Source organism: Hibiscus syriacus, unplaced genomic scaffold (assembly GCF_006381635.1).
Source record: "Hibiscus syriacus cultivar Baekdansim isolate YM2019G1 unplaced genomic scaffold, ASM638163v2 tig00008276_pilon, whole genome shotgun sequence".
In the NCBI taxonomy this organism is placed as follows: domain Eukaryota; kingdom Viridiplantae; phylum Streptophyta; class Magnoliopsida; order Malvales; family Malvaceae; genus Hibiscus; species Hibiscus syriacus.
Window position 1 is genome coordinate 152,112 of NW_024062161.1, and position 64,709 is coordinate 216,820.

At 35.3% G+C, this 64,709-nt stretch overlaps 1 protein-coding gene and 2 pseudogenes across 1 annotated transcript; 1 reads left to right on the forward strand and 2 right to left on the reverse strand.

Moving 5' to 3' along the window:
* Window positions 1-16,612: 16,612 nt before the first annotated feature.
* LOC120202192 (FCS-Like Zinc finger 1-like) lies at window positions 16,613-17,406 on the forward strand. The gene is made up of 2 exons (XM_039202661.1): window positions 16,613-17,028; window positions 17,163-17,406. Exons 1-2 carry the CDS (start codon window positions 16,709-16,711, stop codon window positions 17,347-17,349), a joined length of 507 nt encoding a protein of 168 aa, XP_039058592.1. The 5' UTR covers window positions 16,613-16,708; the 3' UTR covers window positions 17,350-17,406.
* A 19,695-nt stretch (window positions 17,407-37,101) lies between these two features.
* Window positions 37,102-39,092, reverse strand: LOC120202180 (annotated as a pseudogene).
* Window positions 39,093-44,463: 5,371 nt separating this feature from the next.
* Window positions 44,464-59,961, reverse strand: LOC120202193 (annotated as a pseudogene).
* Between the last annotated feature and the right edge of the window lie 4,748 nt (window positions 59,962-64,709).

Genomic DNA, 64,709 nt, shown 5'->3' on the forward strand with positions numbered 1-64,709 from the left:
TTCCTCCAATTCCTTTTGAGCATCTTGAATTAGATTTAAACCTAATGGTTTATTTATTTTTATGAAAGATAATCGCATATTACTGTACAAAGATTCATTGAAAAGTACAGTACCCAGCCGATCAAGGCTCATGCACATGCTTGAGATGGTTGAGGAGCATCTTCAAAAAAAAAAAAATCATCAAACATTCGAAGAATTCAAGATCAGAGATCGGAACTTCAAGCTCAAGAGTCAACAACGACAGGCCACCGGAGAACTCTCCAGAGCTCAGAATAACATATGTTGCATATGCATTTTAGGCATACCTAAGAGCATGACATCCATACCATCGCATATATGCATATCTTTGCAGGTTTTACCCAGAGCCAATTTCAACTTCACAACGAAGGATATTGGACCATAGACAACGCAAGTTCAACTTCACGACGAAGGGACCGCTGGTTGTCACCAAACATTTCTCCAATTCAGAGCCAATTTCAACTTCACAACGAAGGATATTGGACCATAGACAACGCAAGTTCAACTTCACGACGAAGGGACCGCTGGTTGTCACCAAACATTTCTCCAATTCAGAGCCAATTTCAACTTCACAACGAAGGATATTGGACCCCAGACGACGCAAGTTCAACTTCACGATGAAGGGACCGCTGGTTGTCACCAAACGTTTCTCAATTTCAGAGCCAATTTCAACCTCATAACGAAGGATATTGGACTCCAGACAACGCAAGTTCAACTTCACAATGAAGGGACCGCTGGTTGTCAACAAACATTTCTCAATTTCAGAGCCAATTTCGACTTCACAACGAAGGATATTGGACTTCATACAACGCAAGTTCAACTTCACGACGAAGGGACCGCTGATTGTTAACAAACGTTTCTCAATTTCAGAGCCAATTTCAACTTCACAACGAAGGATATTGGACCCCAGACAACGAAAGTTCAACTTCACGACGAAGGGACCGCTGGTTGTCAACAAACATTTCTCAATTTCAGAGCCAATTTCAACTTCACAACGAAGGATATTGGACTCCAGACAACGTAAGTTCAACTTCACGACGAAGGGACCACTGGTTGTCAACGAACATTTCTCAATTTCAGAGCCAATTTCAACTTCACAACGAAGGATATTGGACTCCAGACAACGTAAGTTCAACTTCACGACGAAGGGACCGCTGGTTGTCAACGAACATTTCTCAATTTCAGAGCCAATTTCAACTTCACAACGAAGGATATTGGACTCCAGACAATGCAAGTTCAACTTCACGACGAAGGGACCGCTGCTTGTCAACAACGACTTCCCAATCTCAGAGCCAATTTCAACTTCACAACGAAGGATATTGGACTCCAGACAACGCAAGTTCAACTTCACGACGAAGGGACCGCCGGTTGTCAACAAACATTTCTCAATTTCAGAGCCAATCTCAACTTCACAACGAAGGATATTGGACTCGAAACAACACAATTTGTTCAAGAGTAGATTTCAACTCCACGACGGAGGATATCTAACTCGAAGCCAAACTTCACAACAAAGGACTCATACTCAGAATCTTCCAGTTTTGACTCAACCTCACGACAAGGGAGTCATTTCATGATCGAATTTCAACTCTATGACAAAGGATAGTTGATGTAGACGAAATTTGTGTCTTTTAATCTTTGCTCTATTTTCATTACACGATAATGAGCAAAGAGGGGCAACTGAAGACACTTAAATTCGTCCCTCATAATACATACATATATATATATTATATTATGTTATAAGTTATAATATACATAGTTTATTTTATTTTTTTCTTTCTTTCTCTTCTCTCCTTTTACAGGGCCCAACAGTGGACCAAACCCAAGTGACCCGGACCCAACTGATGCTTCCAGAACCCTAGCAAGCATTTCATCTCGCGCCGTAACTCCCTTGGTCAGAGTTCCCTCGCGCCTCACGCACCTCCACAGCCGGTTTTCTCGGCGTCGTGATCACATGAAACACAAAAAAAACGACCTCATCAGAATCGTGGACTCTCATCTACCAACAAGTCGAGTTTCACTCAGATCAAAACACTAAAAATAGGACAATATTTTGTATTATAAATAGACGCATGTAATCAACAGTAGGGGGGGATTTTTTTTGGATACAAAATACAAGAAAAGGTTACTAGCAATTTTTAGCAAAAACAGAGCTTTTTCTTTTGCAAATTTTCGAGAGAACAATAGGTAAAGTTCTTACCTTTTGGTAGTTATTTTGCATGCTCGCCCGTTTGCTTCTCTTTTCTTTTTCTTATATACTCAAAATACGCTAAAAAACGCCGATGAACAGGGGGGTTTTCGAAGTTCTCGAACCCAGATTCATACCCTGAGGCTTTGTTTTGAGAAAACTGTTTAGGTTTTCAAAACGAGGGCACCGAGAGCTTTAAAAAAATAAAAACTTTTTTCGATTTTGCCACCGATGACGGCGGCCGGCGAGGTGGCGCGGTGCCGGAGTCTGGGTTCACATGAACCCCACGACGGCGTGTTCATCTTTCTGGATGAACATTTGAAAGAAAGCATTGAGAGAAGGAGAGGCTCTCTCGATGGGAAGAAGAGAAATGAAACTAAAAACTTTTGATCCAGGCTTATATCAGATCCGTGTTTTTGGTAATAAAATAGGGTAAACTACTCTTTCGGTCCCTCCTTCCTTAAAGGCTCGTTATTTTGGTCCCAAATCCGATTTTAAATTCCGATTTACTTTCAAATTGGCCACTTGATTTGCTTTTCTTTCATCCCAATCCTTATTATATGTATACATAATAAAATATTTTATCTTTTTTTTTTTTGTGTTTTATTTATTTATGTTATATTATACCATTTTTCATTATTTCTTATATACACACTAGATATATTATCGTTCGTACTTCTTTTATTTTCATTTCATTTTGTATCTTTCTTTTGTTTTTTTATACTAATATCTTGTTTAAACGTTATTATATATATATATGTTTGTATTTTATCTTATTATTTCCTTACTTTTGTATTACTATAATTATTTAATTTTTCTATTATTATTATATATTTTTTTCCCTCTCTCTCATATTTAGCTATTATATATATGGAATTAATATTGTTATATGTTCTTTATTAATTTTACCTTATACGCTACTATTTTACATTTTTTTATATACATATGTACGTTTATTTAATTCCAATCACTTTACATTTGTATACTATTTTATTTCACTTTTATTATTTTTTTTATTTATTTATTCCTTTCTTTCTCCGTTTTATTGGGTTTTATTTTCTTATTTCTTTATTCTTTCTTTTTTATCTTATCACATGTTGTCATACTTGTCTTCATTTTTATTTCCTTCATGTTCTATATCTCCACGACGATTATGTTACTTTTGGTGTCATCTATTGTTATTTTTGTTATTTGTTTCGTTTTCTTTATCTTTCAATTTTAATTCATTTTCATCACCTTTTCTAATATACGTTCGGCTCCTAAAAGGTTCACTTTCAAGTCAGTCAATTGTAAGTAATCGGATCGATATTTTACCTTCCAATTTAAAATTACGATTTTCTTAATTAAAGACAACTGGAAATTACACAGTACCGAAAGGGCAGTTCAAGGGTGCTAACCCTTCCTTGACTGTAACCGACTCCCGAATCCGACACATCTTTGGTAAGACGCAGATCAGGTAAGAAATAAGGTACCCGGTCAACCCATTTATTTTTAAATAAATGATCGGTGGCGACTCCCAACCCAATTATTCCAAGTCGAAACCCAATTCCGGGCCCAACCGAAAGACGGTTGCGACAGTTGTAATATTCAATTAAATAAAGGGTTCAACTAAAAAAAATTAAAGTGAAAAAGGGAAGAAGAAAAAAACAAAGAGTAGGGTTGAAGTTGCAGAACATGCCTGTTGCATGGGAAACACACGTGGCTGCATCTTTGAGGTGGAATCAGATTTTTGCTGTCTAGTAATATCCACATGTTAAATGTAAGCCACTAGCAGTCTAAGCACACTATTCAAATGCAACCACGCTTTGTTAATAATAATAATAATAAGAAGGATAAACTCCTTATTTAATCACTCAATTATTCTTTTGATTTCATTTTGATCATCTAACTATTTTTAAAAAAAATCATTGCCAAACTTATTTTTTGTTAAAAAAAATCATTGCCAAACTTATTTTTTGTTTTGTTTTGATTATCCATAACTTAGATTTTAACGGTGATATTAATGTGTAGTCATAAGATAATGTAACCTCATCCTTTAAAAATAAAAAATTACCACATTAATTGTTCTGTTAATTTTTTAATTGAGTATAATCAAAACATATCAAAAATATAAGTTCAAATATAATTTTAAAAAATTAATTTGATGATTAAAATGAAATTATAAAAGCAATTAGATGACTAAATACATAATTTATCATAGTAATAATTTTAAAGAATAAACTATAGTTACTAATAAATAATATTATGAGTAAAAAGGAAACAGCAATGTCGAATATTAAAAGAATTTACAAAAAAGTGTGTTGTAATTATCTTTTCTAGAAAATTATTCGTTTGAAGGAATATATTATCTATAGTGTTGATTATTTATTATTATTATTATTATCTATTTTATTGTTTAGATCATATTTAACTAATATATATTTTTTATTTGTTTATTTTACAAAATAATTTTTCAAAACATTTTGATTACTATTTAAGAATTGTTGTTAGGATTGTAGAATGAGTGAAAATAAATGATGTTGGATTAAAATCCATAGTTGTTGACACATATGCATAATGTACGATGTTATCTATACGTTATTATACAAAATTAAATGATTAATTATGTTGCATGTGTTATAGGTACTAAATATCATGAAAATAAAAATATTGATACCATAAATTAAATTTATAATTTGATTATGGCAGAATTATAGATACTTATAAACTGATTTAATATTTATTTTATATAAAGATATAATAACCTCTAAAAAAATATGTTAACTTTATGATCCTTATCTCTTCGTATAGAGCAAATTTTTTTTTAAAGATCACAATCACCTTTTTGGTGATTTCGTTAATGGTGTACATTTCCTATATTTTAGTATTTTATAACCCTATTATTTAACCTGACTATAAGTCTATAACTTGGATTTTGATAATCATATAATTTTATTTTTATTCTAACAAACGATTGATATTGACGGTATAAAATAAGTAGATTTTCATCGAATATAATAAGTAAATTATCGAACGAATAAATCATTAAACTTATATAAACTATACAACATTATATTAGTCAAATATGAAAGATTTGAATTTTATTAGAAAAACATGCATCATTGAACAAGACGCTTTATATTTGCATTAAAAACATTATTCGATTATTGACTATAGAAACAATGCTTTGAGATGACTATCTAGCTCAGTTGGTAGAGCACAATGTTCTTAACCTTGAGGTCGTGGGATCGAGTCTCACGGAGGACATTTCATAATTCGGAGGTCTTCTACAGAAGCTGCTCTCAACCTGGTGTTGGCGGCATCCTACTATCTTACCTCCCCTTACCCCATTATGTAGGGAACAAGCGATAGCCATTTTTACTATAGAAACAACGCTTTAATTTGATTGTACGTGACAACTTACGTTGAATAAAAACAACCACTCAAGTCTAGTAATTTTAGCCTGGTCAACTGTACAATCTAACAAACGCAATGTAGAGAGAGTTTTCAAGGAATCAATGGAGGAAGGCAAGGATGCAAACAGTCAAGCAATTAGATTCCAAAAGTGGTACTTAAACCGATTGAATGTGAGAGGGAGAAAAGAAAACCTCAGTATCATTTATAGAAGCTCGAAATACAGGTTTAGGTTCCTCACTAGCAGTCTGTAATGTAACAAGTGCTACCATCAGAACATATACAACTGTAACTAAACATGATGCAAAACTCATTTGATATGAATTTATCAGACTGGTAATCACATGTAATTGAAATAATACTACCTACCCAAAATATGTTTTCAACCTTAAAATCATGAAGCCTATAAAGTTTTCAAACATGCAATAATCAGGTTCACTGTTAAAATACAATATGAATTACTCACAACCTGTGGTAAAAGATTTTCATGACTATTCTTAGCACTCTTTATTTCATCAGAACACAAGGTATCTGAAATTCCATGGTTTACAATTGTCTCCTCGCTTTTAACTTCCATAAACTCCCTTTCATTGCCTCTTTCGTCCTCAGCTACATCTTCAAATGCAGTCCCTGCCATATCCTTGCTTGAATTCCCATCATGATCATCAATTGAAAAATATGTCCTAAAAACATGTAAAAGTTTACAAGACCTTAAAAAAATACCAAGCCTTAATCAACATAGAGGCAAACTACAAAAGCTAAATGCTCATTTCTTTGCAACCTCAAGCCTCCTTCACCGAATCTTCTCTAAAACTGATGATATGGGCTTTTGAACAATCGGTGCTGGTTGAAATGCAACATGTATAGTTTATAACCCAGAGTCATACATAAATCAAGAGTTAGATAATCATCATCAAAATCATTTATGAAGCTACATACCAAAATTGTACATAAACCTTGATTGTTCATAATACCTCGGAGTAGTCTCTGAGATTCATCACGAAGTTGGACAAGATATTCTCTTATTTCCTGTAAAAAAAATAAGAACAAATAATTTAACACAGAATTTTATGTTATTATGTGAAATTGTTATCTAAACATAAGAACAAAATATTGATATGCAAGACTGCACCTTCGCTATTCTTCTTTCAGGTAAGATGAATATCTCCCCATCGCCAACGCCTTTCACTCTCCTTTTCTTTTTCGTTCTTTTACTCTCCGTTTCTTTGAAACTAGGCAGTTTCTTCTCTGACTCCTCCGGTTCGAAATATCTAATTCTTTTCTCTTGACTCTGACCTTCAATGTTTCCATCAACTTCCTCAGTCATTAAATCAAAATCCAAAGCCCATTTAGCAACTGAACCCGACCCGTTTCTCTCAACGCCTAACTCATCAAAGCCAGAACTCAATTCATTTTCCTTGTCAAAAGAACCCTCGTACAAGGATCCCGATTTCGGCTCCTCAACTACATGGGGCTCCGATGTACCAAAATCCAGGGCTTCAAATGGGGATGTATTTTCCGAAATCGTTTTCACATTCTCCAATCGTTTAATTTTTCTTTCTTGACTAGGAGAAGATGTCTCGTCGGAAGTCAAAATAAGCTCTAGATCCTCGTTGTTGTCCATGTCAGCGGAAATATAATTATTCTTTCGCGGCCGGGAGATATGAGAAGATGTCGTGTTGGGGGGGGTTTTCGAGGAAGAATTAGGGAAGAAGAGGGAAGAAAGGTTCAAAAGAGTTAGGGATCGGCCAAGAGATATGAGGGACATAATTATTCTTTTGCGACGTTTACATGAAAAAATGCCACTAATGTACGTGATTCTGCGGCGTTTTTATAACAAACGCCGCTATCGTACAAGTCTATAGCGGCGTTTTTTCAAAAGCGCCAGTAATGCATGAGTTTATAACGGCGTTTTTAATAAAACAACAATACATTACGAGATTTTAGCGGCGTTTACATGAAAAAACACCACTAATGTATGTGATTTTGTGGCGTTTTTATAAAAAACACCACTATTGTACAAGTCTATAGCGATGTTCCTCCAAAAACGCCAGTAATGATGAGTTTTAGCGGCATTTTTAATAAAAACGCCAGTACAGTACGATATTTTAGCGGCGTTTTACACAAACGCCACTAAAGTACGAGTTTTTAGTGACATTTTTCAATAAACGCCACTATATATTTGGATATCGCGACGTTTGTCCAAAAACGCTGTTATATGTAAAATATTACCGGCGTTTTCTATAAAAACGACGCTACAACCACCGCTAAAAATCAATTTTACTGTAGTGATGGGAACAAGCTACATCCATTTTGACTATATAAACAATGCTTTAATTTGATTGTACGTGACAACTTACGCTGAATAAAAACATAAATGTCAACTTCACTATTTATTTTCCTCGTCAAAAGATGCCATCGGAAAATTGATTGAGAAACAGTGTGATTTTCCCTGACAAAAATTTTCACATGAAAAATAATGATTTCGTCAATGTACTTCAATTTTAATTAACTTGATATTAATGTACACCTTATTAAGTAACCTCATATGTAGTGATAAAATATTGTTTTTTCAAAAAATTACATGTTAAAATATTTATATTAATAAGATACGTATACATTCAAATCACTTAAAAATATTTAATCAGATATTATTTTATTATCTTTTCATCTAATAAAAAATATAAATTTCGTAGGAGTTGTTAAGTAGTCCACTCCATTGAAATCAACTAAATCAAGAGGTGGTTTCACAGGACAGAACCAACGCTATATTTCGTGGGGACCTATATCAATCATTCAAAGGGGTAAAAATTAAATGTATGGTTAATTTTGTCAATTCAAATGATGTAATTAATTTAGTAAAAAGTAGCTCAATTATATGGCACTAAGAGTACGAAAGTTCGATAGTCAAAGTGAATGCAATGAATGATATGAGGCGGTTTAATTACGACACAAAAAGTTTTAAGTCCACTTTACTAAAAGGTCTTTTCCTTTTAAAAAAACACGGGGATGAGATCGTCAATTCCGTACTAATCAAACTTAAGTCATTAGGACCAAATCGCACTTTAATCGCCCTATTTTATTATTATTAAAAAAATTAATATTGAAGAACGAGAAAAAAACATAAGATTATTTATTTAACTTTGTCGCGATAATGGGATGACTATAATAAGTTAAAAGAGTTACACTAGAGCTATATGGTATTGATTTCCATGAAAAATATTTTATCAATTAATATGATTGTTACTGTATATGTCGGAAGATACCTAGAAAATACATTAACTTTAGAAAAACAATCAAATAATATCATATTTTTCTCCTAATAGCGTGCATATCTAAAAACTTATAACGTTACATTAGTTGGTTCGTGTGTGTATTTATATATATATATATATATATACAAGTTGTGTGAAATTGAGTGCAAAGTACGGGGCGAGTATTTTTAGCCATATCAGATGGTCCGTGATGTCATTTATTAATAGAAGTCAAGCTGCTTAAATCTACCCCTTGCCCAATCTTCTCCTACAAATTTCTGTCCTTACTTCAATAATACTATTCACATTAAACACTAACCTCCATGTCGGGTTCTTAAAGTTCACTAGGACTTTTGATTCCATATAACGTTGAAAAGGGAGGACCGTCCGATTCCAGAAAGATCATCGTTGTTGCAATTAGAACCGTCATGCGTTTCGTAAACCGACAACATAAGATCTCACCGCTTGGGATCACTGCTCTTGCCACCGTCAAAAATTGAATACCGTCCTACGTCGACTTTCTCCATTAGACTAATTAAGTTGCACATATTTTATTGTCGTGTCGCTAGTGCCGCGTGGGAGGGAGGGAGGAGGAGGTCTTTACTGCCACGGTGGTGAGAAACACAAAGCCACACGCGTACGGTGAAAACTCACGGGTAGAGTGGCGGGATGACCGGGAGATTCGGGCACGACCTATGGTTGGAGAAACAAAACCTCAGAACAAGTGCCGACGTTAAAGTAGATGACCCACGTCATCATTCGTGTTGTTTTTCTCTTTTTTATTTTTATTTTAATTAATATTAATCAAATATATTTTTATTCTTAAGAAAATGTCAAATGTATTTTAAATAAATAAACAAACAACGCTTTGTCAGTGATTGCATCATACTTTAGAGTTTGAACGTCCGTCCAATATTTTGAGAATTATTCTATAACATACAGAATTAAATTATTGTTTTTCTATGTTTTAATATTTTATTTTAAATTTGGTTGATATTATTATTAAAAAATAAATCAAACAAAAAAAAATCCAACAAATAATTAATTCCAAATGAATACGTAAATGGAAAACAACTGGCATTGAAAACAATTTAGATATTGTTTTATTTTATTTCATTATGTATATATATTATTTGTGGTCCCCACTTTCGATTGTGTTTAGGTATGTGGGCCCCTCCCTGTGAAGTTGAAAGGGAAAAGATCATCAAAACGACAAAATCAGGCTTAATGTAATAATAATAATAAAAATTATACTTATAATTAACTTTATATATTTAAATAATTTTTCGTTAAAAATATGTGTTTACCATATTTAACATTGTATTTTTGAGTGATTAGACCATAATTGTTATTAAATTTAACCGTTATTTAAAACGTGTAAAACATATAAAATTTTAAACTTTTTATTTAAAAACACTTAAATTTTTATTTTAAAAACCTACTTTTTTTGAAATTATAAAAAACCCAAAATCTACATAAAAAACCCTAATATCAATCCTCTTACCACCCTCGATCGTCACAACTACCATCAATCGGTCGAAATTTCGACGGTGTTCGAACACCCAACAACTGAACTCTCATGATTAAAGCGATAATTGCAACAAAAAATGGGCAATTGCATCAACTTATTGACTCCGACAAAGGGATGTTTTTAAGAATCGTCCCCCTCATCATCCCAGAAGGTGAGCAATGGATGCCTTCAAATTTCTTTCTAAGTAGTAATAAATTAGTTTTTAAGAGTTTTTGAATATATAGATTTTTTAACAATTTTTATTTGAAGGGGAATGAATGAAAAATTTATTCCCAATAGATATTAAATCAACAGCCTAAGAAAAAAAGTGTCAACAAAAAGTTTTATATATTCATTATAATTTGAGTGTGTTTTAAATATAACTATTGACTTTTATTCAATATATAATTATATTCAATTACAATTTTCATCGAAATTTAAAATTTTAAAAACTAACGACAAATCAAATTATGTGGGCATACGGTAGAACCCTCTATAATGATTTTAATTACTACTAGTACAACTCACCATGCTTCTTTTCACTTTCTCTTTTATGATTGTAAGAATTGTTTGTTCGGCTCAGTTGGTAGAGCATAATATTTTTAATTTTGTGGTCGTGGGATCGAGTCTTACGGTGGATAATTCATAATTTTTATTGCTGGAGGTCTTTTACGAAAGCTGTTCTCAACCTGACGTTGGAGGTAACCTACTATCCTACCTTTCATCACCCCATTACATATGAAAATAGGGTAAGCTAATTTCTCATAAACTTAAAGACCTTTTCAATTTTCCCCATAAAAACTTGACGGAGTTTAGTGAAAGTGGGGCACCTACATTTTTTACTCTCTGAAATATGACTTATTTTATCATATTCAATTGTCTATATTAAAATACAAATTTTGATATTTTCCCCAATTAATTAGGAGAGTCAATAGATATAAGTTGTAATTATAATCAGAATAAACTGATTAAGTAGTTTTAGTAGTTTAAAAAAATATTATTATTTTTTTAAAGCTTTTATTAGAATAATTACATCTATATAATGTATAAACAATATCTTATAATAACTCCATACTATTATAAAAAAAACTACAATCAAAATAGTCCTATATTTAAGGGAATAAACTTGGCATACAATTACAGCGTATGACATGATCATGTAACGGCTTAAAAATAATCAATAAGGTAATACCCTATTAAAAAAGCGTTGCTTGGAATCCAAATATCAACCTACATCCCGTCCCCAATATATTTTGTTTCTTCACCTTAGCTCACATAAATTTTACCATGCTTCTCCACTTGAATGTGAGACTAAAGCTTAAATGTGAGATAAGTTATATCTTTCGTATCGGAATTACTATTCCGGAATGACAATCGTTTCGACGACTATTTTGTCGAGTTAGACAATTGTTTGAATAAGAACTTGAGATCGGAAAACAATGTGTTGAAGGTAACTAGAGTTCAAATATAAATACAAATAAAACATGTATGTCGATAATGTTGTGTAACGATTCAAAATACATATCAATATTTGAATATTAATCCGATAAGTAATTACTCGATTGAAGAAGTGTTAAATTTTGTTGGATTTATAAGTTGGGATTATTAATTACCCCAAAAAATTAATTAATAAAATAATTTCAGAAAAGAGAAATTTACAAGTTGTACCTTTAAACGGGTATTTGGGGCCGGAGGAGCCCCACCAGGCAGCATGTTGAGGAAAAGAGGAGCCGTGATCATGGCGGTGTAGTCGTTAGTTAACGCGCGCTGGACTAGCGTGGTGGTGCCTTCCTCTGATGTTGACGTTACGTTAGAATTTGGAGTGGGTGTGGGGCTTTGTGTCCATTTCCCTCATCTACCCCTCCATTCACTCATCTACAATTACAATTTATTATTATTATTATTATAAGTTTTCGTAATTACGTATAAATTTACAAACTTTAACTAATTATATTTTAAGAGATTTAAACTCATTCTCCAAGTTACTGTAATAACGACAGCACCAATTCTACATCAAGTTAAAAAATTACTTGATGTAGAACTCAAATAAAAAATAAAATATAATAAAAAAATAATAAGACGAATTCACATAATTTTAATAATGTGAAAATCTAAATAAATATTGTTAATATTAAAACTATCAACAAGTTTTGTATATCCATTTTAGTCATTATATGTATATAAAATTACTTTATTAAATGTGAATATGCATGTTATTAAATAACTTAGAGCTTATTTATGTACAAACATTTATAATTATTAAATTAAAGTTTTATATATTCATTTTAGTAGTTAGCAGTTACATGTAAGTAAAATTACTTTATTACTTTAATATATATTATTAAATAATTTTAATTCGTGTGAATTTTTACACATGATTAAAACAATAAACTATTAAATGATTATTCTTAATTTCTTACTAATTATCTTAATTTTATCTAAAGAGTTTAATTTTTAAAATTTGTTTTTAGGAAGGTTAAACATTCAAATTTATTTATATAAGGATAATTTATATATATATATATATATATATATATATATATATATCTTTTTATCTAAACAGGTTTTCATTTCAAATTAATTTTCAAAAGAGTTTAATTATTCAAGTTAAATCACATAAAATTTTAAATAACAACTAATATTATAAGTTATTTTCCACTAGAAAATTTAGAAATTTTGATTAAACTGTTTTCAAATTCTATTTTTTTTATCTTCAATCCAATGGCATCTTGGTAATTTGAGTCTAAACGAAGGGCAATAACCGGAAATTAGATCAGAAACTCGGAGATGCAGTTCTTTTGGGCTAAATTACATAACTGACACTTTTTGTTTTTAATTTTACTTTTCTAACACCGTTCGACCAATATTTTCAAAACTAGCACCCTTTCTGCTGAGTTGGCAAAGGCGCGTCCCCGGGGACGCGCTTTACCCGTGTTTTCGCTGAGTTGGATGCCACGTGTGAAAGGCGCGTCCCCGGGGACGCGCCTTTGCCATATCAGCAGACACGTGTGGAAGGCGCATCCCCGGGGACGCGCCTTCCATTAAATGTCATAAATGCCCCCATCCGTTTTTCCTAACTACCCCTCCTCCTCCCCTATATAAACCCCCTCAACCCTCACTCATTCTTCACACCAAAATCATCTTCTCCTCTCTTATATAACTCAAATTCTCCAACTATTTGAGTTTTAAATTTGTTATTAGTGGTAAGAAATTTATTTTTATGTTAGTATTTTTTTAAATAGTTATTATTTTTATATTAATATATTTATGTAAATATTATTTTTTTTATTAAAATAATATTTATATAATTATTATTTATTTAGAATTATTAATTTTTTTGCTAATTATATTGTTTTGTCTACAGTTATAATGGAAAACGAAATGCTGTTGCGATTGGATATTGATCATATCTCCAGACATTTTAGCGATATGGTAATATTTTTTATAATTAATGTTAATATTTAAATTTATTTTTATTTTAAAGTTATTATGAATTTATATTAATTTTTACTTTTTATAATATATTATTTAGGATGCTGATCGTATTTTAGAAACTTTTATTAAAAATCCACGTATACCGACACCGGAACGTATTTTGCCATATTTGGCTTCTGCTGGGTTCGGGTATATTGCAACAATTATAGGCGGTTGCAAACTCGAACCTGTCCTAATTTCTGTACTGATTGAGATGTGGAGGCCCGAGACACACACTTTTCACCTTCCATGTGGAGAGGCAACAATTACATTGGAGGATGTCTCTATGCATCTGGGGCTTCCCGTCGACGGAAATATGATGTGGTATGGCGGATGGTGATTGGCAATCAATGTGCATTGATTATCTTGGAGCTGCTCCGCCAGAGTTTAATGGAGGTAGAATAGCTTTATCTTGGTTGAAAGCTAATTTTGAGGTTTTAAATGAAAATGCTTCAGAGGATCAAGCAAAGGCATGTGCTCGGGCATATATTCTACGAATAATTGGAGGAATATTGATGCCCGACAAATCTCGCAACCAGGTGCATTGTATGTGGTTGCGGCATTTGATCGATTTTGATGAAGCTGGAAGATATAGTTGGGGTGCTGCAGTTTTGGCATTTCTCTTTAGAGAAATGTGTCGGGCGACGAATTATAAGAAAACTGCTATCGGTGGATGTCTTCTGCTTCTACAATCATGGGCGTGGTTCCGCATGCCTTTCTTATGCCCGATCGTGAATGAACCATACGTATTCCCCTTATTGTTGAGGTAATTTTCGAACTAAATTTTGATTTAAATATTTTCAATTAAATAGGGTGATATTTAGTTTATATTATATTTCATAGGTGGTCGATGAAAAGAAAGGACCATAAAAGTATACCTACTGTTTTAGAGGAAATTCGTTTACTTATTGATACGAAAGCTGGGTCTGAGGTATGTTTTTAAATTTGTTTAATTATTAATATTTTAATTTAAAATGTTAGATATAATTAGAATATTTTATTTATTTGAATTGTATATTTATATTTCAGTTTCAGTGGATACCTTATGCGAGCGATGAAGTGAAAGCTTGCATCCCACCCCACCTTAGTGGGTCATTAGAGGTATGGATATCGGTTATACCTCTTATATGTTATGCTATTATTGAGTGGCATCCAGTTGATCGCGTGCTCCGTCAGTATGGTTGTACGCAATATATTCCTGGAGCTCCTAGAAATTTAGACGACGTGCATAACATAGATAGACGGGGAAAGAAAGATGTTAACTGGGTGGTGAGACACAGAGATTGGATTGCGCTTTGGGAGAACCGATATACACTGTTGGCCCCTCGACAATATTACGCTGAAACTGGTCATATGGTTACGGATAACTATATGGACTGGTTTAATGAAAATGACAAGCTCTTACTTGGATGCAAAACGGACATATTTACCACCCAAGACTAGTAGCCGATTTACAGAAAAAAGTGGCTACATCAAATGTGATGTTAGTTACAAATTTTTCTCGCACCCGTGAATTGTTTCGTGTAACCGAAATGCCACGTCCGCTGCAAGGGATTGAAGCTAACTCTTTCAGAGTTAATCTGCAAGAGAGGTGGTGCGATTGTGGTTTCTTTCAAGCACTCAAATATCCATGCTCTCATGTCATTGCTGCTTGCTCACATTCGCATTTGGACTACAAAAATTATGTTGATCCCGTATACCAACTTTCACAAGTTTTCAAGGTATATGAATTTGAGTTTCCGCCCATAGGAAACGAAAGAGACCCAAATGAGATTCAAACTTGGCTTACAATTGTACCAGATCCATTGCTATTGAGGGACTCAGGTCATCCAAAATCTACTAGAATACATTGTGATATGGATATTCGGGAGAAGTCAACAGAACAAAAACGATGTGGGCATTGTAGAAACATCGGGCACAATAGAAAAAAATGTCCAGCTCTGTTATCATCATATAACCGTTAACTCTTATGTAATTAAAGTTTTTAAATGAATGCTTTTATTTCTAATAATTTAATGTTATTGCATTTATATAATTTGTCAATGTATGTACACCTAAATAAATTTTTTTAACTTTTAAATACATAAATATATTTAATATAATTATTTAATATAATATTTAATATTATTAGTTATAATTTTTTCGTTATAACTTTTAAATTTATTAAATTAAATTTTCAATAAGACTAATTTTATAAAATATGTAAGTCTTGATGATTAAATATGTAATCATACTAATTTATTAACTTATGCATCAATATTTTCGTTAAATATTGACTAAATTGATAACATTTAAATAATTAACTGATAAAATTAATAGATCGATAATCAAAATAAAAAATACTCGAAACTTGATAATTCTTACATTATAATAAAAACATTTTACATAATATATTATTAATTTATAATAATAATAAAAATAAACTATTTATTATAAAACAAAATACGTGTCTGCTGAGTTGGCAAAGGCGCGTCCTCGGGGACGCGCCTTTCACACGTGGCATCCAACTCAGCGAAAAATACGGGTAAAGCGCGCTTTTGCCAACTCAGCAGAAAGGGTGCTAGTTCTGGAAATATTGATCAAACGGTGTCAGAAAAGTAAAATTAAAATCAAACGGTTAAAAACCCCGTTCTTTTGGGCCAATGGATTCACTTGCACGGACTCCTAAAACCGGCTGCTGTTTATAATCTATTTTAAGATTTTTTTTCATAAACAAAGAATAAAGCTTTCTCCCCCACTATAAAAATCTCCCCTTAAGTACCTTCCCCCGCTCATCTTCTTCCTTCTCTCCACTCCTCTCTCTCACTTTCCACCTCCCTCTAAACAAATCCCGTGGGCTAAACCTTTAATTATTCCATAGGAGTTTATAACAAAATGGACTCTTCTGGACCTTCAAGGCGGCCTTGTTTCATTGAAGAAGACGATGGTTTGGCTTCCCTCGCAGATATGGAGGCCGGATATTCAGGAAGCAATTACCAGAGGGGTAACCATTATGGGTTTTTTTCTGGACGTCTTTGTTACCTAAGGAGGACTAGTTTGAGGAATCTGCCTTCTTCTTCCGGTTCAGTTCCTTCTCCGAGGTCTGCCCGGTTTTATGATTCCAGATTTGAAGATGTTCAACAACCCCATTTCTTGGATGCTTGTTTCCTCTGCAAGAAGCCACTCGGGGGAAACCGTGATATCTTCATGTACAGGTTCGTCCTAATTTCACCAATGATTTATAGAGAATGATCTGAATTTTGTATTAGCCGAATGAATCTTTTAGTTATAGGCTTAAAAACAGAGGAAATTGCATGTATTTGGTTCCTTATTTTGTTGTGATTTGCAGAGGGGATACACCTTTCTGTAGTGAAGATTGCAGACAAGAACAAATTGACATGGATGAAGCTAAAGAGAAGAACAAGAACCTGTCTTCCTCGATGAAATCTATGAGGAAGAAAGACCAAAGGAGATCTACATCTCCAAATGAAGATCAAGGTTACCCTTTGAGAACTGGCACTGTTGCAGCTGCCTAAGATCACATCACAAAAGAAATAAAGACTATATTTACCATATTATATATGGTTAAACGAGAAGAGAAGAGAAAGGTCATGGAGTTCATCAATGAAGAAGAGGGCCAAGGAGAGAGAAGAAAGGATGAAGAAATATAATCTTGAGTGGTTTGTTATCTCTTTGAAAGCATACTATATAGTTTTAGCTTATGAATGTTCATATATGAGGACTGGATCTACTCTATGATATGGCTCCTTTTTTTTTGTGTGGGGTTGTGGGGGTTACTAATTAGTTTTTTTCCTTAAGAAATATGTTAACGCATCATGAAGAATGATGTGAAGGAAACTTTTTTCATTTTTACTTTGGTCTATTTCTGTTTATGGTACCACTAATGTTTATGAGAATGACATAAATGGAAGCTTACTCTGAACCCTGTTTTGCTTGCTTTATTTTTTTAGTTCATTGTTAAGCTTGTTTGATGTTGCACTTTTTTTTTTTTTTACCTTTAAAAACTTCTTTAGCAAGTTCAGGGATTGTGGGGAAGTTAGAGAAAAAGGAAAACGCAGTTTATTTTTCTGGTAAAAAGCTTTGCTTTCCCACTTCAGAATTGGTGACTTGTTTTTTTGCCTGTCATTGTTTCCTCCGGGGGAACCTGGAAACAGTGGTTAATTTTGGTTAGGTGGTTCAAATTTTTAGGGACCATAGGACGCCACCCAAGATTTATGTGGGAATCGATGAAGATCAATGTTAAGAACTAAAGGCCAGAACTCGAGATTTTTAAAGAGCGAACTACAAAGTTATCTAACGAGTGAGGAGTTGAACTAAATACCACTTTAAATCAGAAAGTGATTTGGGTCTAATAAAGTTAATGTTGTATTTGATAAATTAATAAAATTGAGAGAAAATAAAGGATCGAAGGTGGGTTACGATTTCAGACCGAAATAAATCTTGTTAATATTTCGTTATCAGTTTGATTTGAACTATAAATTTATAGAATAAGAGTTAGTGTTGTTTAAGTTTTTTTTCTTACTAATTAATTGATTTTATAAATAAATAATAATTATCAAACTTAATTAACTAAGTATAGATTAAACTGTAAATCTCCGAATTATACCCGCTGCTATTCTCGACAAGGGTATTATTTCGGCCGAAGAACAAGGTATTAATAATTTGATTAATTTAATATGATTATCAGAGACTAAAATAGTGAAGCACAAGGCACCTTTGATAACAGTTTAATTAATTATTTATAATATTATGAGATGATTTGATTTAAATTTAAACGAATTTCTTTATTCACTTTAATTAATATATATATTTTTCATATTCTTTTTCACATGTATAAATTATATTTAATTATTATTTAATAAATCAAATACCATATAAAATCATAAAATATATTTACAATGTTAACATTTTTATAAAATAATTTTAAAGACAAAATATTAGTAAGAGTATAAAGGTGCCATGAAATTGAATGTAAACGAAAGATCAAATTGAATATAATAAAAAATAAAGGGATTAAATTGTAAAAAGAATATTTTTATTAAAAATATAAATTACAGTTACATAAGTACTGTATAGTTTATGTTCAATTCACGTTCGTTTAAAATTTTAATATTGTGTTCATGTTTATTTTTTTTAAGGTGTTCATGTTTATTTATTTATTTTTTGCGAACATTTTGTAAACATATTCATTTAATGTTCGCGAACATGCTCGTTTATATATTCAAAAATGAGGAGATTACATCACTAACCCTTTAGCTCTTTAGTTTCACAATCTGAATTCCAAAGTTCACAATGTGTTCAATTTAGTCCATATCTTCACCAATATTTAAAATATTAAAAAATAAAAGGAAAAAGAGAACCAAGTAAACAAGCTTATAAACGAGATAAACGAACCAAATACATCTTTATTCGTGTTCTTTCGTTTATTAAATGAACATAAATTTTTTATTCATACTAGTTTATTAAATTTAATAAATGAACGTAAACGAACATTATACAAACCGTTCACAAAAAGTTTATCAAAAATTATGTTCATTAACGCCCTTATCAAAAATTATATTTCAAGATAAAAGGGATCACCGAGAGTTAAAATGCTCCTTTGGTTGCTCTGCCGAGGACGTCTTATGACTAATGAAGAGAGAGTTCGTCGGCGCATATCAGTTACATCCACGTGTGAGTTTTGCGGGGCAGCGGTAGAATCCTTGTCGCATATCTTTGGGGAATGTGTTATTGTGCGCTCGACTTGGGCGGAGGTAATTAAGCCACATTTGTTAAATGTGTTCCTTAGCATGGATCTTGTTAGCTGGGTGAAAATTAATCTGCAAAATGGGAGCTATTTTCCTGTAAATGGGATGGAATGGGATGTTGTCTTTGGATCGATTCTATGGAGCCTTTGGCCTAGACGTCATAAGTATATTTTTGATGCTGAGTTTGTAGAAGTCGAGAGTATTCTGCAACAGAGTCGAAGGCTAAAACTACGTACAAGGGGGAGCGATGCGTGCGATTGCCATGTACGGTGTACGCCGAGCTAGCTTGACAGCGGAAGTGCAGAATAATGGAGTCTGGCAGCTTCCTTCAGCTGGCTGGTGTAAGCTAAATGTGGATGGAGCTCGAAATCCGACAACGATGGTAATGGAGGTTGGCTGGTGGGTCTCACCATAGCGCTCGGGTGCTGCTCGGTTGTGGATGCGGAACTTTGGGGTGTCTACACGGGTTTATGTGTTGCTTGTGACACGCAACAGCGGCACATTATGGTTGAAACTGATTGTAAAATGGTGTTTAATCTGCTACAGCAAGGCGTGGTTATGGATAGGGCCTCCCCGATGGTCCCTCACATTTTCTCTGTGCTCGCTCGTGATGGAAACCTCCTGTTTAGTTTTGTGTTGCCTTCTGGTAATCGTGTTGTTGATATGATGGCGAAGTTAGCATGGTCTCGTCCCTTTGGTGCAACGCTCTTTTCTCATTCACCGAGTGAAGTCCTAGAGCTGCTACACGATGATATGCGGGCGACTGGTAGTACTAGAGGGGCTAGTACTGTATTGCATATTGGTAGCTAGTTAGCTACACGATGATAATGCTTACTAGAGGGGCTAGTACTGTATTTACCAGTGGTGAGATAATATTATTTGTGATATTATGGGTTTATTGTCTTTGATGTTTGATCCTTTCGTTATTATTTTATTATTCGTTTTCCATTTTTGATTTAAGAAATTTTACTTTAAAAAAAGGGGGAAGTTGGTGAGGGTGGAGGGAAGGGCGCACAAAATAACAGTTAAAACAGTTAAGATCATCCACGTGGCAAGATGTGTACGGTGAAAGCGCGTTTCCTTTACCCGCCTAAAAACGGAAAGTCTAAAAAAAACCATCGTCTCGTGTTTTCTCATATATATTCCGATCATATACCACCTCTCATTTACTTCACTTGTTTGTTGAGATATGGACGGACTAACCAAGGGTTTCAACGACATTGTTGGTAGAAAGCCTCGAAGACGACCACAGAAGGTGCATTTTTTCCTCTATTTTTTTATATGTCAAGCTATAAACTGAAAATAGTAATGTAGTACACATTTGATGGTTTTTACATCAACATTCGAACCCATCGAGTGAGTTCAATCGCAAAAGAGAATGTTGTTCTCTCTAAAGGACCCGGGCGATGCCCTGCCGATCTAGCACCTTGCTGCTGTGATAGTTTTCAAAGCCGTTCTCTTTGGCTTCATTAACTTCTTCCAATTCCAACTGACATTCTGATGATCTGGCAGTTGTTCTAAATTTCTTCCCTTCCAATATTTTCAACTTTTATCAACTATGTGTGATCCTTGGTTGCAACGTCAGCTTGATCCTTTGTAACTGGAAGTTCATGGGGTTCAAGTAGTGGAAAAAGCAATGTGAGGAGCCTTGTGCACTGGGGAGTGCGCTTTTATCAACTAAGGCATTCGTAGATGGATCCTATTTGTTTTAGCTGGAGGGTTCTGTGTTCATTCGCTGTTTTTTTTTAAATCATTGTGTCTAATACCTATGAGTGAAACATTTGCAGGTTCATAGGTGTTAGGTATGGCTCATAAATATACCAGTAAAGAGGACAGGAGATGGAGCGGAGTGAGCGAAGCGAATATCAACTGTCCTTACAAAGAAAGTCTCGTTGTGGGGTTACAAATTATGTGGGTTGGGGGTGCGGGGGCGTAGCCCCGCGGTACGGTACAGGGTTGATTTTGTAATTATGTACCAGGGTTTTCTATTATAAATAGAGATGTAACCTAGACCTAAAATATCATTGAATAAAATTCTAGCGCCGCCTAGGCACCGAGGACGTAAGCACATTGCCGAACCTCGTAAAATTCTCGTGTTCTTTCGTTTTCTTTACCCATTTTCGTCAACAATTGGTATCAGATGTCAGGAGCAAAATTCGAAGTCGCGAAATTCGATGGTCAGGGTAACTTCGGATTATGGCAAATGAGGGTGAAGGATCTATTGGCGCAGCAAGGGATCTTGAAGGCTTTGCGACCTACAAAGCCGGCGTCGATGGATGAGGAAGATTGGGAAGAATTGCAGCAGCGAGCGGCAGGAACCATACGATTATGCTTGGCGGACGAGGTCATGTATCACGTCATGCATCTATCGTCTCCAGACAAAATTTGGAGGAAGTTGGAAAGTCAGTTTATGTCCAAAATCCTTAACGACAAAACTGTATCTGAAGTAGCGGCTATATGGGCTGAAGATGCAGGACGATCATGATTTGGCGCAACACGTGAATGTCTTCAATCAAATCGTTTCTGATCTGGCTCAGCTTGATGTGAAAATTGAGGATGAAGACAGAGCGATGATTCTGTTGTGTTCGTTGCCTTCCTCTTACGAACACATGGTGACTACTCTTACATATGGGAAAGAGACTATCAACGTTGAGGAGATTACTGCAGCCTTGTTGGCTCACAACCAGCGGAAGCAGAATGCAGGGGAAAGCTCTCAAGCCGATAGCTTATATGTCAAGGGTAATCGAGATCGTGGACGGAAGCCAGAGAAGGCAGGGTCCGGGAAGCGGAATTCCAGATCCAAATCCAGGGATAAGAAGACGATTCACTGTTACAAGTGCAAGGAGGCGGGACATATGAAGCGAGACTGTCCGAAGTTGAAAAAGCAGACTGATGAGAAGCGTGATGGCTCATCCAAGTCTGTGAACGTGGTCGAGGATGATTCTTCTGATTGCAGTGAGGGTGATATGCTTTCTATTTCAACGACACAATTGACGGATGCTTGGATTCTTGATTCTGGATGTTCTTATCACATCACGCCAAATAGGGAATGGTTTTCGACATACAGGCCGGTTAATTCTGGTTCGGTTTATTTGGGTGATGATCGATGTTGCAATATTGTTGGTATTGGTGATGTCAGAATTAAGATGCACGATGGCTCCGTTCGGACGTTGAGTGGTGTTCGACATATCCCAGACTTGAAGAAGAATTTGATTTCCTTGGGCACTTTGCACAAGAATGGTTTTATCCCTAAGGCTGACGAGGATAGGGAAACCATTCGGATTGTTAAAGGAGCATTGACTGTGATGAAAGACAAGATGACTGTAGGGAATATCTACAGATTGTTAGGGAGTACCGTTGCAGGTGGAGTTCACCCTGTTGAGTCATGTGATGATACGACAAAATTGTGGCATATGCGCCTTGCTCATCTTAGTGAACGTGGTATGGCAGAATTACACAAGAGAAACTTGTTGCATGGTGTCAAAAGCTGTAAGCTCGATTTTTGCAAGTATTGTGTTCTTGGTAAACAGACTAAAGTCCGTTTCAAGACTGCGAAGCACACAACTCAAGGGATTCTTGATTATGTGCATTCTGATGTATGGGGGCCTTCCACGACATCGTCTTTGGGTGGATCTAGGTACTATGTTACTTTTATTGATGATTTTTCACGGAAAGTTTGGGTATATTTTTTGAAACAGAAATCTGAAGTTTTTGAGAAGTTCAAGCTGTGGAAAGCTGAGGTAGAAAACCAAACAGGATGAAAAATCAAGTGTTTACGGTCTGACAATGGTACGGAGTACACAGATTCACAGTTCCTACAATTCTGTAAGGAGCATGGGATTCAGAGGCATTTTACAGTGCGCAAGACACCACAACAGAATGGTGTTGCGGAACGAATGAACAGGTCGTTGAATGAAAGAGCCAGATGTTTGCGGTTGAATGCGGGGCTTCCCAAACACTTCTGGGCTGAGGCTGTTGATGCAGGGGGATCCGAGACAGATGATGCTGAGCTGTCAGATTGCACGTTGATGGCGCTGAGATACCATGAGTTGGCAGATCAGCGCAAAGGCGGGAATTGATTGTGACATGTTCCTTATTGGGGTCGTTTTGAGTATGTTTCAGTCTTTTGGCCATAACTTTGGCTACAGGTGTCAGAATCGCGCATAAAACCCCAATCCGGAAAGCTCTTTTCGACGCGCACGCTCTCCACATTGAGCTACGCTCCATGTGGCCTTTTTTTCAACCTCAAATTCTGCCGTTTTCCCCTCCGAATCACTAGATTTAGTTATTTTTTACTATTTATGGTAATATTTCGATTGTTAATTAGGAAGTCAATTTAAATCCGATTTAGACCGGATTTTTGGGAGATTGCTTATTTTATTTCGAATTTCAATTTAGAGTGATTTTCGGGATTTTGCTATTTTTGGCAAAATTCGAATAAATACGATTTTTGCTATTTTTGGCAAAATTCGAATAAAGACGATTTTTTTTTGCTATAACAGTCCGGCTTGTGGACTGCTTTGGAGATAGTTATTGATTTTATAATATTTTATTAAACCCTAGAGACTTTTTTCTCTGGTTTTTGGGCGAATTTTCTCTTGTGAATCGTCTATCGGAGCTAGCCTACAGGATAATCATTATTCTGTCTGGCGTCAGTTGGTGTCAGAGCTTCAACATCTTCTTGGGAAATTTCACCAGTTTCAATGGCTGGAGGTCGTGGTCGTGGTCGTCGTGAGCAGGTTCCGAATGAGGAAGCCCAACGCCGTGATCGCAGCGTTCAGGATGTGATGATTGCGGATTTGCAGAGGCAAGTCGCAGAATTAACCCAGCGCCTGGCGGCGCAGGATTTAGAGGATCGTGAGGCCTCTGATCACGATACCAATTCCACTTTCGAAAACCCATATCACAATCGCGCAGGATTCCGGGGCGCAGGATTCCGGGAGCACCGTGGTCGGGAGGAGCGTCATGGAGACCTCGGTTTTCGGGTCGATCTCCCTGAGTTTTCTGGTACATTACAGGCGAGGGATTCGTGGATTGGATTAATGAAGTGGAGCGTATTTTTGAATATAAGGAAGTCCCCGATCGTGTGAAAGTGAAACTGATCGCCATCAAACTCAAGGGCAGAGCATCTGCGTGGTGGGAACAGTTACGACGTTCACGAGAAAGACAGGGCAAAGCCAAGATCACTGATTGGGAGAAGATGAAAAAGAAGATGAAGGGCCACTTCCTTCCCTTCGGCTACACGCAAACCTTATTTCAGCGACTTCATGCGTTGAGGCAGGGCGCGCGATCAGTCGATGATTACACGGAGGAGTTTTACCAATTGGTCGCCCGGAACGATTTATCTGAGACGGAGGAGCAGATGATGGCGCGATATTTGGGGGGTTTACGCCAGCCCTTGCAAGATGTCCTCAGCCTTCATTCATTGTGGAGTGTTTCGGAAGCATACCAGCGTGCACTTGCTGTTGAAAAACAGCAAAACAGGAGACCAGTGATCAGGAGCGATCACAACAGTCGACCAGTTCGCCCTCAAGAGTCCCGTCCTGCTCAGCAGCCACCGCAGGGTATTCTAACCCTACTATTAGATGTTTTCGTTGTGGTGAACAAGGGCATAGGGCGACTGATTGCAGGAAGCCTGCTAGTCAAAAGGGCAAAAATTTGTTGATTGAGGAAAACGTGGAAGACGAGACTGAGGAGATTGGCGAACCCGTGTATGACGATGATGAGACTGATGATGTGCTGTATGGAGATGGTCATGGACTCTGGTCGTTCGCAAGAGTCTACTTACCCCCAAGGGCGATTCAGGGGACGATTGGTTGAGAACCAATATTTTCCACCACGACTTGCACAGTTGCAGATAAAGTCTGCAAATGATCATTGACAGCGGCAGTTGTGAGAATGTAGTGTCCGAGGAGGTTGTCCAGAAATTGCAGTTGAAGACGGACCGTCATCCTAAGCCATACAAGTTGTCATGGCTAAATAAAGACAGTGAGGTAACAGTGATAGGCGATGCCTGGTTTTTTTCAATTGGTAGAAAATATTTTGATAATGCCTGGTGTGATGTGTGTCTATGGATGCGTGTCATATATTGTTGGGTCGACCTTGGCAGTTATGATCGCAGTGTCATTCATGATGGACGGAAGAATACATATTCCCTTAGCATCAAGGGAAAAAAGATTGTGTTGGCACCCCGGCGGGAAGGACTTACTCCTACCCCAGTAACCCATATACTAATCTGCTTTCTATGTCAGGTTTTTAGATGAGATTGAGCATGGCGACGTGGTCTATGCCTTGCTACCTTGCGAGAACATGCAGTAGACGTGGATACAGATTTACCAGTAGAGGTGCAGCGGTTGCTAGCAGAATTCTCTAACTTGATGCCAGAGGATCTTCTCCTGGACTACCACCTATGAGGGATATTCAGCATCAAATTGACCTTGTTCTGGGTCAAGTTTGCCAAATCGACCAGCATATCGCCTCAGTCCCAAGGAGGCCGAAGAGTTGCAGCGACAGGTGGAAGAGTTGTTGGAGAGGGGCTATATCCGAGAGAGTATGAGCCCATGTGCAGTCCCTGCTCTGTTAGTGACAAAGAAGATGGTTCTTGGCGTATGTGTGTTGACAGCCGAGCGATCAACAGAATTACAGTGAAGTACCGGTTTCCAATTCCCCGTCTAGATGATATGTGGATCAGCTATGGTTCTAAGATCTTCTCAAAATTGACCTTAAGAGCGGTTACCACCAAATCAGAATAAGGCCTGGAGATGAGTGGAAGACGGCGTTTAAAACGCCACAAGGGTTGTATGAGTGGATGGTCATGCCTTTTGGGTTATCCAATGCGCAGTACATTCATGAGATTTATGCATCAGGTCTTGCGGCCTTTTATGGGGAAATTGTTGTAGTTTACTTCGATGATATCCTCGTTTATAGTCCGACATGGACTTCACACTTCGATCACCTCCGTGCTGTTTTTGAGATGCTGAAAACGGAGTGCTTGTTTGTCAATCAAAAGAAGTGTTCTTTCTTCACTACTTCTGTGACTTTTCTTGGTTTTGTTGTATTACTGATGGTGTTCATGCAGATCAGTCAAAATAGATGCAGTCTTGGAGTGGCCCAGACCAAGAACCTTACATGACATCGAAGTTTCCATGGCTTGGCGTCTTTTTACGTCGATTCATTGGTGGTGTTCTGAGTCAGGCAGGTCGTCCGGTTGCTTTTTTCAGTGAGAAGCTATCGGGATCAAAGAAAAATTATTCCACTTATGATCTGGAGTTCTATGCCATAGTTCAGTCCCTGAAGCATTGGCGTCACTACCTAGTACAGAAGGAGTTTATTCTGTTTACCGATCATGAGGCCTTGAAGTACATCAATGGCCAACACAAGCTGAGTAGACGTCATGCCAAGTGGGTAGCATACTTGCAAGAATTCACTTTTACGCTGAGGCACCAAGCAGGGAGTTTGAACCGCGTCGCAGATGCCCTGAGCCGTCGTACCTTACTCTCACCACCATGAGTACTAAAGTTGCAGGATTTGAGACGTTTACAGATATGTATGCAGCTGATCCTTCCTTTGGAAGGATATTTCAGGAGGTAACTGAGGGTCACGTCATGATTTTGTTTTGCATAATGGGTATCTGTTTCGTGGATTACAATGTGCATTCCAGATTGTTCATTGAGGCAGCAAATTATAAGTGAACTCCATAATGAGGGACACTTTGGCCGAGATAAGACATTGGCCCTTATCTCTTCTGAATTTTATTGGCCCAAGTTGACTAGTGATGTGACCCATTATGTGGACCGTTGTTATGTGTGCCAGCGGTCTAAGGGAGTTCTCACCAATGCGGGATTGTACACTCCCTTACCTGTTCCTGAAGCTCCTTGGTTCGATGTCAGCATGGATTTTGTACTAGGCTTACCCGCACCCAAGGGCCTCTGATTCTATCTTTGTGGTTGACAGGTTTTCCAAGATGGCTCATTTTGTAGCTTGCAGAAAGACTATGGATGTGACCGGATTGCCATCTCTATTTCAAGGAGATTTTGCGTTTACATGGTGTTCCTCGATCCATCACTTCAGATCGTGATACTAAGTTCATCAGTCATTTCTGGAAGAGCCTGTGGGGGAAACTGGGAACACAGTTGAATTTCAGTAGCGCCTACCACCCCCAGACGGATGGCCAGACTGAGGTGGTGAACCGAAGTTTGGGAAACCTTTTAAGGTGTTTGGCAGGAACGAAGCCGAAGCAGTGGGATTTGGCATTGCCTCAGGCAGAATTTGCCTACAACAGATCAAAAAACAGAACCACAGGTTTAAGCCCATTTGAGATTGTCTATGGTCAGAACCCATCCGGGGTGTTGGACTTAGCCCCTATTCCACGTATAGGACGTTTCAGTCCTAAAGCAGATGAGATGGCAAAGTATCTTCGGGGTATCCATGAGCAGGTGAAACAGACCATTCATGAGAGCAATACCAAGTACAAGACTCGGGTCGACAATCATCGTCGTCAGGTACTTTTTGATGTTGGTGATTTTGCAGACTTTATCTGCAACTGTGCAAGTCGTGTGGAAAATATTGGTTCTCAACCAATCGTCCCCTGAATCGCCCTTGGGGGTAAGTAGACTCTTGCGAACGACCAGAGTCTCATGACCATCTCCATACAGCACATCATCAGTCTCATCATCGTCATACACGGGTTCGCCAATCTCCTCAGTCTCGTCTTCCACGTTTTCCTCAATCAACAAATTTTTGCCCTTTTGACTAGCAGGCTTCCTGCAATCAGTCGCCCTATGCCCTTGTTCACCACAACGAAAACATCTAATAGTAGGGTTAGAATTACCCTGCGGTGGCTGCTGAGCAGGACGGGACTCTTGAGGGCGAACTGGTCGACTGTTGTGATCGCTCCTGATCACTGGTCTCCTGTTTTGCTGTTTTTCAACAGCAAGTGCACGCTGGTATGCTTCCGAAACACTCCACAATGAATGAAGGCTGAGGACATTGCAAGGGCTGGCGTAAACCCCCAAATATCGCGCCATCATCTGCTCCTCCGTCTCAGATAAATCGTTCCGGGCGACCAATTGGTAAAAACTCCTCCGTGTAATCATCGACTGATCGCGCGCCCTGCCTCAACGCATGAAGTCGCTGAAATAAGGTTTGCGTGTAGCCGAAGGGAAGGAAGTGGCCCTTCATCTTCTTTTCATCTTCTCCCAATCAGTGATCTTGGCTTTGCCCTGTCTTTCTCGTGAACGTCGTAACTGTTCCCACCACGCAGATGCTCTGCCCTTGAGTTTGATGGCGATCAGTTTCACTTTCACACGATCGGGGACTTCCTTATATTCAAAAATACGCTCCACTTCATTAATCCAATCCACGAATCCCTCGGCCTGTAATGTACCAGAAAACTCAGGGAGATCGACCCGAAAACCGAGGTCTCCATGACGCTCCTCCCGACCACGGTGCTCCGGAATCCTGCGCCCGGAATCCTGCGCGATTGTGATATGGGTTTTCGAAAGTGGAATTGGTATCGTGATCAGAGGCCTCACGATCCTCTAAATCCTGCGCCGCCAGGCGCTGGGTTAATTCTGCGACTTGCCTCTGCAAATCCGCAATCATCACATCCTGAACGCTGCGATCACGGCGTTGGGCTTCCTCATCGGAACCTGCTCACGACGACCACGACCACGACCTCCAGCCATTGAAACTGGTGAAATTTCCCAAGAAGATGTTGAAGCTCTGACACCAACTGACGCCAGACAGAATAATGATTATCCTGTAGGCTAGCTCCGACAGACGATTCACAAGAGAAAATTCGCCCAAAAACCAGAGAAAAAAGTCTCTAGGGTTTAATAAAATATTATAAAATCAATAACTATCTCCAAAGCAGTCCACAAGCCGGACTGTTATAGCAAAAAAAAATCGTCTTTATTCGAATTTTGCCAAAAATAGCAAAAATCGTATTTATTCGAATTTTGCCAAAAATAGCAAAATCCCGAAAATCACTCTAAATTGAAATTCGAAATAAAATAAGCAATCTCCCAAAAATCCGGTCTAAATCGGATTTAAATTGACTTCCTAATTAACAATCGAAATATTACCATAAATAGTAAAAAATAACTAAATCTAGTGATTCGGAGGGGAAAACGGCAGAATTTGAGGTTGAAAAAAAGGCCACATGGAGCGTAGCTCAATGTGGAGAGCGTGCGCGTCGAAAAGAGCTTTCCGGATTGGGGTTTTATGCGCGATTCTGACACCTGTAGCCAAAGTTATGGCCAAAAGACTGAAACATACTCAAAACGACCCCAATAAGGAACATGTCACAATCAATTCCCGCCTTTGCGCTGATCTGCCAACTCATGGTATCTCAGCGCCATCAACGTGCAATCTGACAGCTCAGCATCATCTGTCTCGGATCCCCCTGCATCAACAGCCTCAGCCATATCATATAACTTATATTTTGTTCTCTTATGTTCACATATATCTTGTAGCATATATAATCACATATCAACACATACAACTTATGCATTTACTCATGTACTCGTAATAATCATATCAATCACATGAATGAATTTATGCAATCATAAAATAAACATGGGAAATAGACTTATCACAAGTCTTATTTCCTTAAAACACTATATGTCTAATAATATGCACTCACCTTGGCCTTACTAGTCAACACCAATTTCTTATCTCTCTCTTGGTAAATCTCTCTTTGTCAACTTGTCTGAACTTTGATTTCGCTCGATATCTACACGAATATACAATCTATATATGTCGAAACGATTTTTCCTTAAAAGGTGAGATTTTGAAAACCACATCAATTTTTAATTTATCTCTTTCAATTGATTTTTAATTTAAAAACAAATGCAATTTAAAAAACCTCTCGTTTCAAAAAATTTGGGATTTTGTTTACAATATAAAAATATGGTTCGAAGAGTCGCCACCAATCTTTGATTAGGGTGTGATTGGGCACCCAAAAACATTTTTGTTATTTTAAATAAAAATTAATTTTAATTAAAACAACAAGTTAAAGTCTGCGTTACCAAAATCGAGTTTGGGAGTAGGTTACGAGTGAGGAAGGATTAGCACCCCACAACGCCCTAAATTGGTACCTAGTCGATTAATTAACGTCTTTGCAATGAACTTTACAAATTCGAACTTAATTTGATTTGTGATCCCAAAAAACAAAGATGTGAATTTAATAATATTCAAAAGCACCCAAATAAATTAAATTAAAATTACCAAGTCATTTTAGAAAGATAAATAATGTTCGATTATTTACAAATATCGAGACCATATCTTAAAAGCTATAACAACCTTTTCTCGATAAATTTAAATAGTCAAACATTTCTTTTTCTTCCATTCCCAAATTTTAAAGTGATGGATCAATTTTTAAGCGACACTAATGAGATACACTTTTATTTTAAAATAATTAAAGGCGGACCTCAAATGCGTTATGACAACCCACTTAAAACAATTTTAAATTAAAAGTGTATTACCCTTAATCCAATTATGTAATATGTCGAGTTATGCACATGAGGATATCATACAAATTGTGCAAAAAAGGATGTCATGCCAAAATTAACTAACCAAAATTAAAAATATCATACAACGTGACATACAAAAAATTATGTACATGCATTTAAAACTAAAAACTATAAACCATGCATATTAACATATAATGTACAAATGTGACTTAAATATAAAAATAAAAACATGACATGCTAAACTACAAATTTTAAAAAGTTTATATATACATGTTTAAATAATGACTAAATTTAAATACAAGTAAAATTAAACATACTAATTAAAAATTAAAACACAGACTTAAAGAAACGCAAGCATAAATATCATGGACTTAAACCTAATTTAATCAAAAACTTTACTAAAACTTAACAAAACAAAACAAAAACTAAGTAATTTGCTAAAACAAAAGTGCACAGATGCCTCACTTTCTCTCTCTATTCTCCCCTCTTTTCTCTCGCTAAACTCGCACAACCTGAACCTTAATGGCTGCCTCCCAACGCCACTGCCCCAATCATCTGATGATGGCCATCGATCGGACTAAAAAAAACAAATCCCCTTATAAATTCTATTCTTCCTCAACTCTCATCTCTCGCCTTGCTAGCCTTCAATCTTGGGTCTTAATCACGTTAACAATTTTAAAAAATATATTCAAAAAGGGTCTTAACCTTTCGGCCTCACTCTCTCTTCGGCGTCTTCCCTCTCCGGCAATGCAACCCTCCGACGATTCGACCCCAACGATAAGGTAACACTACCACTTTCCCTTTACACTATTTCACTTATTTCTCTTAAGACTTCACCCCTAACTTACGAATGGTGGCTACTCAAGGAAACCTAACTCTCACTAACACCCCAACTAAACGCTATATGATAGCTACAATGTGAATAGAGAGCCAAATCGAGCAAGGTAATGCTACTAACTAGTCTTTCCTGTATTTTCACTTGTTTAGAAATAAAAACACTCATAAAAATTACTAGAAATTGAAATAAAGATGGAAGATACCAAAAGAATTGTTCCTTGCTTGTTATTGCTTTCCTGAAAAACGAGGATCAAGCCTCTATTACACTACTTGATCTTTCAATATGGAAATATTGTTTACACGGTTTCTTTCCCCTTGTTCTGTTGTGTAAAAAAAAAATGGTCTCCCCTTTTTCACGTAATGGTGATCAATTATTGATATCTCTCCAGTTCTTTTTTTCTGTGCCCCCAATTCTCCCTCGTCAATCCCCTTTTCACTCCAGTAGTAGATATCCCTTAAAAAACTGACCCTTTACCGTTTTTGATTACCCCAATATCGTGCTTATTTCCACTACTGATAACCGCTCCTAATTTTTGTTAACTTCTTCATCACGCTTGTTAACTTCTTCTAAACATTTTTGTTTCCCAGGGCTTCACGTGGACTAGAATCTATTTTTGCTGAGGATCATTGGATTGGGCCTCCAAATGATTTGGGTTCTTCTTTAAGCCCATCATTGCTTCGGATCTGCTCTGACTTAGCCCCAGACAAATCGAGTGTCTACAATATAAATATCGTAATTTGAATTAATACTAATCAACCATCAAAATTGAATCTTATAAATACACTTAATTCATTATTTCCATTTGACTAGTATCGATACTTAAGGTACAATACTGATACTTCTCTATTGTCTATTCTTGATTCTGGAATTTTACTCTAAAAATGGTACCGATACTTATATGTTGGTATCGATACTCATGGTACCGATACTACCACTTCAGTATCGATACCCTATGAAAGATTTATCCTCATTTGCCGATGATATTGATAATGTTCATCCAATATTGATACCTACACGTAAATATTGCTTCTTATTGTTTGGTAGTATCGGTATTGTTCATCCAGTATCGATACCACAAGCCCATAATATACTCCTAAATCTCGAAATTTTCTAATACCTTACTAAATTATTCCTTTTACTCTTCTTTTTCATCCTTAACCTCATCTATACTCCCACAAACCATCCCATCTCACTATTAACCCATCATCATCTTTAATATCTCACCCTAACTCTTGAAATTAAGAATCTTACTAAATTTTCAACATGTTCTAATTTCATTTCTAACACTTTATATTTCTTATTCTAACTAATGACAAGTCAAATTTAGCTTCAAAATCCATTTACTAAATCTTTTTCACAATTTCACTTAAAACCCTTTCTTATTTGATCTTTCATAAATCATTCATCTTTGAGTTTTAAGTGACCTTAAGCTTTCTTAACACCTCAAGAATCAAAACCATGACTAAAGTACAAGGAATAATCCGTTAGAATAATCCTTACCTTGCTATGGAGCTCACGGGAGGAAGAAATAAATGATGAAGAAAGTCTAGAGTTCTCTGATATTTCATTCTCCCCAAATCCACATGGATATATAACACACCATAATGAATTTTTAATTCATTTACTTATTAAATGACCATAATGCCCTTCCAACTTCCATACTTTGCTATTCAATCCTACACAAACAATTTCCAACTAAATCCCTAAACTTTTCAATTATTTTAATTTGATCACGAAATTTTAAAATTTTACAAATTGATCACTAACCCGGTGGTTGGGATGTTACATTATACTACACTATCCAACGACTATAAACAACTAGATTTTTCAAATCCAAAAATAGTTGTTGTAACTCGTCAAACCGACGTGATGATTTCCCTTGATTTTAAAAAAAAATTGACCGTTGACCAACGGTCCACCAAATGGGCAAAAAATTCAAATTTCTCCACTTGGAACTCGTCACGATGGTGTGAGGAGTTCCTCAACCTATTAAAACTATTTATTTTTAAAAAAAAATATTTTTTTGGTAAAAAATCTTTTTTTATTACCAAAATATATTTTTTTAATTAGGACTTGTCATGCCCAAGTGACGAGTCCTCTAAAATATATTAAATTTATTTGGCCCGTGGAATCCATGTACCAGGGCCCATTAAATAATAATATCCTATGGAACTCATCATGCCGGTGTGACGAGTTCCAGCTCCACTGTAGCCTTTGTCGTATATCCCAAAATAAAAATTGGATTGCCCTATTGGGCTAAATAATGGGCTCGCTTGCATTATTTTACTAAATCTATTTAATAATTCTCTCATTCTTAGAAAAATTTCACCATTAAAATTTATCTAGATTCAATAAAATGGTCAAAGAGTTTTCTTAAGCTTTCACTTAAGCCTTTTTATAGAAATTTGGTACTCATCGGGGATCTTATGACGATATACCAGTTTAAAATCATCTTATTTCATTTTTTATTTTCTCCAAAATTACTTTTTGAAATTACACATAATGACCATATAAGAAAAATATTAAAAAACTAACCAAATAAACTCGAATAAAAGGTAGATATGAACAAACCTAATCGCATGGATAAATGAACCAAAAAATGAGATTAAGCTATTGAAAGAACATCGACAAACCATAAATCAGAATTGAGCGACGTGATAAAACTATCCACAAGCGCAAATCGAGTATCCAAATCCAATCCAAGGTTACAAAGCAGAGAAGATCGGCATGATAACAAATGAGTGTCATCTTGATCAGTCTTGACAATATCAAATCAAGCCTAGATAAAAAATAAACGAAAATAACGGTCAAATGACCAAAAAAACGTGTCAAAAGGCAAAGAAAACTTGCCATAAAAGTATAGGAAAACGTATCATAAAGAAATAGTTATTAAAAATTAAAAAAAAGGAAATAAAGATACAACATAATAAAATAAAGAAAAATAATAATGAATACCTACGGTCGGGGACCAATACTAAAACTGGTGTCGTCACCAGTTATAAAGATAAAGAATAAAACTAATTAATGACAAAAAAATAAATGTCTAACTAGACCATAAAAGTATATAAGTACTAAATTAAATCAAGAAATTATTTTCATGTTACTAATTTAATAATAACATGAAAGTCAAATTTAAATTAGAAAATGTATATTTACCCTTTTCCTAAATTTCCAAAACCAACATCTCCAAAGTTCCATCCTCAAAATCCAACATTCCACGCCTACTGAAACCTAAACCCTAAATCTAATTCAAAACTATAAACAGATTTGTAAAATTTTAAGAAACAAAAATAGATTATTAATAATATAAGAAAATATTTAAAGTATATTGTCATGGGTCGTGATCTTTGGGTCCGAGACATTGGTGCAAGTGTCCGACAAGGAGGTTCAAGATAGAGTATCGGGCTTGCCAATGCCACCATAATTGGCCCATCACTTGGAGAATGATGTGGAGCCCGTTCACATTGGCCATGCAAAAAAGGAAAGTGACATCAAATCCAATGATGATCACAGGAGCTCGGTAAATATGGCAAGGGACAACAAAATCAGGAAGATATTGTGGGGGAATCTTACCATATCCGATGTGAACACCCATCCAAGGAAAGAATCCTGATAATTGATGTAATTGGGTTGGGTTTCCTTGTTTTAGGGGATTTGTAATTAATTAGGCGGGTCTTAGCCGTTGATGTAAAATGATCTAGGCCATTGATTGAGAGAGAGCTCAACTATAAATAGAGAGCCTCTCCTCCTCATTTGTATTCATCCATCTATTCTTTCATTCACTCCTCCATTCTCTTGGGAGAGAGTAATAAAATCTCTGAGGCATTTACTTTTCTTTAAGTGTTCTTTGTTCCCAAGTTTCTTTGTGTTGTTGCCTATCTTGGTGGCCAGGAATAACCACACTTGTGTTTGCACTTCCACATAATAGTCCAACCTTGGTGGCTTGGAGTAGCCACATTGGTGTTAAAGCTTCTGCAATCCTAGAAGCCTTGAAGACTTGGTTCCAACCTTGGTGAGTTTGCATGCTTATTAGGCTTGGGTAAGGCTTACTTAGTCGCAAAGAAGACCAAGAAGCGTCTAAGGTCGCACTACCCGTCAGATCTTAACTCTGATATTGTGACATTTTGGGCTTGAAGGTTCTGAGGGCGTGACAATATGATAATTTGAAATCTTCAACAAGTGCAACTATCAAGGAAGAATTTGTATAGAGAGTGGTTAGGGCTTTTGCCCCTCCCAAAATTTTTGGTTTAATAACATTTTAGATCCTTATCAGTTTAAATTTATATAAAATTAGACTTTTATGCCTTTCAATTTTTTAGATTAAATACATAATAAGTCATTATTTTGAATTCAAGTAATTTGTCCCTCCCAATATTTAATCCTAACTCCCTATCTTCCTACTATGAAGTGAGAAAATTAAAAGAACAAAGGGTGTGTTTGGTTCATGGAATGTAAGATTACCAGTGGGAATAAAAGATTACCAGGGAATAGGATTACTGGGAATGTTGTATTTTGTGTTTGATTGATTTAGCATAAATGTAAGATTACCGTGTTTGGTTAAAAGAATACAAGATTATTGGAATTTATATTTGACCAAATTATCTTTATTATATATTTGTTTTTTTAACAAGTTAGAAAATATTTATATATTTTTTTAAAAAAATTTAAATTCATAAAATTTATATATTTTTTTTTACAAAATTGAAAATATAAAAAGGTTTAATGAAAGGATAAAATTTTATTTTAACCCCTGAACTTCATATAAAATTTTAATTATAGACTTTTTTTTTGTAAACATAAAATAGTTTAAGGATAAATTTGTAATTTAACTTTAGTAGAACTTTTATTATTCAATGACAGAATAAAGATATTTTTGAAAGAAATTTTTTTAAGGGCATTTTAGTCCAAAACACCGGTAATCCAACAATACCTAAGGAAAGGGGGTAATGACATTCCCGGTAATATACTCCAAAAAATCCACTATTAGTAATGTAAGATTACCAGGAATGACATTCCCGGCCAACCAAACAGAAGAATGTAGATTTCATTCCCATGAGAATCTTACATTCTCCCAACCAAACACACCCTAAAATTAACAACAACAGCAGCTACCCCTTTATTAGATAGCCCGGGAGTTGCAGTTTATTAAATTATTTCATTCTTCATAACAACTTTTCAACAAATCATCAGTCCCATACTCTCTTAGCATTAAGATTCATGAGACGATCTGGTTGAGTAAGCATGCTTCGAGAACTCCGGCCTTGGGTGCACCATCAATGGCTCCATACGATGTAAACTCAACCCAGGACCTTCCTCCATGTTTAGCTTCTCAGGCAATAATCCGTCGGCAAAATTCCCAGTCAAAGGCATGCACTAACGTTGCCGTCATCAGTTGAATCATGCGCAATCCCAAGCTAATTCCGGCACATTTTCTACGTCCGGCACCAAACGGTATAATTTCGAAATCATTGCCCTTAACGTCAACATTCGGCTTTTCGCCGCCAGGTAAGAATCTCTCGGGTTGAAACTCGAGCGGGTCGTTTCACTCGTCAGGGTCACGACCAATGGCCCATACGTTGACCAAGAGGGTGGCACCCTTTGGGATGTGGTTTTAAGGACTAAAAATTCAAGTTCAATGATTAAGTTGGAAAAAGTTTCTGCATTATAAAGCTAAATTGGATTAAAATGTAGTTTAAGTACCAAAATAAATCAAATTATTAAGTTCAGAGACCAAAAATATATTAAAACTATTTTCAGTTCAAAAAGATAGAGTAGGGTAATTAGTTTTCTTTTGGAATTGTTTAACTTATTATCTTTCATTTAGATCATAAACCTTTGATTTAATCAAATTATATCATTTAACTTTTATTATTGGTAAATAAAATTATTATTACTAATACCATTAAATAATTATAACGAACAAACTTAAATTAACACCTTTATTTAACATATTTTGTCATATCATCGTGAAATAATATTTAAAGATGTACAATAAAAATTATTAATTTCATGTTTAATCCTTTATATATAATATATTAATCAGTGAGTAAACATGAAACGAATAACTGAAAAAAATAGAGGGAAAGATTTTAGAATGAGTACCAAAAGCAATGCTTTCATTTCAATATCGGTGAGCTTTCCACCTTCAACATTAGCATCTTCAAATGAGATCAACGTACTTAATAAATCCGTGTTGTTTCACTTTCCCATCATCTGCTCCGTTCTTGATTTTATGTTCTTCGAGAATGCCACTCAAGAACTTGTCGAATTTCTTCATTTTACCTTGCACCCCTTGCAAGTCCAACCATTCCAGTGCCGGAATAAAGTCGCCGATGTTGAAAACGCCGGACAACTCCAACAGCTCCGCCACCATCAACTTGAACTCGTCCGCTTGCGGATCAGCAGCGCCGCTGCAGTCTCCAAATACCCTTTTCCCCATCATCACTCGCCCCAGGGCATTCACATTGCACAAGTGCAAAAGTTGGCCTAAATTCACCTTAGTTTTTGCACTTGCCAAAGCTCGTACAAGCACCCTTATCTCCTCCTGTTTCCAAATCAAAATGAAATGTAGTCAGTCAAATGTATGGAACTGAATTATGAGATATCAACTTGCATTGTCATGTACCCAAAAAAATTAAAATATAGAAGAATTCGAAATTTATAGAGATACATCACATTCCTAATATCCCCTCCGTCCATATTAAGAAAGTGTATATATATATATATATAACTAAATTATAGGCAGAGTTTTCAACCTATAATTTATAGTCACAAAGAATTTTCATATATATATATATATACGTAAATTATAAGTGATCCACAAACCGGGCGAACTGGTATTAAATCGTCCAAAGCCTTGCCGGAGAATAGATGAACTCGGCCCATACGGTGCAAAAACAAGGTCGTGATAGTTATATGCCACATACTTGCCGCCGGCATTTGGTGGCCGGCTCTAGAAGTTAGAGTCATGCACTTACAAGAACTGAGCCGCCATGGAAGCAGACGCCTCCACAACAACATCCACGAACCCCAACCTTAGGTGCATGAGAGGGCCGTAGACTTTGGCATAGGACCCATAAGATCGGCCATGGTTTTGGACCAGGAGGGAGCGGCACACGGTTGCGCTTCCTCAAGGTAATGAAAACAAAATAGAGACAAACGGCGGAGAGTAGGAAGTATAGAACAAAGGTACCCATGGGCGTTTGTTGAAACTGAGGAAGGAGGGATGAGTATTTATATTGTTTATAAAGTTAGTTATTTAGGGTGAGTTCCCAAAAAAGGAAAACAAATATACAATTATTTATCCCCTTATGATTTATTAATTTTCATTTTAAGAAATACAAGTCTATACTTTTATATTTTATTATTTAAATTTATTTTAGTAATATTTTTATTGATTAAAAAAGATTTATTTTTAATATTAAATTCTTAAAAAATATTATAGTGAAAGATATAATTATTTTATCATATAAGTATATTTAGATTGGCCTTACCAACCAAAGCAAATACATCAATAATTATATTAAAAATTATATAAAATAAATTTACCAACCACGGGCAAATACTCTAGTAGAAATATAGAGCATAGTCATGATCATATATATTATTTTATTTAAGTTAAAAATATTTGTAAAAAAATATTTTATATTTTAATCTGTATTTTCCTAATTAAGTTAGAAGCATCCATTTGAGTGCCATTAAACACAAATTAGAGATATAATATTAAATAAATTATAGCACATTCCAAAGTGTATAAAAATTTTCATGGAAGTGTATATATATTAAAGTTTATTTAATATTTTTTTATTTTTAAAAATTAATTAAATTAATTAAAAAAATTTAAGTATTTCCAAATTAAAAAAATTAATAGTATTAGTGATAGTAATTTATTAGTTAAAAACAATTATCATTATAACATTATTATATATTTTAATTTAAGTATACTTTTCGAATTAAAATGGAGTCTTTAAATTAAGAGAACCAAACTTAAAAATACATATATATTTAAAAATTTGTAATTATTAACCAAATTAATTTTGAATTGACTCATGACATCAAATTTAATATTTTAATTGTTAGTATAAATTTAAAGAAAGTGAAGAATATAAATATTAAAATTTAAAATATAATATGCGATAACTTTAATTTAATTTTATTCCTGAAATTAGAAATTCTATTATCACTGTTGGATTTAATCATATTCACGATACGAATGGAATAAAAATATTTTATATAAAAATATATTTATCAAAATTTATTCAAAATGTTCTATTAGGTAAGTGGAAAACAATTTATAGCCAAATATATAATCTTTATCGAATACGTGTACAACTGTACATTATACCTAACTAGAATCTTCACATGATAATGCTACAAATTTATTACCACATAAACGCATTTAATTTAAACTACCAAACTAATTAAAGTTGATTAGTCAAATTCTATATTCAATTTTTGTGGTGTGCTTAGTTATTCATTTAGTTGTACGAACCAAGTGACTTCAGTGGTTAAGAATTTTGTTATTATTTTTTGAGGTTTTGAGTTCGAGCATCGCGTATGTAGGGGTATGAGCGTTCATTATTAAAGGATTGAAAATCTTTAAACATATACTACCTTATATTCACTCCACATTTATAAGGAAAAAGTTATGCATTTAGTTTCTTGTACTTTGATTTAATTAATTTTAGACTTATTTTTTTATTTAGAAATTTCATTCATGGTCTAAACAGTACAAGTATAATATGATTAAATTATAGTGACTTAAAATAATTAAATTGAAGAATATGAAATTAATCTACAACTTATGAATAACACATAGACTAATAGTAGAATTTGACTTAACAAATTTACTGACTACATTTGGGTCAAAATTAAAATTTTGAAAATATAGAGACAAAGCATCACCAAATTAGATTATAAAGACTATATTCATAACTTAGGCATGATACAAAACTCAGAATAATTTGACCATTTAAATATCATGCAATCTTACACAAATGTTTTCTTTTTTATAAATTGTATGCAATAGTGAAAATAATGGCCTATAACAGAACATGCTAAGATGTCGTGATCTTTCTTATAATAAACCTTTATAATGATTAGTTCAAATTAATTAATCAATTGATCAAATATTGATAATTGCACTAAAAGAAATCTATCTCGACACCAAATTTCACCCGGATTGAAAAAGTAAGCCCAAGTCGTCGTGCACTGTGAGCTTACTTTATAACATTCTAAAAATTGTCTACAATTTTTCTAACGTATGATGATTGGAAAATAAATGTTTGGGGATTTATTTGATTGTTTTAAGCTTTTGAATATTTTTCTAATGAAAAGAATTCAATTCAGTTGAAATATGATTTGAATAGATTTTTAATTAAGGATTAAATTATAAAGATTGAAAGTTCATGGACTAAAGTATGAACATTGAAAGTTTTGGTGCCTACGTTAAAAAGGAAGAAATGAAAGGATCACTTATGTGATTAGTCCATTTACCTTGGTTGCTGGATTTCGATAAATAAGCCTATTCGGTGTCAATTCCTTACAATTTAGTCCTAAATACTTTAATTTTTAATATTGGGAAATTAGGTAGTTTGTAAAGAAATTTGAAGAAAGCCATTGGTGAAAGGTCCTCCCTAAATCCCACAGTTGGTTAAAAGAGGAATAGGTGAAGCATTTCATCATCTTCTTCATTAAACCCTAAATGCCATTATTGAGAGCTTTATAAATAATACGAGAAAGAAGCCCTAAATAAACCTTAAATTAGCGTTCTAAACCCTAAATTAAACATATACTTGTGAAGCACAATCAATTTATATAATCTAGAAACCATATGTTTCACCATCCAACAAGTGTAAGTTAAATCTTTAGATTCAACATGTTGATAGAAATAAAAGCTCAATTTTAGAAGTTGTTAGACCGACTATTTGTGCGACCTATTGTATCACCTTGGAGCGCTTCAGTTTTGTTTGTTAAAATGAAAGATGGATTTATAAGACTTTGTATTCGTCAGTTGCATAAATTAACAATAAAAAAAATAAGTATATGTTATTCTGAATCAATGATTTGTTTGACCAATTGAAAGGTTCATTTATATTCTCTAAGATGGATCTTCATTCCAGTTCCAATTATTATCAAATGAAAGTCAAGGAGTCTGATGTTCCAAAAACCACATTCAAGACTCTTATAGACATTACTAGTTCCTAGTCACGCCATTCAAACTTATTAATTCCCCGACTACTTTCATGGACTTAATAACAAATGTGATAAGTTAGGCTCCTCGACAGCTTAAACCAATGAAAATCCAAAGCATAATAACAAATTATATCAGGATTCTTCCCCTTTTGAGAAGGAAGCAATCAAGGTAATTATAAAGCAAACTAAGAAACACCAAACTCAAAGCTATATTTGTTATAAATCAAAGAAGAGTAAAAGTTGTCATGAGAAAGAAACTAGGATAAAACACAAACAAGCACAGATAATCACATGAGAAGCCCTAAAAAATTAAACTTTTGGGTACATACAAGTAGAGCTTCCCGGATCTAAGGCAAACCTATCCCAGCCAAGGGTCTCTTCCACTCTCTTCCTTCCAACAAACACACCAACCCCAGACAACAAGAAGCTACCAGAATTATGTATCTCTAGAAAGAAACTACGTACTAAAAAACATCCAGGATATATACTAAAAAGTTGACCTGTCGCCCTTAAACCAACAGAAAAATATCAAATTTATTTGAAGATATGATTAAAAGGATGCTTATCAGTTGGAAATGAAGAGGCCCAAACCTTTAAAAAGATTATGAAATAATGAAGCCTCATGTTTCCCCCCTAGATTGTTTGCTATGCTCTGGGCTTGGGGAGGCTGAGGCTTTGGCTCAGGGACAGAAAGAGAGAAGAAATACATGTGAAGGGGGAGCGTGCTTTCGATGCACGTGGCCGGACAATGACGGCAAAGGCTTGCGGTGTATTAGCAATGTATGAGGTTAAGTGAATGTGGATATTTTTAGTGCAGGGCTGAAGTATTTTGAGTAAAATATATAAATAGTCTCTTGACTGTTAAAAATTATAAAATAATTTTTTAACTATGAGATATTATTTGGTTGAGTCATTCGACTATTAAAAGTTATAAAATGGTCACCTGACTATTCATATATTCCAAACTCATCATTTTTAATTAAAAAATTGACAATCGTCAAGGCTGAATATTAACATATTGACTGAGATATAATAAAATCTGATCTCATAACCGTTTGAGCTATATTTTATGGTAAATTATAACGTTCTATAGTCGAGGGACCATTTTGTAACGTTTAGTAGTCGTGGAACTCAACAAAGTATCACTGTATAGTCAGGGGATCATTTGTGTACTTTACCATATAATTTTAGTCTATCGGTTCAAGTCCCCTCCCTTTAAGGTAACCTGTTTAAATATGAATTTGGGTAAACTATAAGTTTAATAGTTAAACTATTACTTTGATTTCCGTTTTAGTACTTAAGTTTTTTTTTTTAAAAACACAACATTTAGTTTAGGTTTTAATTTGATATTCTACAGTTAAAAATTACCATAATTGTCGATGTGATATTTTTTTTTAATTTTTTTCAATGATGACATGACATTGCCTTATGTTGACACGTCAAAACTACCGTTAAGTTTTTAACGACGAGTATCAAAATGAAACATAAACTAAATGCTAGGTATAGTTTTGAAAAAATAAAATAAAATTTGAGTACCAAAATGAAATAGAAGTAATAATTTAGGTACTAAACGTGTACTTCACCCTATAAATTTTTATAATATATATATATATATATATATATATATATATATATATATTAGTTCAATGGTTGAATGCAAGCCAATTTAACAAGGGATTTGGGTTTGAGTCTTAAATTTTATCAATTCTACAATTCATTTTGTTATCGTTTAAATACAAATTTTAATTAAGTATTAATATAATTTTAAATAAATTCAGTAACCAAATACAAGCTAATTTATTAATGGACTCGAGTTCGTGTCTCAAATTTTCTCAAATCTTCAACTTATTTTCTTTTATAAGACTGTTACACATGTAAGAGTGGATTTTTTTTAAAAAAATTATACCATCGTCGTCATTACTTTTTCAAATAAAAAAATATTAATGATAATTTTGTTAAAAAAAATAATGTAATGAACAAAATGGAAAAATATACTAGATAAACTATTACTCCATGGTTTTTAAATCATGAGACTCTAAAGTGAGACCATCATTTTCTCAGTAAATTATTTTTTCTCCATTTGATTGATTGGCAAAAGATTCCACGAAGTTATATTACACCGTTTCTCGTATATCACAGATTGATGGTTCACGTATTCATACTATATTTAGATTATTATATATATAATAATTGTTTTACGTCATAATTTTAAGTATTTTTCATGTGTTGTTAAACCTAAACGATGATGCTACTTGTTGAGGCCTTAAATTATATCAACCGTCAAATTTAGTTCAAACCTGTTAGCAGTATGAGTTTTATAACATATAAATATCAGGAACTTATATATAAATTTTTCACAAACTGAAAAAATAAGCAAATGACAATAACACTTAAACCTTAAGTTGTGTTTAGTGTTCCCAGCAGGGCTGCAAACTCAAGAAGCAAGCTGCAGGCTCAGCTCCATCCTCCTTTCTTGCCTGCAAATGTGTACGTCTCAGATTCATTGTCAGAGGATTCGATTTTTTTCCATTTTTTTCCCCCACCTGGAAACAATTAACTAACATCAAGACAGGAAAAGGTGTGTGTAGCGTGCTAAAACCTTGTGAGTGGCAAGTTTCATTCATCGTCACTATCATAAACAACTGCCATGCGACGATGAGTTGGAGCTTTTCTAGGAGGCGAGTCCTCGTCTGACTCGATTCCCTTGCGCTTACTGCTGCCAACGGACTCCTTCACTTTTTGCCTAGGTTCCTGCAAAATTAAACAACAAAACCAAATTTGTTATAATTGATGGAGAAAATTATTTCCAGGTTTACATGTCATTTCATGCCGTGCTTTTGCATAAAAAGAAGGAATTATTATTTCCTCAAAAGAGACAAAAATAAGGAGGGGGTGTGGACCAATTAATGCAAACACATATAAACAATCATCTATTACTGATAAAAGGCAAGAATGCTTAAGAACGGTTGATTATATTTTGCTGGCACATATGCTTCATGTTAAGGATATTGATCAAATTTAAAAAGTATACATTTAAACCATCACTACTTTTCAATACAATCAAACATTCGAACATCATCCAACAAACTTAGATACCTGTACATAGCAGTTTAAGATGCCCCAGCAAAGTCCAAACTTGCAGCCATGTTAAATGAACATGTATACAGAAACTTCACCCTTCCACTCAAGACTGTAATTGGAATACTTATTGTGGTAGTAAAGGGAAATAGAGACATTGAATTTTCAAAGGAATATATACCATTCAGGAAGAAACATAATGTGACCGTTTAAATTGATAGCATGCAAAAGCATAAATATTCTTTCAATGTTCTAAGTATGATATTACAATCCATGTCCGTTTCTAGGCCATATAGAATCCAATGAATGACACGTGGGTAGAAGAATGATGGATTATAGATATCAGAAGTCAGAAAAATTAGGCACATCAAAATATTACTAAATCAGCAGATTGAATTATGGAACCAACAGTTCACTCTAGTATATGCTATTTGAACTTATCAGCCATTCATTTAGAGAAGCTGTCTGATCAATAACATTTATTAAGGAATGATGAAATACAGGTACCGAAGGCATACAGAGATCACTAGTGTTGCATGCGCAGACATGAAGAGCAGCATCTGAACTTCTTTTCAGATATGGTACATGAATTTTATGCTCAAATATAAAGCATGGAAAACTTGTTGAAGAGAAAAAAAAAAATTAATAACCAAGTACCTCAGCTTCCTCTTCCTCCTCCGAGGCTCTGTTAGTGTTAGCATCAGCCTCTTCATAGCGCTCTTCCTCTTCTTCCGATCCTTCATATTCTGGCTCTTCGTCCTCAATCCTATTGTGAGCAGACCTCTCATCTTCCTCCCCTTCAGTTTCATACTCAGACTCCTCCCTTTCACTTTCAGAGAAATTAACAGGCCGTCGAGATGATTTAACATCTGACATGGATGACTTGCGAGGAACATCCCTGTAACCCTGTGACTGGTAATCACAAATATAAATACATATTATTAACAAATTGCAACAAGAAGTTTTTTCCTACAAATAAGAGTTAAAGTACCTTCTTGGCATTCATAATGCGTTTTTCTGCCCGAGCTTCTACTTCCAAGTCTTCATCAAAGCGGCGACGAGAACGACGAGAATCATTATAATCCATTTCATCATCCTGAAAAATATAGTTGAAAATCAACACATATTATTCAGTACAAGTATGGTTTGAGGATATGTAAAAGGAACAGTTACACATGCTCACGTATTGAAGATTAGTGCAAGTCAAAAGAAAAGAGAAGAGCAGCCAATCATACTAATAAGTAGGCCTGCCAATTGTCAGGTGGGTTTCAGATCGGTCAATCTGGGTAGGGTGATTTCAGGTTTTAAATTTTTTTGGTCATTTCAGGTTGAGCCCTTTCGGGTACATGTCATTCAGGTTTGCCAGTTGGTTTTTTCATGCTGGGCCATTTCGATATACTTGTTTGGTCATTTCGGGTTCAGGTTGTTGTCTTTTCATGGTTGAATCAGGTTTGACTTGGTGTCTAGGTAGCAGTCGAAATTGACAAGTTTACTAATAAGCCATAAAGGAACAAAATTATCAAATATATAATGCATTCCAATATGTTTAACAGGAAAGGAAAATTCTAGACCTCATCAAGAGCACCCTCCAGATACCCAGTTGAAAGTTGTCGCTTTCTTTCTACAGTTTGTGTATACTTTCGGTTCACCTTTTCTCTCTTACGATTCAGAAGTACATTAGCTCGGATTGTTTGATTCTCAGCCTGCAAAATCACCCCAAAAAAGTTGAAAATAAAATAAAATTCATGTCACCAAGAAACCGTCAAAGCATGGATAAGCAATTAGTCACCTTCTCTTTTTCCTCCTTTTCCCTTTCAGGATCAACATCAGTAATGCAGTTCTTAACCTTATAGACCTTTTTATGATGTGAATCAACAAGAGCAGTCAACAGCCGATGAGAATTTGACGACAATGATGAGGGCATAAATCTCATCTTACTTAAAATCCTTCCTTGGGATTGAAGAATTCCCTGCAAGTACCACAATTAAAGCAGTTTCCAAGTCCAGATCATATTAATGCAGTGTTGCAAAAATACTAATAATAGAAACAGCAACAGCCTCTAAAAATGAGAATATTAAATTGATTTCATGGTAGACCCAGCCTAAGAAGTAAAACTCAACCAAATAAGTCCATGGATTGCATGGAAGAGCAGATAATAGCCCAAAATCAAGGTTCTAAGGCCAAAATCTATTCCTACCCTACCAAATCAATTCCAAATTCAAACTTCCATACCCCCTTTCCCCTGTGATGTATCGACACAAAAAACAGATACATATAACATGCTCAAAGGATGTGACTAAAAAAATATGCATTTCAACCTCAAGACAGAAGCTCCTATTGAGCTATTAGCAATATATATAATAGAACTCTAATACCAATTAAAATAACGGGACAATGTTAAAAACAAAGATACAAGGAAATCAAAGATACAAGCAATATATAATAGAACTCTTTTTTTTTATAGGAATAGGAGGCCTCATTAAAAACCTCCCTCTTAGTTGGCTCTTGTGAAAGAGGCAACTAGTGGAAGGAGGAAAAGAGTACCTCATTTTATTAATAACCCATAATTACATAAGATACAACTTACATAATAAACTTCCCTAGATAAAATACATAACACTACAACAACAGAACACAACACCTCAACCAATCCCCTCTTTTGCTAACTTGTCTGCTTCCCAATTACAACTCCTTGGAATCCAATTAATAATAAAACCCCTAGCAGATACATAGGCCCCAATTTCCTCAACCAAAGAGCTACAGAACGTTGGGGCAGAAATAGGTATCAAGATCCAATCCACTGCTTTCTTGCAATCACTCTCGAGGATAAGTCTTCCCTTCGTTGCCCACTCCGATGAAAGAAATACATCAATTCCCTGCTTAATAGCTTTTAACTCAGCTAACATAGGAAGGCCTGGTCCCACAGCCATAGAGAAAGAGGCTAAAATAGAGCAATTGAAATCTTTCAAAACTCCTCCAATTCCTCCCTGCAGCCCATCCCCTCTCACCGCCCCATCAACATTGAATTTAAAGAAATCATGAGGGGGCGGAGACCAACAAATAACCTTCTTCTTCTTAGATATCTTAGTATGGATTCTGTCCGCAAGCGATGGATCCCCTATTAATAAGTCAGCCTGAATGTTAACAGGAGGAAATTTAGCTAAGAACCATTTAGCCAGCCTAAATCTGGTTATAAAGAACAGAGATGAGCTATCAAAATTCCAGTTTTCAAATACCACCGAATTCCTCGCTTTCCATAGTGACCATAAAACTACTCCAAGAATAAACTTCCAGATGGTAGAGTACTCCCAAATATAGGACCAAGAACAAAGAAGTGAAACCGGATCTTGGGGCAAAACTGTAGAAATATCCCAAAAATTAATGAATCTATTCCACAGCTCCATTGCAACCGAACAAGATACAAAAAGATGTTGAATTGACTCCTCAAAGTTATGACATAATGGACACTGGACATTTTCCAGATTAACTCCTCTCTTCTTAAGTTCCACTCTAACAACCACTTTCCTATGAGAAATCTGCCATAGGAAAGTTTCCACTCTAGGAGGTACCAAACCAGACCAAACCCACTTCTTCCACTGAAAAGTATCTCCATTTCTGCTTGAAAGAGCAATTCTGCATGACTTAACAGAGAACAAACCATCACCATTCCCCGACCACCCAAGGAAATCATCTACTGATTCAGTCAGGCGAATATTATCAATCAAAAGCATTAATGACATCCACTGATCCAATTCCCAGTCACATAAGTTTCTCCTTAACTGAATATTCCAAATCCAACCATTATTTTCAAAGCACCCAAAATCTGCCACTTTTCCTTTTTTATTGTTCGATAGAGCGAATATCCTAGGGAACTGACTCTTTAAGGAAGAGCCATTGACCCAATCATCATTCCAAAATTCAATTGATCTACCATTCCCCACGTGAATCTTCGAATTGGACCTCAAGCACTCCCCTATCCAATTCCCAGTCACATAAGTTTCTCCTTAACTGAATATTCCAAATCCAACCATTATTTTCAAAGCACCCAAAATCTGCCACTTTTCCTTTTTTATTGTTCGATAGAGCGAATATCCTAGGGAACTGACTCTTTAAGGAAGAGCCATTGACCCAATCATCATTCCAAAATTCAATTGATCTACCATTCCCCACGTGAATCTTCGAATTGGACCTCAAGCACTCCCCTATCCGATCCTCTCTCATAATTATTCAAAATACCTCTCTAAATCCAAGAGTCTACAGGAGAAACGACATTGCATATTGGTAAGGATAAATTACTGACATTAAGCTTACAACACAGTAATTTTTTCCACTGAGCTTCCTTCTCGTTTGCATACTTCCAAACCCATTTCCCTAGCAATACTCTATTCACCAATCTCATGTCCAAGATTCCCAAGCCACCCTCGTCATAAGGTTGACACACCTTATTCCAATTTATCCAATAGATCTGTTTCTTGGCTTGTCCTTCACCCCAAAGAAAACTAGCCATTATAGAGTTTAGTTTCTGATTAACCTTCAACGGTAATTTAAAGATAGAAAGGTAGAAAATAAGTAAAGAAGACAGCACCGATTTCACCAACACCACCCTCCCAGCCATCGATAAAGAGGAAACTTTCCAACCTGCTAGCCTGTTGTACACTTTCTGCAGAACTGACTCCCACAATACTTCTGAATTTCTAATTGCAACTATTGGTAAACCAAGATAAGTCATAGGAAAATAACCCATCCCACAACCTGCTTCAGATGCCCAATCTTTGACAATGTCCTCTTCCAAATTAACTCCAAACAGTTTACTCTTAGACAAATTGAGGTGAAGCCCTGAAATTAGACTAAACACCCTCAAAACTCTCCTTAAATTGAGAATTTGAGTTGAAGAATCTCTGCAGAATAAAATAAGATCGTCTGCAAACTGTAAATGAGTCAAATTAAATGTATTATCCTCCTTACCGATACTAAACCCTTCAAAAAGGCCTAGATTCGCAGCCTTACACAACATTAAATTCAAGAGTTCTCCAACTATGTTAAACAACAAAGGGGACAAACTACAACCTTGCCTCAACCCCCTTGCCCATCTGAAATTCTGCTGTTGGAGAACCATTAACGAGAACTGAAATTGAAGCAGGAGAAATACAGTACCGAATCCAAGAAATCCATTTCTCCCCAAACCCCATGATCTTCAATAATCTCAAAATAATTGGCCATTCGACTGAGTCATAGGCTCTACGAAAATCAATCTTGAAGACGACTCCTTTCCTTCCTTTTTTCCTCCAAAAGTCTATGGATTCATTGGCCATAAAAGCACAATCAAGCAGTTGCGTTCCAGGAATAAATGCAAACTGAGAGGGGCTAATAAGATCTTTAATAACTGAAACCAGTCTTTTCGATAAGATTCTGGAAATAATTTTGTATAAGGTACCAACTAGGCTAATTGGTCTATAATCTTCAATACCTTCTGGATTAAGTCTCTTAGGAATCAATGTAATAAAAACATGATTGACCCCATGCTCCCAACTCCTCCCTCTATGAAAATCATTCACAAACTTCATAAGATGATCCTTCAAGAAAGGCCAAAATTTCTTAAAGAAGCCCATCGTGAAACCATCTGGACCCGGGGCTTTGGCACTGTCCGAATGAAAAACTGCTTCCCACACTTCTTGTTATGAAAATATGACCTCCAGACTATTCTTCTGCTCCTCTGTTAATTTCATGAAATTGAAATTGATTTCTTCCACCTCTAATGTATCTTTAGAATTGTAATTCTTCTTAAAATAATCATAAACAAAGGCCTTCAACTTATTCGGGTCTGAACACTCTTCATCAGCAACTTTCAATGACGAAATAGAATTTATTCTGTTTCTATTCAATGTTGTTAAGTGAAAAAACCTCGTGTTCCTATCTCCATCCTTGCTCCATTTCAATCTTTGATCTCTGTAGCCAAATACTCTCTTCTCTTCTGTGCAGCTTCCACAATTCGTGTCTAGCCATTCTTAGCATGTCCCTTTCTTGCATTGAAATTCCACCGTTTTGTAGCTTCAGTTCCCAACCATTAATCTTACCTTCTAATTCTGAAATCCCTTCAGATATCCCACTTAAATTCCTATTAGGCCACTTCTTGATCTGCTGTTTTGTTCCTCGAAGTAAAGAAAACAACCCCATTCTACCATTACCCATCATAGGGTTAGACAAAGACTTTTCAACCAATCCAGCAAACCCGTCTTCCTCTAACATGTAATTATAAAATCTAAAATGCTTCAGTCCCCAATTGTTGCATTCTTCTGCTAACACTACCGGATTATGATCTGAGAGGGACTTAGGTAGCATTTTCTGTATCACTTTTGGAAATTTGTTAAGGAAATAGCTGCTAATTATAAATCTGTCAAGCCTTACCCAAGTGGGATAATCTCTATTGTTGCACCAAGTAAATCTTCCACCAACTAACTGAAGATCCATAAGATTAGTGTGTTGTACAAAGGATCTAAACAAATCCATGCAATGCCAATTTTGAGATACTCCACATTTCTCCTCGGTATCTAAATATGCATTAAAATCTCCCCCTATACAAACTGGCTGATTTAGACCTTGAACAAAGCACAACAATTCCCTGAAAAACTCCTCTTTATCCATCTCTACTGATGGACCATATACATTTATGATAACACACTCAAAGTTAAGCAACTTGAACTTCCCTGACAACGCCATGAATCTGTTCTGGATATGTTCTGCTGTGACCTCAAAAATGTTTTCATCCCACATAAATAACTGTCCACCAGCCAAGCCCTCGACAGGATTGAAGCTACCACCTTTCAAAATATTAACCCCTAACTTCCTCCATAGACCTGAATGGCAAACATTCAGCTTTGTCTCCTGTAGTAAAAGAATAACCGACTTCTCTCTATTAACAAGTCTGGCCACTGCTATGGTTTTTTCTCTTCTTCCTAGACCCCTAACGTTCCATGTTATTATTTTGAACTTTGACATTAGAAATAACTGTCATACAAACCAAAAACATTCATACTCCTCGAGAAGACCCCGTCATCTCCATCTTAAATATCTCTTCCTCTAATAGATGTTGACCCCCTTTAAAAGTAATTCCCAACAAATCATAGATCTCTCTAGTTGCAGCAGCCTCGTTCCTAGCTTTAACTGAAAGTTGAGAAGACTGAGATGACTCCCTATCTTGATCCACCGAATCCCTGACCATCCTCCTAACAACCCTTCTATAGACTCTGTTATAAAAACTGATAGCCACTTCACTGTCTGAGCACACACTCCCTGAGCGATGTGGAGCTATTCTCAATGTCCTCTGATTCATCTTCTTTTTGACAGGGAGTATCCTCTGATTTTTAAGACTTTTAGATCGAGAACTACACTTCACATGATTGATAACTGGAACTGGGTGATCCTCCTTTGCAAAAAAATTGACCCACCCTCATCAGTTTTGAAGAACTTCCCACGTGGTTCTCATTATTCCTGGTCCTTATACTTGGAATTGATACACTTCCCTCATTTTGACTGCATTGCTTATCCTCCATAACCTTCTTCATCTTCCTTGGTCCATCCACTTGATCATCTGACCTTATATCCCTTTCTGCATACTTATGGGTCTGAAAGCTACATACATGATCTCCATCCAGACTCCTCTGGCCAACAGACTGAACTATCTCCACGTTAACACCCTGTTCACTTGGAACCACCATCTCCCCCTGCATATTCTCCTTAATCACCCCAGCCTCACCCTCATCAGCAGCATTCAAGGAATTTTCATAACAGGGGTTGGGCTGTAGAATAAACCTTTTCCCAACCCATTTAATATTGTAAGCAGGCCCATTAGGAATCAATTTTTTAATTGGAGAACCAACTACCTCATTTTCCTCTGACTGACCAAAGTCAACCTGATCTTTTGAACCCCTCAATCCTAGGCCCGCATGACTTCCCATCTGGTTAGTCCTATTTTCCAAGAAATCTGACAGCCCACAATTTGAATTTTCTGCTGTTGACTTTCCCGATGGGACTTGTCCCCCACAAACTCCATTCACACCACTGTTCTGTCCATTATTCAACCAAGATATGACTTTGAATGTACCATCGTCTGAGAACTCATCCCCATCTGCTTCCAAAGAAGGACATCTCCCAACCCCCTCCCTAGACAAGACATAACCACTGTTACATTTTATTGAAATTTTCTCAACCATCTTCCTCCCCGCTTCTTCTGGTTTTTTCAGAACAGAACCCATCAAAATCTTAACTTTGAAGGATCTGCCATAAGAACCAATCGTAACCATCTCAGGTACATCATAAGGACTTTCCACCCTTAGCAAAACTTTCGCCACCGACAGGTCTGATCTGGTCACTGATTCCTCCTTAAAACAAATAAAATCACCCCACTTCCCAGAAAGTTTCTTCACGAATGACTCATTCCAACATAACAAAGGCAATCCATACAACTCTATTTGACAAGGAGCCATCAGAACTCCATCCTTGTTCAATACTGGTGCCAACCAGTCTAAGCACAAGAGCAACTCTTTCTTCTTATTCATCCATACGTGAGAGAACTCCTCAACTGAATTGAATGTAATGATGCACGCATTCCATACGTACCCCCATCTCGCAATCTGAACTTCCACCCCCTCCATCTCCAAAGCTTCCTTTAACGAAACGAGATCAAAAGAAGGTTTCATTATCCCTGTTAATGATCTCTTCACCCATTCTGAGTTGTCTGATGGAATATGCATCTCCCAAATATTCCTCACAGCAGGAGCATTCTTCTTAACACCCTCCAAGTTACTTTCAGAAATTACTACATCCTTATATGATCTGCCGTCTCTCATACCTCTACCCGACTCAAATTTCCTTCCAGTATTTGAAATATCCCTTCCCCCTGACTTGATCTCCACCATTCTCTTCCCCTTATCCTCTTCCCTCCTCTTATCCTTTTGATACATAGCAACCCCAACAGAAATTCTCCTCCCATCAAACCACTTCCCATTCACAAACTGGATTGCTTTCTTCCTACTTTCCTCCTCAGCAAATTGGACAAAAGCAAACGTCGAGGACTTATAATTAAATTTATCTAAAAATCTTGGAATGAAAATTCTTAGAATCTGACCACAAGGACTAAAATAATCCCTTAACACACGTCTAGAGACCCTTTTGCTAAGATTATCAATGAACACAGTCCATTCCTCCACATAAGAAATGGATTTTTTCGAATTTTCTCTAATTCTCTCTCTTCCTATCGCGCTCATTCTCTCTCTCCTTTTTCTTAACCGCTTTGTCCTTATATATAATAGAACTCTAATACCATTATGTCTAAGTTTTAATGGGGAGGGGGAATTGGAAAAAACAAGATTCATTGGGTTAATTGGACTATTGTGTGTAAATCTAAGAATGAGGGAGGCTTGGGTGTGTTGAATCTAAACAATATGAACATAGCTCTTTTAGGAAAATGGTCTTGGAGGTTTGCTAATGATAGAAAATATGTTTGGAGGAAGATGATATGCAGCAAATACAATCTTGACTGTCTTTATTATTGTTTGACAGCAAGGTTCCAGCTCAAGCTTCTTGGATTTGGAAATCGATGGTGAATAACCATTTTAAAGAAGACACATTTGGTTCTAAGTTTCGAAGCATGTGTAGTTTTCAAGTTGGTAATGGAGAGCTCATTTGGTTTTGGCAAGACCTTTGGGCGATGGACTATCCGCTAATGGTTATCTTTACTATATTGTTTTCCATTTCTTCAAACAAGAATGGCAAATTAATAGACTTTGGTGAGTTTCGATCAATGGGCTGGTTTTGGAATATACAACTGAGGAGAAATTTGAATGATTTGGGAATTTGAACAATGGTCTAATTTGATGTCAATCATCTCTATTTATAGCCTGTCTAAAGAGTCCAATGATGGTCTGATTTGGAAAGGTAATGGGGATGGTGTATATTCTGTTAGTTCATGTGTTAAGGTGTGTTCATCGGGTTCGGAGGAGGTTCATTTTTGGAATAACATCATTTGGAAGGGACTGCTACCTCCAAGAGTGGAGTCTTTTATGTGGTATGTTGTTTTTCAGAAGCTGGCAGTAAAGGTAGAATTGGTTAAAAGAGGGGTTTTGGGAAATGAGGATGTTTTATGCACACTGTGTAAGTTGGCGGAGGAATCTTCCTCACATTTATTTTTTACATGTTCTGTTGCGTGGACATTATGGAACAAATTCATGAAGTTTTGGAGACACAATTCGGTTTTTCAGGAAAATGCTCAGAGATTTCTTCTAGCTTGGGAAGAATTGAAGACTTTCCAGGCGTTGTTCTTTGGACCATTTGGAATTCAGGAATGCCATTGTGTTCGAAAGGGGAACTTAGACCAGACCGAATTATTTTTCTTAGCAAGATTTAGGCTTGCTTCTTGGTTCCTATTCAAGTTCAATGAGTTTTCTATTCCTAAGGACCCTCTAATCAGTAATCCTTCCCAAGGGGATTTATGTTCATCCTTCAATAAATCGATTGTCACTAAGATTCCTTGGTCCCCTCCTCCTAAGGGCTTCATTAAAATGAATGTGGATGCTACATCCAGCGGTGACTGAAAGAGAAGTGGATTAGGTGGTGTTTTAAGAGATGATGCAGGTTTGATCTTAGGTTCTTTCCAGGAGGCTTCTGGTCTGGGCCCACCGACTTTGATGGAGCTAAAGGTTATTTTTTTTTATAGGAATAGTAGGCCTCAATAAAAACCCCTTCGTGATTAACGGAACTTAAAAATAGCTCCTTAATCCGCACAAGGAGGAAAAGAGTGCCCTAGGATTTCATTAACCTCAAATATAACAAAGTAATACAAACTAATCTCCCTCAAGAGATACAAAACCAGAAAGAAACAGCCCTTAACAGAACATAATTCAACCAATACCAGCCTTAGCTAGGACATCCGCCTCTATATTGGTTGTCCTAGTAACCCAACTAATAAAACCTTCATAAACACTAAGCTTTTGAATAATGTCTTTAACAATTTGAACATAAACAACAGGACAAGAGACCACATCCTTAACCCAGCCAACTGCCACCTTTCTATCACTCTCAATAATCAATCTATCTTTAAACCTATGACGAATAGATTCATAAAAATCTATTCAAAAGGGATTATCTTTATTTGTTTCTTTTCGAGGATGTGTTAAGGGTCGGTTGATAATTGAAAGTGATAGTAAGTTCGCAATGGATTGGGTTAAGAATGTTGAAAAATGTCCAGATGTGTATGCATTTATTGTAAAAGACATTGCTGATAGGCTTAAAGATTCAGAGGGTGTTATTAGATGGGTTGCTAGGACAGCTAACTTAGAGGCTGATGCCTTAACTAAGGCTGGAATAGGCTGAGTAGAGTGTTGATGTTAAGGGTATTAATTTTTGGTGTTCAAGTTATTTTGTAAGGGGTCATTCTAGGTGTTGTAATGTCAAAGACAATGTACAAATAGCTGTGGCATTTTAATATGCCACATTCTTTTACTTATTCATTTTTAAATCATTCTTACGGTCAGTGAACCTTTGATTCTAAAGTTTAGGAGGCTTTTCAAATAATTTAGTATAATAGATCAACAACTTTAATGAGAAGCCAGCTCAATTTAAAAATAATGATATTACGGATCACTAGATGCAAAGAAATGACATTCAGATAACTCTCGATCAGCCATGAGGAACTTTCATTTTTTTCTTTAGTTTCATCCAAGTTTATGACAGAAAAACAGGAGATATAAACAACAGCAAATGAAGCGAATAAAAAGTATTTATGACTTTGAAGCTTTAGTTGATCCAATTCACATCTAGAATGAATATGACAGGAAAAAAAGGAGCTAAAAGAATTGAAGATATTCTACTTTAGTAAACCATGTCAAACAGGAGGTAGTAGTCACCTTTCCATGTCTGAGAAAAAGGTGTGATTGATCATGTTGTGCCTCTTGTACAGATATGTCAAGAACTTCATTGCCAATTAACAACTGTAAACTGCCATCTGACCACCTCACAAAGCGTGCATTGCTTTCATACTATATACAATAAGAGGAAATATAAGAAGCCCTGTTTGGTTAAGAAAATAACAGCTTGATAAACACGCCATAAAATGAATTTTGAAAATGAAATATAAACAGAAAACTTTGTTAAGAATAAGAGTATAACTATAGTGGTGGCTAACGATCACCCTAATGACAAGGTCTTCAATTAATTTTGTAACTATCCCAAACTTACAGCACATACGTGCAACAAATAGATCTGCATTCTTTTCTAGCATGCTAAAATCAAATCAATGAAAAGAAGCTGCAGGTGGAGGGAGTTTACTCACTGATGTTGAACCATCTTTCTTTCTGACTGTCCTCCAACGTACAATATTGTTCTCCAATCGTATACGTTTTTTTGAGCCAGACTCATCTGTCACAAATGTATCCTCTTCAACATATGTCTTGGGATCAAATGGTTTTCGATCAATGCCCATTATATTAGAAACTTTGATCATGTTCATCTGCAAAAGAATGAGTGAATGACTAAAGTAAAAGTCTGGCCTCAAGCACTTAAGATCGCAAATGACTCTCAGAACCTCCAACACACTTCAACTCCTGCTTCCATTTTAAATAAAATAGCATAACTAAAAGCCTAATGAATTGTGAAACAGTTTCTAAAATATCACCAACCATATGAAGGCATCCTTTATGCGAGGCTAAGTTAGATTCTTTTCAAGAGACTGGAAAATGCATTAGAAGAAGATAAACCTTGGTTGGATGAGCAGGAGCTGGACGAAATGGAACCTCTAGTTCCAACGGGGGACCAACTGGCTTCTCTTTTTGTTTCAACTCGACGTACTCATCATCTCTCATAACGAGCATCTTCATCACGCACCATATCTTCAAGTCTTGGATTTTCCCATAGCTCCCTTCCTCCTCCATTGGCGATCTCTAATGGACAAAAGAATTTACATCATCCTTCTAACATGATTACAGGCAGCCTGAAAGTTATGTAAAGGTAACAAAAAAGAAACATATTGCTTTTGACATTTGATACTCACAACTTCCTCTTGCTCCATTTCATGTCGAACTGCATATTCTGCTTCTTTCTTCTTCATCATCATCAGAAGCACCAAATACATCACGAATTTCTGCAACTGAATGTGAAAGGTGAGTCGGATCCTTCTCCTCCCCTAATGATTTGCTGCCATTAAGCCAAGTTTGGCACAACAGTAAGAACAAGAATGCATCCAAGGAATCACTATTATATAAGGCTGTGCATCAAAAATTTCTCTTTCAGTTTGGGCAAAAAGAAACATACTGTTTACATTTTAGAAAAGTTGTAATACAATGCGAAAGTAGCAAGCATTGAACACAAGAAAAACAAAAATATAGGAGAGCAACAATAAAGGGGGAATAAGAGAAAAGGATACTGATAAGGGATAGAGCAAGTTACCTCAGACTTCTAACTTGATCAACCTCTTCATCTTCATTATCAGGATAATGGTTTTCCTCGGACCTTTCTGATCCACTCTCAATCATTTCCCTTCTCCGGCTAGTCACTACCCTCTGCTCATAATCTTCTTTTTCATCACTATCTGTATCTTTTGCCTCACTCTCTTCCCTTTGGTCACCAATATCTACTTCTTGGGAACTTTGTAGTCTTTCACCTTCACTTTCTCCAGGATCAGGTTCTAAATCATGTAGGTCACCATCACTCTCCACTTCGACCTCACCATGTCCCTCCACATCAACTTCAGCTTCTCGTTCGCCCTCAGGCTCATTGCACCCTCAGCTTCATCCTATATACAAAATCATATCAAACAGATAGCTTCAAACAACTCTTCTTCTAATCACAACCAAAAACATTGAGAATTTCAAACTAGCAGAAAATATCAACCCAAACTACGACCAAATACCATAAGGTTATTTTAGGTCTTTCTAGACCAATAGAATTGAGAAACTTACAACCAGTAGCAGTAAGAACAAAAATTTATCCCTTTCTAACCTTCATATATATATATATAATTCAGAGAGTAACTCGCAATAACAGCAAACATCTAGGCAAACTAGGATCAACTATACCGAAACTTGCATTTCTTTGTCATAAAAAAATATGGGAGGCATAAAACAGGTACAAAAGTATCGGTTAAAACAAAATCCATCTCAAACTTAATTGTATTGACCGTACTTGGCTCTTATTAAGATGATTTCAAAATCACATTCATAATCAACCATTAAATAATCAGGTAAAACTTCGGAGCTGAGAATCAGAAGAAGAAAGTCATAAAAACAGCTGCTATACACAATTTTCTAAACATTAATCGGCAATTTAAATGAACATGAATCGACCATACATCAATCATCAACTTGTTCAAGCCTGAGCTTGGGAATATCCAAACAAATCAATCTAAAAAATGTTGCTTTAAAAATTACGCTAAAATCCATCCTCTAAATCAAAAACTCATCGAACGAAATTAACATTTGAAAAGGAAAACAAATAACTATAAAAGATACGATAGTACGAATAAAAAAAGTAAAAAGACCAAAAAATAAAGAAATTACAGAAGCGTAATTGGGATGAGGATTTGATTCATGCTCGGAATCGATCTCTTCGTCCTCCTCCGACTGATCGCCGAAGAGATTTTGCATCATCTCGTGCCGCTTCTCCTCCCCCATCGCTCTTCGTTTCTCCTCTCTCTGTCTCCCCCGTTGATTGGATGAATTCCTTAGCTCTTCCACGCTCGACAGCAAGAACTAAAGAGTACTATTTTGATCTTGATCTTGATTTTTTTTGAGTAAAAGTTATTTTTGTAGTAAATTACATCTGCGGCATTTTATTGCCGCTGGATTTCGGCTTCCGTTTACGCCCAGCATCTTTGCCCCGTCATTCATTTGCTTTTAGTGGCCATCCGATCAGGCCCATTTGGTAAGTAAAAATTTTGGCTTTAAGGGTGATTGGTTTAAGGTTTATGGGATTTTTATGGGATAAAAATTCACATTTTTATGTTTGGTTGGTCAGAAATATTATTTTTGGTAATATTTTATTATCAATAGTAAATTTTTTGAGGTATATTATCGAGAATGTCATTACTTCTTCCTTTAGATATTATAACATTACCGGCGTTTGTAGACTAAAATGTCCTTAAATTTTTATTTTTTTTCAAAAAATCATTCTTCTGTTATTGAATAAAAAATTCTATGAGGTTAAATTACAAATTTATCCTTAAATTATTTATATTTATAAAAAAAATCTATAATTAAATTTTATATGAAGTTTAGGGATAAATTTTTTTTACCCTTTCATTAAACCTTTTTATATTTTCTGTTTTGTAAAAAAATTTATATAAATATTATGAATTTAATTTTTTAAAGAAAATATATAAATATTTTACAATTTGTAATATTATACAAATATATAATAAGGACAATTTGATCAAATATACATTCCAATAATTTTTTATTTCTTTAACCAAACACGGTAATCTTACATTATTGCTAAACAACCAAATACAAAATACAACATTCCAGTAATCCTATTCCCTGGTAATCTTTTATTCTCACTGGTAATCTTACATTCCGTGATCCAAACGCACCCTAAATGTCGTTTTGTTTTCTTTTTTAAAAATATTAAATAATTAAGTTTTTTTCATATTTAAACGTTAAAAATTGGATAAAGTACATAAATGGTCATCAGATTATAAGATGTTATTTTTTTAGTCTCTCTATTAAAAGTTTAAAACGGTTTCTCCAGTTATATTGTTAAGTCATTTGATTACTAAAAATTATAAAAAATTTAACTATTTATATATTTTAAACTCGTTTTTTTTTCCGTTAAAAAATTAGTGATGATCTAAATTGGACGTTAATTTATTAATTAGTATATGATAAAATTTAATTATAAAATTATTTAAATTGTTATATAAATCGACTCTATACTATATTGTATTGTCGAACCAATATCTAAAAGCAACCTGTACTTCGCTCTCCCTTTACCTAAGGCTTCGATCAAATAAGCTCCAATGACAACTTGTTTAAAAGGGCAGGCATTTATCAACGATGAGAAGAACAGAAGGCTTTCATCATCACGTGCAAAAGACTTGGCTCCAACTGCTTGAGTGGCTCGATACGGGGCATTCATTTCATCCAAATTATGATTTCCGTTCCTATACTCTATTTTGTATTTAGTTTTTATACTCTATTTTATATGATTTGATCATCCACTTTTAAAATGTTATTAGTTAGTCCCATTCAAAATTCATTTGACATTTATTTTAGATTAAGTTATTTGATTTTATTTTTTTAAATATCCTTAAAATTTAGTTGACAACATATTCTTGAAAAAATATGTTAATTCTTAATTGAAATAATTTAATGTATTAATCATTTGAACTAAATGGTAATATTATAAAAGTAAAAGATAAATTATGTAAAAAATAAAGTATAGGGATGAAATTTTAATTTTAACATAGTAAAAAGATGAAAACCATATTTTCACCTTTGTTCTTCAACCTCTCTTCCCGCTTCGACTCCAAACCTCAGATTCGTTCCGCCAGAGCTGACCTTCGTTCCGAACGTCAATTTTGATCCTGCGGTAGTTGAAATTTTTACATTATCTCTATCACTTTATCTATTTTTATTTTTTTTTTAAATAAGGAAAAACCAAAAGAGTTTCTCTTTTTCTTTTTTTTAATAAAAAAATTAGTTCTCTGTTTAAAAGTTTCTTCGGATTCAAACCGTACACTCTTACAGATTTGATGTTCTTCAAGGATCGGTTGTTTGAACTCCATTTTAAGGGCTTATCTGCCTAACTGTAAGTTCATTCTCATGTTTCTCTCCCTATAAACCCTAATACGTTATAACTGAGAAGCTGAATATATGCGAAGGTATTCTAGAGCTGTGCATTTGTGTTATTTATATTTCTTTTTTGTTTTCCGATGGCATTTACTTGTTTCCTCTTCGATCTTTTGTGGTCTTGGTTAGAAATGTGAGCTACCTGACATGATTTATAGTTTTAGAGCCTGTTTGGTTGCTAGGAAATGGAGGTTGCGGGGCACTTTTAACTGAGGAACAACAGATTTTAATTCGAGGATAAGTTATAGTACTTACTCTCTTTTTCTCTTTAAAAGGTTATATAAATTTCTTAGGATAATTCTTTTGCTTTTATCTTTAATTAGTTCCCTGCATTTCTCATTAGTCGTGAATTTGTGTTTGTATGTAGCATGTAGAATTTGGTTAGGCTACTTTTAAGCTTCTCTCTCGTTCTTGATATTTGTAGTTCGAGCTTGAAATGACAGCCTTTGATTCTTGTTTTTCTTAATGGAGGTAGCCTTCTCTTTTTCTTTTGACTGCTGCTGTCCCTATTTTTTATTTTGTCTACCCGACTTCCAGCTTCTTAGTGATTTAGTGAATCTAACTTCAATTTAGTTTAACAAATTTGAACCTTGTATGTTGTTTCATATTGATTAATGAGGATGCTACCTGAATTGATAAGAAAGCAAGGAAAAACAGTGCCATTAATAAATAATAAAAATAAGACATTAAGTATTAGGTTGTGATACATCAACTTCCCTTTCATGATGAGCATAGTGAACTTGTAAGTCAGTGGATTTGCTTCAGCTACTGAGCACTATTGTAAAGGTGCATAATGCGTCCAAGAACAGTTTATATCTGCAATGTTTTCTTTATTCTGCTTTCTTGGTTGGTTTGTGATATAGTATAATAAGCAATGTGAATGCAAGGAATCATGGGCTGATGAATAAGTCCAAAGAGAAGTAAAATATTTATGAAGTTTATTATTCTGCTTTGATTTCACAGAGATGGTTGACATGTAATATTTAAGTATAGGAGGATGACAAGCTTCATGAGTTTATGTTGTTTTGGAACTTAATGTGATGGTTTCATATGAAAAAAGTTTGTGAGCTTATTTACAGTGGTGTATATTTTTGTGGATAATGCTTGATTATTCATCTTGTTTGGGTTATTTTACCGGGTTCTTCATGTTCCATACAGGAAATGCATTTCTGCCTCCTTTCCTATATGTAAATGTTCTACGAGACCTTCATTTTTTCCCTTCCCTTCTATATCTCTGCGTGCCAGAGAATTTGATTTTTTTTTTTTTGGCACAAATAAGACCATTTGTTTTTTAAACGGCATCCAAAAATGTTTTATTTTATGGGAGGTTGTGATGTTGTCTTCGCGGAGTCTCCCATTGCTTATACTAAAATTTGAGGCGTAACTGTTCTGTCTAAATTCCTGGAGTTATCTAGAAGTTGGTTGATCATCTACTCATCGATAGCTAATCAATATTTTTAGGTTTTGCCCCTTGTATTTAGGAGTTAGATGCACATATGTTCTATGATTATTGCTGCAGCTTGTACCTTTGGAATTGTCAATATTACAAGTTGAGGAGTTAGCTGGTAATAAAGCTAATGCCCTCAATCAGTTTTCCTTGGGTACTTCTTCTTACCATTAGTTTGATGCACTATATAGTATATATGATAGAAGTTTTATACAAGAAGTCCAATTTGTTGCATATCTGTAGCACATCATGGTTACAACTACTACATGAAGGTAGGAGATGTACATCTAGAAATTCTGTCTATGGCGATGGGGAAAAAAAGAATGTTAATTAACTTGTGTTTTTCTTATCGAAACTAAAAATAAGTCTAACATGACTCTTTTGGTCCATGCCGAACTGATTAACATTTGATATATCAATGACTTTGACACATTATGTCTTTGAAGTACAAAGCATGATTTTGTTGCCCAAGAACCAAATAGGTATAGTTTGATAAAAGTAAGTCCTCTAAGCTTCTCTTTTTGTCAACAAAAAATGGTTTGCTTATGGGTCATCAATAGTTATTTTTAACAATCCAAGATTAAAACATACTCGAATTTTAAAATATTTTTAAAATTTTTATGATCTTAAGTATCACGATTTGTCGTATCCAATATGTTATCTGCAATTTGATATGTTTGTTGGATGGCCTTGCTTTTTTTTTTGACTTTTTTATACTTGTCGTTGCCACCTTCCCTTCAAAATGAGAAAAAGGTGGAACAGTTTTCATTCTGGGATAGTTGCACTTTTGATTCCAAGAAGAGATGATATATTGGTTTATGCATGCAGGATAAGGTTGAGTTTCAAAAGAGCAACTGGTGAATTTTTAATGTGTACAAGAGGTTTGTTTCTATCACAATTGGATTAAAGAAGGATTCATAACGGTGTCTGCACTGCAATGGTACTGCAGGCATGTGAAAAGTTCAACTAGATTCTGTTTCTGTAGGTAGTACTTTTCTTCTCACAAAATTTTAGCTGCTGAATATTTTTGGCTTGGTTTATCTATGCCTGGCAACGGATTCAGTGACAGTAATCATAATTTCCTTGCCAAGAGAGCTTGTCCCTCGGCCAGCATCACTCAAAGCTGGTTGACAGTACCTGGCATAGCTTAAGTAATAATCTGTTTGTTGGAAGCCATATACAAGTTTGGACACCCTGTTCTAATGTGAAGAATTTCAGTGTAAATCAATTAGGTAAGGCATCTTGTTTGTTTGTTTCTACTT

Bases quoted from the DNA above. Each gene is read 5' to 3' on its own strand.
- LOC120202192 (XM_039202661.1), top strand. From the start codon at position 16,709: ATGGACTCTTCTGGACCTTCAAGGCGGCCTTGTTTCATTGAAGAAGAC. The intron at 17,029-17,162 runs GTTCGTCCTAAT...TGTGATTTGCAG, and splicing joins CGTGATATCTTCATGTACAG to AGGGGATACACCTTTCTGTA.